Here is a 72,089-nt window from a genome sequence, read left to right on the forward strand (position 1 = left end):
CCTTCTTACTGCCTTCTCTACACTCACATGCGCTTTCAAGTTAAACTCCTTACGAAACGATTTTCGTCGGAATCGATTTTAATCGAAACATAGACTTTTGAAATTGAATAAAGTTTTTCGCTGCACTAATTCACACCCCCCCCCCCCCCCCCCCACCCACTCTTAGTACTGCTCTTGATCCTAACAATTGGTATCAGAGCAAGGTTCACTCTCGTTTGGTTTAAAACCCAAGAGAGATGGCATTTGCCGGCAACCAAGAGAGTCATTCAATTACACGTCCGTCCATATTCAATGGGACGGATTACACATATTGAAAGACTGGAATGAGGATCTTCCTAATTTCAATGGATTTTGAGCTTTGGAACATTGTCGAAAACAGTTTTCAAAAGTTTTCTCTTCCAATGAACGATTGGAATGAGTTGGAGAAGAAGACTTTCACTTTAAATGCCAAGGCTATGAATGCATTGTTTTCTGCATTAGATAAAAACGAGTTTAATCGAGTGTCGATTTGTGAAACGGCTTTTGATATTTGACACACACTCGAAGTGACTCATGAAGACACTAGTAGAGTGAAGGAGTCAAAAATTAATCTTTTAGTGCACACTTATAAATTATTTCGGATGAAACCGAGACCATTGGAGACATGACATGTACACCCAATTTATTGATGTCGTTCAATGGTCTAAAAGGACTTGGTAAAGGTTTCTCGGATTTTGAACTCGTTAATAAAGTTTTAAGATCCCTTCCAAAGAGTTAGGATCCTAAAGTCACGGACATTCAAGAGGCCAAAGATTTAAATAACTTTCCTCTCGAAAAACTAATTAGGTCATTAATGACCTATAAGATGACTTGTAAAGCTCATGAAGAGCTTAAGGACACCCTTCTAAAGAACAGGAAGAATATGACACTAAGAACCCAAGAAGATCAATTGAAAGAAAACTCAAGTGACGAGGACCTTGATGAAGACTTGGTACTCTTAACAAGGAAATTCAAAAAATTCATAAGAAGGAATAAATTTAAAAATGATACTAAAAATAAATTTAAACCTAAGAAAGATTAAGTAATATGCTATGAATACAAGATGCCGGGACACTACAAGAGCAAATATCCCCAAGCCAAGAAGAGGACACCAAAAAAGAAAGCTCTCAAAGCAACATGGGATGACTTAAGTGAATCCAAAGAAGATGAGCCTACCAATACCGAGCAAGTTGGTCACTATGCACTAACGGCCATTAGAGATGAGGTGAGTAGTTCATTTGATGCAAATTTATCCTTTGATGAACTTTTAAATGCTTTTCATGATTTATTTGATGAATGCAAATTGATTAGTAAAAAATATACATTGTTAAAAAAAGAGCATGCTTCTCTTGTTAGTGATTTTGATAGATTAAAAGTTGAGCACAATGATAGTTTAGCTCCATATACGAAATGTGATGAACTAGAAATACTTAGAAAGGAAAACTTGCTACTTAAAGAAACCTTAAAAAAATTTGAGGTTGGTAACAAGTCCTTGAACATGATCCTTGCCAATAAGAGTCATGTTCATAAAAGAAGTGGAATTGGATTTGTGAGTAGCTCTCACCAATATCCAACCACCTTTGTTAAAGGCCCTATCTTACATATTTCACCCCAAAATAAATGTAATTTTTGTTGCAAACTTGGACATATAGCTTATCATTATCCATTTAAGAAGTGTAGTCCACACAAATTAATTTGGGTTCCTAAAGGAACCGTAAAGAACTCCATGCAAAATGATAAGTTAAGCCGATCGATTTTAAGGCACCCAAGGTCAAATGGGTACCTAAAAAATCATCCTCTTTTTTAGAAACGTATACCATCACAAGCTATGAGCAAAAGATGGTACCTTGATAGTGGATGCTCAAGGCATATGACCAGCGATCCATCTCAATTCTCTAAGCTCACTAGCCTAGACGAAGGATATGTCACCTTCGGAGAAAACAACAAAGGTAAAATCATTGGCAAAGGAACTATAGGTAATACATCCAACTTTTTTATTGAAGATGTGTTGTTAGTTGATGGCTTAAAGCATAACCTTTTGAGCATTAGTTGATTATGTGATAAAGGATATATTGCTAGATTTGAATATAATGCTTGTATTATAGAAAAACTACACAAAAACATATCTATGATTGCTCTAAAATAAAATAATATATACACTATCAACATTAATGATCTTTATAATGAAATATGTTTTTCGGTTTTAAATGACGATGCTTGGCTTTGGCATAGGAGATTAGGTCATGCTAGTATGAAACTAATCTCTCAAATTTCATCTAACGAACTTGTAAGAGGAATTCCTCATATCAAGTTCATCAAAGATAATGTGTGTGATGCATGTCAACTAAGAAAATAAATAAAAGGTAGCTTCAAACCTAAGAACCAAATAAGCACCTCTAGACCTTTGCAATTGATCCATATGGACTTGTTCGGACTAATTTCTACATCAAGCCTAAGAGGTAGCAAATATGCATTTGTCATCGTGGATGATTATAGTAGATACACATGGACTTATTTTTTGATACACAAAAGTGAATGCTTTAGATATTTCTTCAAGTTTTGTAAACTTGTTCAAAATGAAAAAGTTTTTATGATTTCGTCAATTCGAAGTGATCATGATGGTGAATTTCAAAACCGTGATTTCCAAGAATTTTGTGAATCTAATGGATACAACCACAACTTCTCTACTCCAAGAAATCCTTAACAAAATGGAGTAGTAGAAAGAAAGAATAGAAATTTGTAAGAAATGACAAGAACCATGTTAAATGAGCATAGCCTACCCAAATATTTTTGGGCCGAAGCCGTAAACATGTCATGCTATGTCATGAATAGAGTTCTAGTAAGACCCTTACTCACCAAAACTCCTTATGAGTTGTGGAACAACAAAAAACCAAATGTTTTATATTTTAAAGTTTTTGGGTGTAAGTGTTTTATCTTGAATGAAAAAGATGCCTTAGGAAAATTTGATGCTAAATGTGATGAAGAAATTTTTCTTGGCTATTATTCTATTTCTAAAGCATTTTGTATATTTAATAAAAGAACTTTGATTATAGAAGAATCTATTCATGTTATTTTTAATGAAGTTTCCAAAGTTGAGAAAAATAATTTTGATGATGATGTTAATTTTGATGCCTTGAATTTAAATGAAATCATTTCTCTATCTAGCAACTTAGATGCATCTACTTCTGAAACATCCTTACCCAAGGATTGGAAGTATGTAGATGCTCATCCTAAGGAGCTAATCATAGGAGATACATCTAAAGAGGTTCAAACTCATTCCTCTCTTAAGAATTTTTGTGCAGACACCGCTTTTCTCTCTCAAATTGAACCTAAATGTATTGATGAGGCCTTGAAAAATGATTCATGGGTTATCACAATGCAAGATGAGTTAAATCAATTTGAGAGAAATAAGGTGTGGAAGCTTGTTCCTAGGCCAAATGACCATTTAGTTATTAGTACGAAATGGGTCTTTAGAAACAAGCAAGATGAATTTGGTATCGTGGCTAGAAACAAGGCTAGATTAGTGGCCAAATGTTTCAACCAAGAAGAATATATCGATTACGAAAAAACCTTCGCTCTTGTGGCTCGATTAGAAGCCATAAGGATGCTCCTTGCCTATGCTAGTAGTAATAATTTTAAATTATTTTAAATGGATGTTAAAAGTGCTTTTCTTAATAGCTTTATTTCCAAAGAAGTTTATGTTAAACAACCTCCCAGATTTGAGAATGATGATTTCCCTAATCATGTGTTTAAATTGACTAAAGCTCTCTATGGTTTAAAACAAGCCCCAAGGGCTTGGTATGAGAGACTTAGTTCATTTCTTATTAAAAATAATTTCTCTAAAGGTAAGGTCGATACTACATTGTTTATTAAAAATTTTAAAAATAATTTTCTTATTATTTAAATCTATATTGATGATATTATTTTTGGTTCCACGAATGAATCTCTTTGTGAATCATTTGCTAAAAGTATGAATCTTGAATTTGAAATGAGTTTGATGGAGGAATTAACTTTCTTTTTAGGCTTACAAATCAAACAACTAAGTAGTGGCATTTTTCTTAGTCAAACAAAATATACTTTATATTTACTAAAAAGGTTTAATATAGATAGCTCAAAGGCTATCAATACTCCCATGAGTACCTCCACTAAGTTAGACATTGATGAAAGTGGAGAAAGCTTTGATCAAAAAGCTTATAGGGGTATGATAGGAAGTTTATTTTCCCTCACTGCAACTAGACCGAATATCATATTTAGTGTAGGTCTTTGTGCTAGGTTTCAATCTAATCCTAAGATATCTAATCTTAAAGCAGCTAAGAGAATTCTTAGATATCTTAAATGTACCATTAATCTAGGATTATGGTATCCAAAATCTGAAAACTTTGAACTAATTGCATATGCTGATGCGAATTTTGCTAGATGTAGATTAAATAGAAAAAGCACATCCGGAACATGTCAATTTTTAGGACATACACTTGTTTCTTTGTCTTCCAAGAAACAAAACTCGGTTGCACTATCTACAACCGAAGCTGAGTACATTGTAGCTAGTGCATGTTGTGCACATGGATGAAAAATACTTTAGAGGATTATAAGATTCATCTTAAAAATATTCTCATAAAATGTGACAACATAAGTGCAATATGTTTAACAAAAAATCTCATTCAACACTCTAGAACTAAACATATTGATATTAGGTATCACTTTATATGAGATTATATTAATAATTATGATGTAATCTTAGAGTTTATTGATACGAAACATCAATTAGTGGATATCTTTACAAAACCTTTAAGTGAAGAATAATATGATTTTATTAGAAGAAAGTTAGGAATGTTAATTTGTCCAAATGTGTGAATTTGATGTATATGTTTTCCGGACTATCTTTTTGTATCTCATAAATGGAGCTTTCATGAACTTATTTCGTTTTTATCTTCCTTGGTATCAAGTTTACTTCATACCCTTGCTCCATCACTTAATGATTTTTTATACACTCAATCACTCCATGGATTTCATTGACAAATGCATCTCTCACGGATTTATCTCTTGTGAATTTTTAATGAGAAATGAATTTGATGTGATGCTCCTCTCATTATGAAGATTTATTCAAGGAATTTTTTTTATCCTTCATATGATGATTCTTTCACATGAATTCTTTCTTAATAAAAGAAGAATTTTTATTTTTTTGATGAGATGAACACTTACAAGAGTGAGGAGTTGATTTCAAATGAATATCTTGATCTTTATGAAAATTGAAGCATGATTTAATGAAACTCTATTATCGTTTTTGACTTGATTCAAATCATTTCACAAAATTGGTTCTTAATAGATTTCCTCCTTACTTTCGTTCTTAATGCAAAGTTTTGATGATAAAAAAGGGGAGAAGTTGAGGGAAGCTATCTCTTTAAATGTTTATAACTTTTAATGTGAGAACTTTTGAAAGATACCATGTCATGAAAGCTTGAATATGATTGGTATCATCAAATACAAATTAAAATGTGGCACGAATTTTTACCACACTTGCATTGTTGAATTGTTCTTTTTATTTATGACAAAATGGGAGAAATAATATCAAAATATGGTAAATTAACAACAAATGCATGCAATGTATTTCATCATATATACTTGAAATGTTTGCTTGATAAATTTCCTTCATTATGATAAGATATCTAGAGCTTAACTTGCTATTTTACAATTAATATCTTGTCATACAATGATGAATTGCTATCTTTGTCATCTTTCATATTTGAAATATTATACTTGAAAATGGATGTCATGCCTTGACATCATTTTTTAGAATATTAGATCATGATAGGAATCATGATGTGCATGTTGATAAGTTTAATGAACTTATTTTACCAGTTTGTTTCTTGAATTCAAAGGCCTTGAATTGAAGAATATCTTTTCTCTAGTGTAACATATAGATAGGGGGAGTTAAGGTTAACTCCGTCATCAATTGATTATCATCATAAAAAAGGGGGAGATTGTTGAATCACAGATTTTGATGATGAAATCAATTGTAAATTATTTGATCTAATCTATATGTTGAGAAAAGTGTGTAGGATTAACTACGATAGTAGTAAGACATAAAGCAGAGTTTGTGTCGGAGTCAAGATCGATGTCTCATTGAGAGTTCGAGAGTTCGACGAAAGTCCGGACGTTCGTTGGAAGTTCTGCCGGAACCAACCGAGAAGTCCAGGAGCATGCCAAAGAAGCTTGTCGGAACTCACCAAGAAGATCGTCGTAAAGTCTAGGAGCTTGCTAGGAGTCCATCGGAACATTGTTGAATGTTTGCCAGAAGTACGCCGGAAGCTCGCCGGAAGAGCAATTGATGCACCGGAACAAGCAACACTGTAATCATGTCTTCGTTATCGTAGTTAGAGCGTAAATTAAGTTAGGATTGGGAGATGATCCCACTAACTTAATTAGGGGCCAACTGGGCCCTTAACAGTGCTGAATTGGGCCGAATTGAGTACCCAATTCAGCCCTTTATCAGTTTGTTTCTTGAATTCAAAGGCCTTGAATTGAAGAATATCTTTTCTCTAGTGTAACATATAGATAGGGGGAGTTAAGGTTAACTCCGTCATCAATTGATTATCATCATCAAAAAGGGGGAGATTGTTGAATCTCAGATTTTGATGATGAAATCAATTGTAAATTATTTGATCTAATCTATATGTTGAGAAAAGTGTGTAGGATTAACTACGATAGTAGTAAGACATAAAGCAGAGTTTGTGCCAGAGTCAAGATCGATGTCTCATTGGGAGTTCGAGAGTTCGACGAAAGTCCGGACGTTCATTGGAAGTTCCACCGGAACCAACCGAGAAGTCCAGGAGCATGCCAAAGAAGCTCGTCGGAACTCACCAAGAAGATCGTCGTAAAGTCTAGGAGTTTGCTAGGAGTCCATCGGAACATTGTTGAATGTTTGCCGGAAGTACGCCGGAAGCTCGCTAGAAGCTCGCCGGAAGAGCAATTGATGCACCGGAACAAGCAACACTGTAATCATGTCTTCGTTATCGTAGTTAGAGCGTAAATTAAGTTAGGATTGGGAGATGATCCCACTAACTTAATTAGGGGCCAATTGGGCCCTTAACAGTGCTGAATTGGGCCGAATTGAGCACCCAATTCAGCCCTTGAATTCTTAGCCAACGGTGGCATCGCTTGGAAAGCAATGCCCCCTAGGATTTCTGGGCAGTGGTACCGTCGGCAGTTATTATTGCCAATGATGGTACCGCCCCTATCAGGCGGTGGTACCACTAGAGCTTGGTCTCCGAGCTCTATCAGGCAATGGTACCGCCCAGTAATGGCGGTGGTACCGTTAGAACCCTGAAAATCTAGGATTAGACACTTTTTGGCTCCATTTTTGAAGCCATTGGGGCCTATAAAAACCTCACCCTTTTTTGCATAAAAGAAAACAAAAAGCATTAAGATAATCTTGAGTTGTTGGGGTGTAAAAGTGTTGTAAATAAGTGCTAGATTTCTCCTCCTCCCTTTTTAAGTTTTGAGATCATTCAAGAGAGGTGTGAGACTTGTAAGGGTTCTCTCCTAAACCCGTGAAAAGGAGAAAGCACTGTAAGAGGTGGTTGGTATTCGCCTATTGAAGAAAGGCCTTTAGTGGACATCGGTGACCTCGACGAAGGAGGAATCCGAAAGTGGATGTAGGTCACAAAGACCGAACCACTCTAAATTCTAGTTTGCTTTTCAATTTATGCAAGTTTCATTACTACAAGCTACATTACTTTCTTACTACCTTCTCTACACTCATATATGCTTTCAAGTTCAAACTCCTTACGAAATGATTTTCGTCGGAATCGGTTTTAATCGAAATATAGACTTTTGAAATCATGAAAGTTTTCCGCTGCACTAATTCCACCCCCCCCCCCCCCCCCCCCCATCTTAGTGTTGCTCTTGATCCTAATATAGAGGAGAATAGGAGATGGCAACCAAGAAACCTCTAGCCTATGAGTGTTTGGTTCCCTCCTATTTATAGAGGCTCATTGTCAACTTAACTCTAATGGATCATGCCCTATTGGGTATTAGATCTCCATCCAATTACCCAAGCCTCTTAGATTAGTGGATCTCTATTCAATAATCTCTCATTGGCTCTTATTGGATCTCATCCATAGGATCTAATAATTCAGGGCTTATTGGATATCCAATAAAATAGGGGCTCCAACGGATATCTCATCTCCGAACCTCTACTCGTCGCAACGGCTACCATATATGTGTGACCCTCTAGGCCCATGCCATGAGTCATACTTGTCAGAACTCCTTCTGGCTTAGTGAATTATTATCTTCATAATAATTCACTCGACTCATCGATTGCGGATATACTAGGCCTCTACGCCGCAGCCCTGAGACGATATAAGAGAATCCAATTCTTTGGACCTATATGTCCTTAGTTACCGTGTACCTACAGTCCCTCATCTATCTAATATCCCAAAGACCATATACCGGGCATGGTGTTTTCAGACTCATGCGGTTTTTATTCGAGTCTCGCTCTAATCGGATTCTCCCGGAGAACTCTTTCTCCTAATCTGAATGACCTTGGCCATGGATTTATCTGAGCAAGAACACATGAGATATTTCTCTTATGACACAGAGAGCAGATGATCCTCTATCGATATTCAATAGCCCTCGTAAGGTTAGCTACCACTCCCGATGACCAGCAATGCTAGATTTGGAACTTTCAAACCTTTAAGTCTAATATCAAAGAGTGGAGTACTCATATAGGACATCCTCAGTGTCTCAAGTCTAAGAACCAAGTACAACACTAGGACAACAGAATCGCTATCTAACAATGAGGTATCATTAACCATCTAGCATTCCTTGAGCAGATCAATCAGTGAACTCATTCTCCAATGAGTACCTACACTGTAACCCTAGTGTCCCCATATGATTAGCTATGAGACCAACTGCCTCCATCATATGGATGGGTGTATAGCACACTAATCTATTCGGTTATATCGATGTCCCTCTCAAGTAACCTATGACCAAGATTATTTAGGGTGTGTTTAAAGGTGAATTGGTCTTATTATTGTGATCTCATCACGATCTGATTCTCATTGCACAGATCCATCGACATCACAATATATATATGCATATATGCAATAAGCAATATAAAGTGATAAAATGCTAAAATATAATAAGCAAAAAAAATACATATCATGTCACACGTGCCATCACTCATGTGATTGGCTTATAGGGCACCTATGACTAGCAAGGTCATCAGCTTCCCCTTTTGAGTGCTAGAATTCTCGCTAGACCTTATCCAAGCATTGGTTGAGTCCTCGATTGAGTCAATGAATTGGGTATCTATTTGAGTTGAACGGATTCCTAATGAAGGGGTATATTGTGCTTTGTCGCGAGAGATAACCCCGCTCATGGTGGCACCTCCCTTTGATGAGGGAAGTCGAAGAGGACTTGCTACTAATCCACTGGAGATTCCTCCAAGGGGGGAGGGGTGAGGGAAGGTAGAATATGTGGCTGCGACTGGGCCAATTGTGGTAGTAGAGGGGTAATGGTTTGCATCATTCTAGCCGATGTTTGTACTTGGTGAGTGAGATTGAGAAAGGCATCTGTTAGGACTCTAGCTTGGAGAGTCCTAATTGAGAGGGACAATCATGTAAAACTGTTAGGACTCTAGCTAGGAGAGTCCTAATTGAGAGGGACATTCATGTAAAACTGTTAGGACTCTAGCTAGGAGAGTCCTAATTGAGAGGGGCATTCATGTAGGAGGTGTTTTCTTAGAGAAGAATTAGGAGTTGTAAGGGAATAGGAGTCTTGACTAGGAGTCCTACTAGGAGTTGGTTAGAAGTAAGAGTCTTAAGTAGGAGTCCTATTAGGAGTTAGGGTTTAGAAGCCCTATAAATAGTCATGTATTCCTTCTCTTTTCATAAGCAATAGATGAATCTTTTCTGCAGCCTTTGAGCAGCAACTTGGAGGGAGGAACCCCTATAGAGTTTCAATGAGGCCGATCCCCTAAAGAGATCAACCCCAAGTTTAGAATCTGCAAGGGTTCTAACACTTGGTATCAGAGCAGCGTTCTTGGCGTCTCGCTGCCCTTCCACAGCCATTCATCAACCCTCCACAACCGCTCAAAGCAATTCTCACAATTGCTTAAAAGATCGTCGCCGAATTCCGCCATCATCTCCACCACCGCGGATCATCCTTTGATCTCCCCGTGAATTGCAACAGGTTCTGGTTTCCTACCTTACTACTGCTGCAATTTAGTTATCCTTATTCGAAAATCCAAAAAAAAAAACTGTTCCTATATTGCTGCACAAACCTTTCGTCACAAAGTTTTCATCTCTACAACGAAAGATACATTGCAGAATTCCAGCCGCATAGTACCATATGTTTGATCTTTCTACTATGCTTTTTCTATCCAAATTTCTATGATATTTTTATGACATCTTTGACACTTCCTAATAGCAGATTTCCTTTTGGATTTTTCAAAAAATTCTCAATATAAACCATTGATCTTTTACGTCAAATCTGCTATACTTGAAAATCTGCACGGTAAAATTTCAACCGCATAGCACTGTTTGTTTGATCTTGATACTACATTGTTTCTATCCAAATCTCTACGAAATTTTTATGATAGCTTTGACACTTCCTAACAGTAGATTTCCCTTTGGTTTCATCAAAAAATTCTTAATATAAACCACTGATCTTTTATGTCCAATCTGCTATACCTAAAAATCTGTGCTGCAGAAAATTTCAGCCGCATATTGTTGCCTTAACCCATCTATTAGTAATCTTTTTTGAATGAAATTTCTTATAAACTTCATAGATCATCTTGACTTCCATCTAAGATTGATCTATTAAGAAAATTCATTTCTAAAAATGATTTTATGTTGCTGCAAATTTTCATTGTAACCTGCTGAAATTTTTCAACGAGAATTCTGCAATTGCAACTTGCACCAATTTCCTTGCTGTTATACTACCAAAATTTTCTTGATTAAATTAGATATCCTTGCTGTCATATAAACTGTGATTTTGCTATCAATTCCCTCCTTAATTCTCTCAAGTTTTTGGTGGAAATTACGTCGAGAAACTGTTGTTTCTTCGACGACAATTCTACTCTTACAAGACAGCACATACTTGCTGCAACTTCCACGGATTTTTGTCAAATCTTTGCTACCATCTACCACAGATCCAAAACTTTCATCCATAACCCTAAAACTCTGCCAAACCACACCCTCAAACTGCACCCAAAACAGTCACAAAATAAGCCTAAACCGCAGCCTACATCCACCAATCCACCAACCCTTTCAACCATCACTTCTCTCAACCTATACATGCCTTTAACCCAACAACAAAATAGAGATCTTAACATCATAGATTTGGGGGCATATACTATGGTATCTAAGGAGACAATCAATGCTAAATTCGAAGCCTTGGAGGTGCGAATGGAGGATAAGATTCGGATGCTCTTTACCGAACTCAGATTGGGCCGACCACTAAGCCCGAAGAAATCATATCAAGGAGAGAGCTTTGCCCAATCACACCAAGCCCGAAGAGATGACTTCCAAGGGAGGGGAGGCTATATGACTGACCCCAACCATCCATGCATGAGAGTGGACTTCCCTAGATGGGAAGAAGGAGACCCGATTGGTTGGATCTCGCGCGCGGAGCGATATTTTCGGTACCACAAAACCGCGGATGTATCTATGGTGAAAATTGCAGCTATACATCTTGAAGGGGATGCTATACAGTGGTTTGACTAGTTTGAACATACTTATGGAGTCTTTTCATGGCGACAATTCAAAGAAGGACTGCTGATTCGCTTCAGACCAACCGATTACGAGAATATTGACGAACAACTAGCAAAGATCCGACAAACCTCCACCATTCAGGAGTACCAAACCAGGTTTGAAAGGTTATCTAATCAAACTCGTGATTGGTCTCAAAAACAACTATTGAGGACCTTCATTGAGGGCTTGAAGCCAGAGATCCGAGGAGAAGTTAAAGCGCGACAACCGTATACGTTTATGGCAGCCATCTCTTTCGCACGACATCAAGAGGAGCAATTGAACCATGAAGCTTGGAGGACTAGGGTCGCTCCTCAACCAGTAATATTGAAGCCCTTAGCCCCCCCTACTGTCGACCAAGTCCCTACACCAAAGAGGTTAACAAGAGAAGAGCTTCGGGAGCGATATGCGAAGGGGTTATGTTGGCATTGTGACGAGCCGTGGAGCCGTGAGCATCGCTGTAGTAAAGGGGGACTTCTTATGATTGAACCGATAGAAGAAGAGGTCATTGAACATCCAAAAGAGAGCCTTGAACCTGAAGAAGAAGATGCAGAAGAAGAGTCACAACCGACCAAAGTTACGGTACATACACTAGTTGGCTACTCAATCCCACAAACGATGAAAGTTGGAGGCCTTCTCAAACAACAACCGATCACTGTTCTCATCGACACGGGCAGCACTAATAACTTCCTAAACAGTAAGGTTGCTGTCTATATGAACTTACCTATTGAGAATTGCAGCAGGTTTGTCGTTAAGGTCGCCAACGGACGGATTTTGAAGTGTGATCATAGGTGCCCGCAGGTGAAACTGTTGTTGCAGGACCAAGAGATAATTGCAGATTTCTTCCTCCTCCCTCTTGATGATCATGAGGCCATACTCAGAATTAAATGGTTGATGACATTAGGTGATATTTCTTAGAATTTTATGCAACTAATTATAAAATTTTACAATAAGGAGAAATAGGTGATACTACATGGGAAACTTGAGGGCGACGTAACGACGATTTGCACACAACAAATGGAGAAGGTTTTGCATAAAGCATGCAGCAGCTTTTTGGTACAACTTGAGCAACAAACTAAGGGAGAGCTAACAAAATTTGAATATCCAAATCTACTTCCTTTGCTTGCTGAATTTTCAGATATATTTGACGAACCGCACAACCTACCTCTTATCCGTCGGCATGATCATTGTATAATGATTCTTCCAGGCAAATCTCCAGCAAATGCTCAGCCATATCAATATCCACATCTCCAGAAGGATGAAATAGAAAGGATTGTAAAAGAGATACTCAAAACAGGAGTTATTCGGCCATGTTGTAGCCCCTACTCTTCATCGGTGCTCCTCATACGAAAGAAGGATGGAATATGGCGATTATGTGTTGATTACTGAGCTCTCAATAGCATAACCATCAAGGATAAATACCCTATTCCAGTAGTAGATGAGTTGCTAAGGGAGCACAACTCTTCACAAAGCTGGACCTTCGATCCGGGTATCATCAAATATGAGTATGCGAAGAAGACATACCGAAAACCACCTTTTGAACACACAACAACCACTATGAATTTTTGCTTTCTTCATAATAAGGTGGAATATCTTGGGCATATCATATCAGAGGAAGGTGTGGCAGTAGACCCCTTCAAAATTGGAGCAATGCAAATCTGGCTAACCCCGAGGAACATAAAATTGCTACATGGCTTTCTAGGTTTAATAGGCTACTACTGCAAGTTCGTGAAAAACTATGGAGAGATCAGTGCACCACTTACTTCCTTACTGAAAAAAGATGTCTTCCAATGGTCGGGCAGAGCCTCCGCTGCCTTCGACAAACTTAAGGCAGCCATAACGACGACGCCGGTGCTAACACTACCAGATTTCAACCAACCCTTCATTATTGAGGCCGACGTATTTGGAGTCGGAATTGGAGCCATTCTCATGCAAGATAGTCGACCACTCATATACACTAGCAAGGCATTATCTCCCTCCCATCAAAATAAGTCAACATATGATAAGGAGATGCTCGCCATTGTGCGCGCAGCAACGAGGTGGAGACCCTACTTGATTGGCCGACGATTTCAAATTAAAACCGACCATAAAAGCCTCAAGTACTTTTTGGAGCGAAAAATATCATCCCCTGAGCAGCAAAAAAGGGTAATAAAACTTCTTGGATTTGATTATGAAATAACTTACAAAAAGGGGAAAGAGAATGTTCTTGCAGATGCGCTTTCGCAGCTACCCGAGCAAGTTGAAGTTTCGACCGTTTCACTTCCGACTAGCGACTTTCTTAAGGATATTAAGATGGAATGGCAGGAAGATTCAGAGACTAGTAAGATTATAAAAAAATTGGAGGAAGCACCAAGCCCCATGACTCATTACAATTGGGACTCAAAAGAATTACACTATAAGGGTACTAAATTGGAAATGAGTATGGCATATCACCCACAACCCGATGGCCAGACGAAAGTTTTAAATAGGTGCTTGGAGACAGCCCAAAGCCACCCACCAAATATGACTACCCAAAGAGAACTCCAGACCCAGCCAAGTGCCATAATTGATCGACGGATCGTGACTCGACGACGATGACCCACTAATGAAGTGCTAATACAGTGGACGAACCTACCAATAGAAGATGCCACTTAGGAGAACTATGACAACTTGAAGATCAAATTCCCAGAATTCATGAATCATCAGCCTCGAGGACAAGGCTGATTTGAAGAGGGCGGGTCTGTTAGGACTCTAGCTTGGAGAGTCCTAATTGAGAGGGACATTCATGTAAAACTATTAGGACTCTAGCTAGGAGAGTCCTAATTGAGAGGGACATTCTGTTAGGACTCTAGCTAGGAGAGTCCTAATTGAGAGGGGCATTCATGTAGGAGGTGTTTTCTTAGAGAAGAATTAGGAGTTGTAAGGGAATAGGAGTCTTGACTAGGAGTCCTACTAGGAGTTGGTTAGAAGTAAGAGTCTTAAGTAGGAGTCCTATTAGGAGTTAGGGTTTAGAAGCCCTATAAATAGCCATGTATTCCTTCTCTTTTCATAAGCAATAGATGAATCTTTTCTGCAGCCTTTGAGCAGCAACTTGGAGGGAGGAACCCCTATAGAGTTCCAAGGAGGTCGATCCCCTAAAGAGATCAACCCTAAGTTTAGAATCTGCAAGGGTTCTAACAGCATCGACAACGACGATTATGTGCCCTATGCTTGACCCTGAAGGAGAGAGACTGGGATCATTGAGCAGATGCATATAGCATCCCAATATTTGTGTTAAGGCAAAAGCATCGACCTATGGGAAGGGAGGCAATTGTCCTTCTTGTCCGGAGGCATTAAGTATAGGTGATGGTGCTTCCTCACTAGAACGTTCATTATGGGAATCCACGAGCAGGTGTTATTATGACATTCAGGCCTTCCTTCTAGCACCATATGTTAATTCTTGGACGCTATTGATTAGAAAGTCAACACAGCCTAGTCCAGTCCCTAAAGCACGGACCCATCCTGGAAACCAAAGTGATTTTCTTGGGAGTGATTTGGACATGTGGTTGAGATAATGAGTTGGCTTCTAAGGCTCCGTTGGCACGTGATGACCGACCCACGATCTTTTCCAAGTTTGGTTTACCTATTGAAGGATGTTCGGAGTCATCCTGAGGTGCTACTTGGCCCTGCTTGGTGATGCTCTAGATCACCTCGAGAAGCTCCTTAGATGCACCAGGGTCCTACACAATTAGTTAATATCGGGGGGTTTCCCAACCCCACCCGTCCAATGCTGAAATCAGTAAAAGAAGGTGGAGAAGGTTTAACAAAGCTTCAGAGAGTTTTTTTCCCTCCTTTATCTGGTTTTGGGGGTTAGCTTTTATACCTAATTTGTGGGAGGAAGATGGCCGATTGCTCATCCTCCCCTTTAGCTTCTTGAACCATTAGGGGTTCATGTTTCGATGTAAACATTGATATTGGTGACAAAATAGAGAAATTAAAAGATTGATCATTAACTTATATGACCACTATGATGCTAACTATAGTAGAGATTATTGAATCCCAGATTTTAATGATGAAATTAATTGATGAGTTTATGGACTAATAAGTATTTGAGATAAGTTACGTAGGAGAAACTTTGATCATGGACTTGAACTATCAAAAGGTAAATTATTGAAGCAGGAGAATCAGACATTGGGTTGGAGAGCATCATGTCAGAAATTGGACGTTGGGCCAGCGTCCAATCTTGGAAAGGATCGGGTATTGCATTTCGTGCCATGAGTTTGAGCATTGAGCCAAAAGAATCGGATATTGCACCAAGAAAATTGGATATTGTGGGAGGTCAACATGTCAATGGATCGAACAATACGCTGAAGGAAAATAAGATGCGTTGGAGGTTCGAACGAAGTGCCGAATGAACATATGACATGCCTAACAACTTGCTGAAGACTTTATGATTATAAATAGAGTTAAGTTTTTATTGAAGTCATTTAGAGTCTAATCAAGTTGGTTTTAGGGCGTACCATGCCAACTTGATTAAGAACCCATTGGGCTTAAACCAGGGTTGAATTGGACTTGTTGGAAGGTTAATTCAATGACATGGGGTTGGGTTAGGTTAGGAGATGGCACCACCAGGCTCAAGTGGTGGTACCTCTCCTTGAGTGTAGAGGTTATACTAACGAGGTGTGAAGTCTTGTGTAAAAGAGAGGTGTAAAGGTTCTCTCCTAAGAATGTTAAAAAGAGAAGAGATGTGTAAAGGTTCTCTCCTAAGCCTATAAAAAGGAGAAGGGTTGTAACAATGGTAGTTGATCTTCGTTCGTTGAAAAGAATATTGGTAGTAAAAGCAGATGACCTCGAGGGAAGAGGAATCGAGAGTGGATGTAGGTCAAGATGATTAGACCACTATACATCGGTTTGCATCCTTTTCTTGCTTTCCTTTGTTATTACTTACTGATTTACTTACTTACTACCCTTACTCATATTTTTAGTTAAACACATTTCTGATACAGGTTTTATCGATCGAAATTTTATTTCGATAATACTAATTCACACCCCCCCCCCCTCTTAGTGTCTTCATGATCATAACAATTGGTATCAAAGTCTAGTTCTCTCAGTTGATTTAACACCCAAGAGAGATTAAATGATTTTTTCTAGCAATCAAGAGTGTCACTCTATCACTCATCCTCCTATATATAGTGGGAGGGACTACACTTATTGGAAGACACGAATGTGAATTTTCTTGATTTATATGGATTTTGATTTGTAGAATGTTGTTGAATGTGGTTTTCAAAAATCTTCTAAACCGATAAATGAATGGAATGATCTTGAAAAGAAAATATTTTCTTTAAATACTAAAGCTATGAATGTTTTATTTTATGTTTTAAACAAAAATGAGCTTAATCATGTTTCTACATGTGACACTGCATATGACATTTGACACACACTTAAAGTTACTCATGAAGGCACAAATAGAGTAAAAGAATCTAAAATCATTTTTTTAGTACATAGTTATGAATTATTTAAGATGAAGCCAAGTGAAACCATTGGTGACATATATATCCGTTTTATGGATATTATCAATGGTTTAAAAGCTCTTTGTAAAAGTTATACTAATTTTGAATTAGTAAATAAGATTTTAAGATCTCTTACTAAAAGCTGAGATCTAAAAATAACGATTATTCAAGAAGTAAAGGACTTAACAACTATTCTCTTAAAGAACTCATAAGATCTTTAATAATATATGAAATGACATATAAAATACATTATGAAAAAGAGAAAAACCTTCCTAAGAAAAAGAATGATATTAAGAACAAAAGAAGATTATTAGAGCAAAAGCTCAAGTGATGATGATGACATGGTGAATTATGCATTGATGGCCTTCAACGATGAGGTATGTGACTTACCCGAAATATCTTTATCTTATAATGAATTACTTAATGCATTTCATGGTTTATATGATGAACTTAAAACAATTAGTAAGAAATATAAATTGCTATAAAAGGATCATGTATCTCTCTAATGAATTTAATAAATTGAAAAATAAGTATAACAATTACATGTTAACATTTTGCACTGAAGAGTTAGACTTATTCAAAAAGTAAAATATGTTATTACAACAAACATTAAAAAATTAAAAATTAAAAATAAATCATTAAGCATGATTCTTGCTAACAAATGTTATGTATATGGAAAGGAATGAATCGACTTCATGAGTAGTAACACTCAACAAAAGCAAACAAAATTCGTAAAAGGACCCACACTACATGTTCCCCCTAAAGTTCAATATAATTTTTGTGGAAGATTTGATCACTATGCTTATGCATGCTTTTTTTTAAAATATAGTCCTCATAAATTAGTTTAGGTTCCTAAAGAAACCATAAATGATTTGATGTTAAAAGTCAAGAAAGGTAGATATAACCATGAATGACCCAAAGTTAAATGGGAACCTAAAGCAAACCCCTCTTTTTTGTCGGTATGTCTCTAAAATAAAAGCTATAAGCAAAAAATGTTATCTTGATAGTAGATGCTCGAGGCATATGACCAGAGATGAATATATCACTTTCAGAGACAACAATAATGGAAAATTTATCGGTATTGGATATTTGGTAACAAATCGAATCTTTTAATTAAAGATGTTCTTTTAGTAAAAGGTTTAAAACATAACTTACTAAATATTAGTCAACTTTATGATAAAGGGATAAAATATTAAATTAAAATATAATGCTTGCATACCAAATAAGAATAGTTATATTGATGCTTTGAGAAGCAATAACTTTTATCTTGATGATTTTCATAATGAAACTTACTTTTCAATTTTAAACGATAATGCATAGCTTTAGCATAGGATATTAAGACATGTAAATATGAAATTAATCTCATAAATTGAAACTAAAGAACTTTATTTTTTTAATTTTATAGGAATCTATCTATGTTGTTTTCAATGAATTTTCTGAAGGTAAGAAAAATGATTTTAAATTTGATAATTTGAATTTGAATTCTTTTCTGTAGAGCAACTTGGACACGTTCACTTCTAATGAACCTTACCTAAGGAATGGAAATATATATATATGCACGTCCTAAGGAGCTAATTATTGGAGATATATCAAAAAGGTGTTCAAGCTTACTCTTTGTTGAAAAATATTTATTTAAATACATGAAACGAGAACTTTTACTATTTGTTCTCATATCATTAATTTTTTTTATTAAAGAGAATATTTATCCAAATGAATAATAATCTTTTACCTTCTTGAGATTCATGACTTAAGATTTATTTTGTATTCAATCTCTTATGATTCTTTCTTTTCGCTATTGACTAAGAAGGAGATTTATCCAAATGAATCATGATCTTTCATTTGATATTTATAACTTGAGATTTATTTTATATGAATCAAGATTTTTTATTATTTGTTCTCCTATGATTCTTTTTGCTATTTATTAAAGAGGAGATTTATTTAAATGAATCATGGTCTTTCACTTAACTTCTCGATATTTACGACTTGAGATTTATTATGTATGATTCTTTTATATTTATGACTTATAAACTCAATTTTGTTGATAACAAACGAGAAGAAGAAGCTCATATTTATGTTGATAACAAAATAGGAGAAATAGAGATTATATTAAATAAGGAGACTTATGATGCGTTTATAACTTTTCATTAGTAATGACTCATGCCTAAATTTTACTAGTTATTTTTTGAAGCTTGATTAAATATTTGGACTTTTAAATTTTACTAGTAAATATTTTACTAGTAATTTTACTAGTCATTCCTCTATCTCATTTCCGTTCATACATATGAAATACATATATGGAGTTGGCTAAAATTTCATGTGATTCAATAAACAAAATATACATTCCATCGTTGCTAGATCGATCCGTATGGTTCGATAAATAGTGAGCTAATAATAAGATTTTTCAATAAACAGAAAACTTAAGATTAAGATGCTTCGAAATGATGGAAATAAGGGAATGTCCAGAACACCTAGATTTAGTCTGATCCAATTTGAGGGATTTTGTAGGTTCATTAATGAGGGCTTGACATATCAATTTGAATTTATCTCAACATGAATTCAAAAATACCATTAAAAAAGTTCTATTTTGGATTCAAGATAATCATATTTTTAAGATGATATATAAAAAAAGAGTTTTGTCCATCAATTGACCTCTCATAACTTGAACTTATCTTTAATATTAATATCTTTTGTGTTATAATTGGAACATTGATGTAAAGGGAGAGAAGTAGCACCATGATATCATGGTATCCATCTCTTTTTTTTTATGATGACAAAGGGAGAGAGAGCAGTAGCTTGCACGTTTCAAAGAGAAATAGTAACTTGCATATTTCTTCTTTTTATTGATGATAAATGGGGAGAAATTGATTATACTCTTTGATGACATAAAAAATTATGATGTTGTGGAATTATGCATATGATATATGTAATGATTACTTTGACATTTAACTATGTATAAAAGTGTGCAATGATTATTTTGACATTTTAACTATGATGTTTTACATATGAACTTCACAATAATTATTATTAAAACTCACTATGATTTCTTATTAAAATTATTTTAACTTGAATTCAAAGAGTAGCATTAAAAGGTTATCATTTTTTTTTATTTTGAGTTTATTTCAAAATGACATATAGATAGGGGGAGTTTAGTTAAAACATCATCATCAATTGGTTGTCATCATAAAAAATGGGGAGATTGTTGAATCCCGGATTTTAATGATAAAATCAATTGATGAGTTTATGGACTAATAAGTGTTTGAGATAAGTAACGTAGGAGAAACTTCGATCATGGACTTGAACCATCGAAAGGCAAATCGTTGAAGTAAGAAAATCATATGTTAGGATAGAGAGCATCATGTCAAAGATTGGACGTCGGGCTGAAGGATTAGTTGACATGCTAGAGGATAAACTTTGTACCATGAGTTCGAGCATCGGGCTAGAAGGATCGAGTATTAAACCAAGAAGATCATGTGGAAGGTCAACATGCTGATAGATTGGGAAATACGTCGAAGGAAAGGACAATGCGTCGAATGTTCGGACAAAGTACCAAATGAACAAATGATATGTCGGACAACGTGCTGAAGGCTTCATGATTATAATTAGAGATGTTAAGTTTTGATCGAAGTCGTTTAGAGTCTAATTGAGTTGGTTTTGGGGCATAATTATGCTAACTTGATTAGGAACCCATTAGGTTTGAACAAGGGTCAAATTGGGCCAATTAGAAGGCCAATTTAGTGACCTAGGGTTGGGCTGGGCGATGGCACCATCAGGCTCAAGCAATGGTACCGCTTGAGAGTTGGAAAGCACTATTTGTGCTTTTCTCGGAATCCTAGTGGTAGTACCGCTAATGCTAGCGGTAGTATCGTTAGTACCGATGGTAGTATTGCCCAAGTGACGGTGGTACTACCTAGGTCAATAGTGGTATCACAAGAGCCCAGATTCCAAGCTTTATTCGATAGTAGTACCACTAGTACCTTGAAAACTCGAGGATTTAAAATTTTTACTCTATTTTTGAAGCTATTTAGGTCTATAAAAACCTCACTCATGCTTGCTTGATGGAGTAGAAATTCTTAAGCGTAAAAGTGTTGTAAACTCTCTTGAAAAGTGGTTGAGTCTCTTCCTCCTTGAGTGTAGAGGTTATACTAAGGAGGTGTGAGGTCTTGCGTAAAAGAGAGGTGTAATGGTTCTCTCATAAGCATGTTAAAAGGAGAAGAGAGGCGTAAAGGTTCTCTCCTAGACCTATGAAAATGAGAAGGGTTGTAACAATGGTAGTTGATCTTCACCCATTGAAAAGAAGATCGACAGTGAAAATCGATAGCCTCGAGAGAAGAGGAATCGGGAGTGGACATAGGTTAGGACAATCGGATCAAAATTTCCCCACCCCCCCCCCCCCCCCCACTTAGTGCATTCACGATCCTAATAGTACTTATGAAACTTCTGCATTTATGGATCAAGCTAGTGAGGATAGTAAAATCTTTAAGAGAAAAAAATATATTATTATAAAACATACTAAAGGCATCATCAAGCTCGAACTCCGAGCTTAATATGCCATATGATTTTGGTGATAGTACAAGTATAGTAATGGTGGATGCGATACACAATAATATTTCTAATTTTGACAATAATTACGAGATAAATACTAACAACTTCAATGTCAATGATAATTGTGGAGTAGACCTTTTATCAGGATAAGATGCATCCTAGATGAAATTGAATCGAGAATGACCCTCAAATCACTTGAAGCTCAAGCATAAATATGATTGAACAAAGATGATAAGACCAAATTAGGAGATCATCCACGAAAATGGTAACCTCCTATTTGACATATTAATTGAAGGAATGATCAAAATGTCCAACACTAAAGTGATTAAAAATTTATAATTTTGCTCAATCTGATATCAACTTTTATACATCTACTTTTCCAAATTTTAAAAATAAAATTATAAATTTTATATATATATAATTTTTAAATTAAATAATAATAATAAAAATACTATATATTCAAATCGAAACCAAACCGAAACCAATCGAACCGGAATGAAAACTGGCTCTTGCCGGTTCAGTTCCAATTTCTTGGAAAACTGAAAATTACCTATTTCGAAACCATAGTCATGGCTTTTGAAGACGGTGGTCAAAGGTCGTACTTTTGTTAAGTATTAAGACAAGTGTAATTATTTGAATTGGGAGTGAAAAGGGTATTTATCATGATCATGATAATTTTTGGATAGATAATCTACTAGGGTGCAAAACAAAGCAATCATCTAATTTTAATTGCAGGGGAAGGATGTATGACACAAGTCAAACGCGAACGTTTTTGCATCTTCACATTAACACCACGACCAGTTGACTAGTATTTGAGAGACGTAACAAATCATAACGTTTCGACAAATCTGGACCAAACTTTTCTTAGCCAAAAAAAAGAAGAAAAAAGTCAACTCCTATACGAGAGAAGTAACACATCATACTGTTTCGACAAATCTGGACCGTACTTCTCTCAGTAATAAAAAAAGAGGAGGGACAACTAAATGCTAACCTTTTCCCAACCAAGGCATTAGGGGAAACTCTCCTCTATATTATACTTCACTCTTCTCTGTTTCTCTTTCATTTTAGGATGTTCTATCTAATTCGAGCATCGAATAAGATTGTTAGTTGGTCGAGATGGGTGCACATCGACAACCTCAAGTTATGACTAAATTGATGGAAATGGACCCACCATCTTATAGATGGATGATATCTACCTGATGCGATGGATCAAGTGACGCCCCCTCACTACTAATATTGTTTTTTCAATTGATGCTAAAAGTTAAAACATACCTAATGGTCACTGTCAATGGGGGCACTAAGCAGACGACCTGTTCCTTGATGCACGTGGGACATGAACCATCCGCTACTAAATTTCTCACTTCGAAGCCTTCCTTTTCTCCACATGATACCTCTAGTAGTACTGTAGGCCTTAGAAAGCCTAGCAAATGATTCTCCTTCCAGTGAGGAGCCATACCTAATCATCCTGCATTAGGTGGGACATTATTTCCCATATTATCAAGTTCCAATAGGATTTTGATGATCATTAACTCAGTTGATGAGTTGGTTAACAATGGTTTGTGGAGTGCTTGACTTTAGACTTTCATAACCATTAAATTTTTGTATGAAATTTCAATATGATCAAGCTTAAATTTAAGCTACTCTATCAATGCTGCGAAATAAGCTGGACCATCATGCTCATCCTAAATGCCTAATCATTTCATCTCAACTTTGAGCTCGTGGTATTAAATTAGTTGCATTGAATTATGAGCATATAAATGGCACATCTCATGTATGACAGTCAAGAAGAAAATGACAAAAAGAATACTGCCTTGTGAGCCAGTGTGTAATTATAAAGAACAAAAGCACTGTAGAATTTGAAGTTGACTAATTAAGTTGCCAAGATTCTTTGTGGACTTTTTGTGTTATAGATCAAAAAAGCAAATCAAATCAAGTGTAATTTGGCAACTGTAGCAGCCATGGCAAGTGTAGAAGATGACTTTCCCTACGCCTCTTAAGGTTTCTTGGTTTGACCATAAAATGCTAGATGACCTTGGGTCATCGATAACATGAATGAGGATACAGGTGATCTGTCACCATACTACAAAATCTTCTATGAGATTGTCTTCTTCATGCCCTTATTCCTTTAGTATTTGGTACTACATATAACTTGGTTTTCAGGAACAGTATGGGAAAAGGACATGAAAAGTTAGTCGGCAGTACAACTGTGTCGGACATAATTGCTAGTATAACATAGTTGCAACCTAATGGGGCACAAATCTGCCACAGCTACAAATTGTCAGGGACTAAATCAATCAGAGATGTGCACCTTCCTACAATTACAATGTTTTGGTTACTTGCATATTTCTCAGCACAGATTTGCTAGTTCTTCAACTATTTCCAAGATGAATTTTCTGAAGCATGCAATGGAGCCAAAACTCAATACTCTACCTCTAACAGGTAACTTTTACAGAGGGAATAGACCCTCGTAGGCCCACTCAATCAACAACACCATAACCTTCATTCTTCCATTGACATGCATACTAACAACTTATCGAAGCAGATAAATAAAACAAACTACCTAAGCATTGTGATAATCATAATCAGGCTATCTAAATAAATTCACATACGATGGCTTGTGCAAATGAAGTTGTTCTAAGTTATATGAATTGCTACCATGTAATGTAAAGACGTGATTTATATTAAAAAGACTTGTATGTCACCATTTTTTAGTTCTTCAAACATACACAACCCCAGCTATCATTTTCCTGTTCCTACTGTTCATCCAATCTCAGTCACCAGTGCATTCACAAGACCAAATGATAAATTCAAATCACCTATTAATATGAATGTGATGACAAAAGGGCTCTTAACTTAAGAATCTTCCATGTAGGAATACAAAAGGAATCACCTTGAGAGGAATGATGCTATTACTTCATGATTGAGACCATCAGGAACCCAGGCAATAGCACAATCGAAAGCAACAAGTAATCAGCTTCTCCATAGTCGAGATATTGTTGCTGGAGCTGTGACAACAGTAGATCGCCAATTATTATGACACATATATGCAAGAGTTCTACATTATATTACAGTTACAAGAATCCCCATACTCATCCTCTGAGTCGCTTGAATCACTGTGGACAAGAAAATAAAACAAACAGAAGCAATTCAGAACAGACGGATAGCCAAAAGTGTTCTTTTTCATAAATCTCTACAAGAAATGTAAAATTCAGGACTAATGGAAGGAAAAAATTATCAAAATATGCTACCAATACAATCAAGACATCCTATTTTCGATTACATAATGCATCAAGTCAGAATAAGAGAGAGCCCAATGTCAGCAGATAATTGAGAGGATGCTGTCTCTGACTTCTAATTAATGAACAAGCTGAAGAGTGTGTTACTATGTCTTCAAATTATAAAAAAGATGGAGAGCTACTGCTGATTGATACTATTGTTGCAGAAGTACAAAAAAATATTGATTATTAAACAGGTTGCATATCCGAAGGTGGGAGATTTCCAGAATTTTTAACTAACAAAATAAGGAGTTTGCCTTTTATTGGGAACTAAAATTCTTCTCCTAGAAGCCACTTTAATTCTAAGGCTATGACATTATTCTTTTGCAGGTGGTGCAAGTGATCATCCTATTGTTATTGATGAAGCGACGATCATCCAGCAACAGATCCAAGTTGATGAAGGGATGTCGTTTATCATGTTCATAGTTTTGATCAATTTTAATTTCTTCTTTGGAATGTATTATGTATTGTTTTTTGGAATGATTCTTCATTAGGTCTATCCTTTCTTTTGGACTCGTAGCAGATGTATCTGAAGTGGAAAGTTTCCTGTTTCTTGTGTTATTTATTCCATTTCCTTTTCTCCTTGTTCTTCTTTTAATAACTCATCTTTGATGGCCAGTCAATTAATTTTACGGTGAGATATACAGCTCACAAAAGGAGGAAAATTATCCATTATCCAGAAACAAATACAGAAGATGATTTATGCTTTGACTTATATTTAAAGAGCTCATTGAATGTTTCAAACTGAAAATGTTTTCAGAAATAAGATCAAGAAAATATAAGCCTGCAATTTTATGTTTCAAACAAGTCATGAGTGTCTGAGAAAGAAGTTTCGATGCATTACATACAATAAGTTTATCATAAGAAGTCATATATGCATGTGTAGCAAAGAGAATTTTAGTTTAATTGACATCTCAGCAAGGACAGAATTATAAGGGAAAATGTCGTACAAGAGAATCTCATGTACATATAGGATATGCTTGTTCAACCAAATACAATGAGATGGATGAGATAGAAGGCTTTGATCAAGCAAACCAAATTTGCTAGATCCTTTAGGCATGCATATAAAGCTATCACGAAGGCACAGTAATAAGGTAGGAACAACAAGGATCATGAAGTGTTAAGAGGAAATGAATATGAGAGGATCTCTAACCTTGGCTCGAATTCCAGCACTTCGACGAGCTTGTTGCCATTGCGATCATTCCACTGGACTTTCCTCCTCGAACTCTTCTGCTGCTTTCCTTCTAAGCCTCCATTCACAGACGATGACGTTAGAAGAGAGTCCGTCTCCCTGTCCTCCCCCTCCTCATCAGAAAGTCCCTCGTCCTTGGTATCCGGAACAGCTGACGGCTTGATTCCATCGCAGATATCAGCGTCCACTCCACGCACATCCATCTAAATCCACAACACCCTTTTCTGGAACTCAATCCACCCACCAAGGCAACAAGAGCTCGAGATCTTGATCTATCGGCCGGGAAGAACGCAAGAAATTCACCAAGCTATAATCTTCTTCGAACATCAGCGAAACCAAATCCAAGAACAACACAACTTCAACTCCTCGTCGGCTAAACAAATAAGAGGAGCCCAAAACAGTCTGACCCAGAGGCGAATTCGGCACAAGGGTTAACATGAAAGGGCAAAACCGATGCTTTTATTCAGGAATGAGAGGGATTCGGAGAAAACATCATTCGTGAAGCCGACAGTACCGCGATGAGAAATCAGAAGGATTCGATTCTTGGGAATCAACGAAGGAAATCGACAGAAAATGGAGGAATGAGGAGGCGACACGGGAGGTGCAAGAAGTTCTCCGCGCACTCACCCTTGTGTACAGCTACGCACGCAATCCAGCGACGGCCACCGGAACCAAAACTTCCCCCTTTGTTTTCTCCTTCTCTCTCGAGTGGGGTCCATTTACCTGCATGTTCTGGGCCGTCCGATCGCCATCAGGCCCAAATGGTACGAGCGTCGAGTTTGTCTTTTTGGCGTCCTTCAACAATTTAGAATTTTTTACCACCGCCAATGGAGTTCACTAGTAATATGAAGTTGAATAATAAGTCCATTAATTTTCGTTATCCTCGGTTGACTTGACTTCCGAGAAATGGAATCTTGCTCGCTTGTTTCTGATTAAGTAGCCTACCATCGAAATGTGTCTCCTTGTTTTTGGACGTTGATTCTGACTAGAAGTCCAATCTTTTTTTATACTGATATTAATGAAAGTCTTTTTTAAAAGAAGAAGAAAAATTTTAATTATTTTTTTATTACCTCCTCAATTGGTGTAATTTGTGTAATTAAAAAGGGGGAACAACATAATTTGCACCTTTTGATTAATGTGCTATTAATGGTGTCGATTGGATCGAACTCGAGCCAGATTACATCATTGCTTACATCGAGAATGGCCCCCACTCCTCCTTCCCGGTAATCCAAATCGACCTTAGGTCATCTTGATAGGGATGGTGGTTACCACCATCTGGTGTGGGGTGGGGCCACGATGTGACCATATTGAATTTTCCGGTTTTGAAGGGTACAAAACCGAACACACACGGAGCAAAAAGTGTGTTTTGCTGTGCGTTTGTCCGAGGCAGTCGCGGGTGTAGTTTTCCTTCTCTCTGTCGGCAAGGAAGTCAGTCGCGTGGAGGAGATGGAGGGCGGTGGCATAGAGGTGTCGAGCCTCAACTTCGCCTATGAGGGCCTGCCGCCTCTTTTCACCAGGTTTAACCTCGACGTCTCTCCCGGATCTCGATGCCTCCTCGTTGGTGCCAATGGATCCGGTGATTCTTCCCTCCCCCACCTTCTCTTTTACCCTTTGAACCCTAAAATTATACCTCAAGGTTTCGCGTCTTTTTTGTTCTTCTTGTTGTTTGTTACTATAGATATGCAGGATTCTCGCTCCATTCGTTTTGATGATCCCTTTTTGATGAGGTAAATCGAGCGCCTATTCTTGGAATTTAGACTCAGTTATTTCCGAAACTTTATTGTAAAAGAGAAATTCGGTTGATCATCCTATATAATCAATTGATTGAATTGAATTCGTCATTGTTATATGCTATGATGGTTTGAAGCGACTGGTCACCATTAGGTCCAGTAGTACGTGCAATTGAGAAATGGGATTATAAAAATTGGATTTACTATGCATCTTGTTTGGGTCGATAATCGATACAATTATCAAATTCAAATTCACTGTTACAATATGGAAAAAAATGTATTACTTACGTTTGATAAAAAAAAAAAAGTTGAATTGTGCTTTTCTGAATTTAAAAGTTAAAAAATAGAGGGAACTAGAAGAAAGGTAGGAGACATGGAGGATGAGCAGGAGTGAAAGAGAGAACAAGAATTACATCAACTGAGGGCCAATCAAGATTTCTAGTGATCAAAGCCTCCAGTCTCCACCAATCTGAGTTCGAACATTCTGAGAAATTTTTTGGTTGTTCTCGTTCTAGAAGTGGAAATCTAAACCTAAGAACAATCATGTTTCTACTAACATTTCTACTTGTTTAAATTCTCGGTTTCAACTTATTTAAGGACCGAATGCCTTAGGCAGGTGATCAGTGATTTTCTATGGGAGGAACAAAGACCATATTTGCTTTTGCACTTTGATTTCTCTTTTTTAGATTTGTCTTTCAAGGTTTTTGATGAACTGCTAATGTATGAAAAATTCTAAACTCTGCCACTTGAGGAGGTTTCTATAACTGCTTAATACAGCCTGAAATTGCTCTGCTGTTACATTGAAACAAGCAGAAAGAACATGATGCTGAAGCCTTAGGCACTTCCTGCCCTCCAAAATTTGCTATTAGAAACATAATCTCCTCATATGAGCTGAGAATATTTCTTTAACTGGAAAGCATACAAGGTGGATTTATTTATCTGATGATGAGTCGTTAATTAAATGATCCATTAAAAACCAGCTGAAAGGTGATCTTAGACCAAATGCTAAAGAAACAATCTCACTAAAGATATTTGAAAGAGTGAACTTTGAAACAGTTGGTCTGTATTTTTGAAACTTTAATCATTTGCCATTTTATTTAGAGAATTAAGTGCCGTGAATAGCACTTTACATAAGTCCTTATTGAGAACATTGTGATTAATTAATGTGACAACACGGATGCCTCCATTCCAATAATTTGATTGAAAGGAATAGCTTGTGTAGGTTAAGCTGTCAGGAAGTATCAATTCTGTTACTTTCTCATCATGCAATATATAGATCCGAGTTTGTCAAACAAAAGCACCAGTTGTAAGATTGCTTATATCCTCATTTGTCATGATCTTAGAATCTTCATGTGACTCGTGAATTAAATTAATTAATAAACAAAATTTATGGTGGTATACTTTGCTGACATAAGACAGAAAGAACACCTCGAGTACTTCTAGAGTAGTGTTGAAAGTGCTCTGTGACAAGCTTTACATCAGCCTCAACAAGTGCAAATTTATGATGAACCAACTTTAATATCTGTGCTTTATTATTACTGTATGTGCATTGAGGTGGTTGATGAGAAAGTCAAAGCGATTGAGATTAGTGTTCAACCATAACTGTAAGTGAACAATAGAGTTTTCATATGATAGGAATTTTTTTATCAGCAATTTATCTGTAACTTTAGGAGCATAATGGACCCATTGGTGAGTGTTTAAGAAAGAAAATTCAACTATACCATTTTAGTCCTTCCCAATTTTGAGTCGTTGAGTGCGATGCATGAAGTGTATCATAATATCCTATGCACTTTCTCGATATGCATGCTAATCAAGAGGTCATCCAACTGTTAGTAGTGGCTGGTGTTTACCAACCTCATATTTCTTTCATACTTCTGCAGGTAAAACTACACTTTTGAAGATTTTGGCGGGAAAGCACATGGTTGGAGGAAGGGATGTAGTGCGTGTTCTTAATGCTTCTGCATTTCATGATACACGGCTTGTCTGCAGTGGTGATCTTGCTTATCTAGGGGGCTCATGGAGCAAAACTGTTGGATCTGCTGTGAGTTCATAATCTTTCTTGATATCATCAAACAGAAGAATATTGGAATATCATGATTGTTTTTTATGTCTTTTAACCTTATGACATTATTCCCATAATTTATTTTAATCAGAGACCCTTATCAATTAGAAACAGGGAAATTTTTTATGTAGCATTCTAGTTAATTAAGCTTATATTATCTAAATTTAACTTGGAAACTTCTGGTATTTGACATATGCAGTCTGGATGGCTCTAGCAATTAACAACTTAAGTATCTTGTTAGATGGTAAACATCTTATCGAAGTCCCTGATATATAAATACTTGGACATGTGACACAAAATTCAAGTTAGTAGAATGATAAAGTAACAGATCATCTGTAACAATATTTGCTAAACCCTATACAAACTGACATATAGGCATGGATTAATAAATTTATAAAAATAGTTTGGTTTAAGAGGATAGATTATCTCACTCAAAGTTTTCCTGTTATTTACCCAGGGAGATATTCCACTCCAGGGTGATTTTTCTGCCGAGCACATGATTTTTGGAGGTATGATACTAAATGGGAATTTGTATAATGAGAGATAAACAGTTACGTACTTGTTAGCATTGTGCTTTTCCAAATCTTTAGGAATTTGTGTGTACTATTACGTAAATATTTTTAAATTATAGAAAATTTATGCTAAGTTGACCACCATAGTAATTGCCTACAGAAGTGATATATGTATATGTTGAATCTTGGATTCTGATGATGAAACTAATTGATGAGTTTATTGAACTAATTTGCTTTTGAGATAAATGACGCAGGAAATACTTCGATCATAGACTCGGATCATCGAAGGGCCAACTTTTGAGAAAGAGAGTTAAATGTTGCGTCGGAAAATTATCATGTCAAAAATTGGATGTTGAGCCGGAGGATTGGTCAACATGCCAAAAATTAAATTCGTGCTAAAGGTTTGGGCATCGTGTTGGAAGGATCGGATGTTGCACCAGAAGATTGGATATCGTGAAAAAATCGACATACCGATATAATGGGCGATGTGCTAAAAGAAAAGGCGATGTGTCGGAGGTTCGGATGAAATGCTGGAAGATTAGACAACATGCCGGAATAGTGTACAATGTGTTGAAAGCTTCATAAATGTTTTGTATGTGTAGTTGATTTATCGAAGTCTTGATTGAGGTCATTATGGGTCAATTTGAATTGGTATTTAGTCGAAACCAAGGATTTTAATTTCGAATGATACCGCTCGTACTGAGCAGTACGTACCAGTTCGCTAACAGATCGGTACACAGACTGCCCATTACAGGGTGGTATCAGCCTGACTGCGGCGAGGGAAGAAGAAGCATCGAGGGACAACCTGGTTGCAGCCTGGTTGCAGCAAGGGAAGAAGAAGTTGTTAGGACTTTAGCTAGGAGAGTCCTAATTGAGTTTCATTGAAAGGGGCATTCATGTAAAACCTACCTAGCCGATCCCTATTAAAGAGGTGAAGAGGCCGGCTAAGTATAGGATTAGTTTGGAGGTTGCTTCTTAGAGAAGCATTAGGAGTTGGTTAGAAGTAGGAGTCTTGAGTAGGAGTCCTATTAGGAGTTAGTTAGAAGTAAGAGTTTTGAGTAGGAGTCCTATTAGGAGTTGGGGTTTAGAAGCCCTATAAATAGTCATGTATTCATCCTCTTTTGCAAAGAATAGATGAATCTTTTTAGTAGCCTTTGAGCAGCAACCTAGAGGAGGGAACCCCTATAGAGTTCCAAGGAGGCCGATCCCCTAAAGAGATCAACCCTAAACTTAGAATCCGTAAGGGTTCTAAAACTTGGTATTAGAGCAGCGTTCTTGGTGTCTCGCTACCCTTCCACAGCCATCCATCAGCCCTCCACAACCGCCCAAAGCAATTCCCACAATTGCTTAAAAGATCATCGCCGAATTCCGCCATCATCTCCACCACCGTCGATCATCCTTTGATCTCCCCGTGAATTGCAATAGGTTCTGGTTTCCTACCTTACTGCTGCTGCAATTTAGTTATCCTTATTCAAAAATCCAAAAAAATTGTTCCTATATTGCTACATAAACTTTTCGTCGTAAAGTTTTCATCTCTATGATGAAAGATGCACTGCAGAATTCTAGCTGTATAGCACAGTTTGTTTGATCTTGCTACTGTGTTTTTTCTATCCAAATCTCTACAAAATTTTTACGATAGCCTTGACACTTCATAATAGTGGATTTCCCTTTGGTTTCGTCAAAAAATTCTCAATATAAACCACTGACCTTTTACGTCCAAACTGCTACACTTTAGACGTAAAAACCTACTGCAGTACCTTTCCGTGATCCTCAATTTTTCCGAACCTTCCACCACCCCGTGCCATTAACCCGTCAACAGAAAAAAGACAGGGACATCTCTGATCTACAGGTATATGCTATGGCTTCTCAAGATCCAATTGATGCCAAATTTGAAGTATTGGAATCTCGGATTGAATCGCGCTTAGAGGACAAATTGCGCGCTTTGTTTGTAGAATTCAGAATTGGACAACCGTCGAGTCCAACCAAATTTCAGCGAGGAGAGAGTTCAGAGAGGCCTCGAGAGAAGGAGGGACAACCCTCGGACATGCTTCAGCCACGCATGAGGGTGGACTTCCCACGATAAGAAGAAGGAGACCAAGCGGGGTGGATTTCGCGTGCCGAACGTTACTTTCGCTACTACCGAACATCGAATGATGCTATGGTGGAAATTGCTATCATCCACCTTGAAGGAGATGCTATTCAATGGTACAATTGGCTGGAATACAATCATGGGGCTCCGACGTGGAATCAATTTAAGAACACACTGCTGAATCGTTTCGGACCTACGGAGTACGAAAATATCGATGGCTAACTCGCAAAGATTCGACACACCTCTACGATTCAAGAGTACCAAACCAGGTTTGAGAAGCTATCCTACCTTGCTTATGATTGGACTGGCCATCAATTGTTAGGAACATTCATCGAAGGACTCAAGCTAGAGATAAAAGGGGAGGTTAAGGCGCGACAACCCCGTACTGTGACAGCTGCAATTTCTTTAGCCCGAATACAAGAAGAATGACTCAACTAAGATGCTCGGAGGATGAGAACCTCTCCTAGGCCCGCGACATATCAACCTCCTTCTGCTACCAGCCGTCATTCGTTGCCAAAAAAAATTGACAAGATAAGAACTATGTGACTGATTAGAAAGGGTTTTTGTTGGCATTGCGACGAGCCATGGAACCACGATCATTGCTGCAAAAGGGGCCGCCTCCTACTGATTAAACCTCTTGAAGACATGGAGGAGGAGGTCCAGGAACATGAGGAAGAGGTCGCGAATGAAGAACAGCAGCTGGTTGATATTACGAAGCATGCCCTTGCCGGTTACGCGAACCTGCAAATGATGAAAATGGGTGGACTTCTGAAGCAACAACCTATCATCGTTCTTATTGACACCGTGTCACGAACGGTCGTCGCGCACTCGCAACAACTCCGTTCAACGAATTGTTCGTCGCTCACACCTACATGTACAGCTGCTTGACAGCATGTTTTGTCTTGGTTTTGGGTCATTTTGCTTGTAAAAATGTAAGTTCGAACAAGCTGCAACGTTACAAAGCGACCGTTCACCGAACCGAGCAAAACAGCCCCAAAACAGCCCAAAACTGCTCCGTTTTCGTGTGCCGCGGGCTGATTTCTGGAATCCGCCTCCGCTCACCAAAACGTCAACCATCTCAACCCCTTGGAACCCCCCGGGTGGCACAGGGCTGGATGGGGCTTCGGTATAGTACCGGGCGTTGAACACTCCGTCGCAAGTTCACATGTTACCTTGACGGGAACTTGTTGTCGCGCCCGGGACTCGGTGAGCAGCTGTTTGTGGGCTTGCAGCTGTTCGTTCAACCTTCTAAAGCCCTTGTATTCCTTCTCTCTCTCTTTTCTCTTGTGCACACAAGGTGCTCGCTGAATTGCTTGTCGGGGTAGAGAGCTCGCAAGAGGAAGTGGAGCCCAGGATCGACAAGGTCGAGGCCCTAGTCAACCTACTGTCAGATGACACCAAAGACTCCATGCAAGACCTATAGGAAGTTGTGGCGGAACTCACTTCAAGGGTGATTATGCTCACTAGAGTACTAAATGCGAGAGGAAGCAACACCCGCGTTGCACCACCATAAAATTTGAGGGCACCCGAGCCTCATGGATAAGGACGGGCCAGAGATGCCAAAGAGCTCGAGAACTTTCTATTCGACATGGAACAATACTTTCGAGCTACGAGGCCCGATTCTGAAGATACCAAAGTTTCTATAGCAACAATGTATTTGAACGGAGATGCAAAACTTTGGTGGCGAACCCGTTGGGAGGAGATCCAACAAGGTCGGTGTCGGGTTGACACATGGGAGGACTTGAAGCGGGAGTTGAGAACTCAGTTCCTACCGAAGAACACAGAGTTCGTCGCAAGAAGGAAGTTGAGACAACTCCGCCAGAGTACCACCATTCGAGAATATGTGAAACAATTTTCTGCACTAATGCTGGACATACAGGACATGTCCGAGAAGGACAAGTTGTTCAACTTCCTCGATGGTTTGAAGCCATGGGCTCAACAGGAACTAAATCGAAGGAATGTCACCGATGTGGTCGGGGCAATTGCTGCTGCAGAAAGGCTCACCGACTTTGTTTCCTCTGAAGACCCAAGGAGAAGGAAACAATCTTTAGGCAATTGCCCTCCAAAACATTCTCGAGGGAAGGAGCTCGGGGGCGAACAAAAGAAGAAGAGTTCCCACAAAGGGCCAAACCCGAAAGGCAATGCCTCAAAACCTGGAGGATGCTTCTTGTGCGGAGGACCGCACATGGTGAGGGAGTGCCCACAAAAATAGGCACTTAATGCTTTGACGGCTTCCATCCACCCACCCCCCCCCCCCCCCCCGATCGGACAAGGGCAAAGCTGTCGCTCTTAGTTCGAGCAGTTTTGAATCCAGCAGCGACGACGAGGAGTCGCAAGGACCCCGGATGGGAGCAATGCGTTTGTTGAATGCCATGCGGGGTCAAGTGGGGGAGAACATGAAGACAAAGCTACAAAAAGCAGGAAGTAGTGAGCTAATGTATGTGGACGTCAAGCTAAATGGCCAAACGACCCGTGCAATGGTGGACACGGGCGCTACCCACAACTTCATAGTCGATCGAGAAGCACAGCGACTTGGGTTGATCTTGGAGAAGAGCTCAAGCCGAATGAAAGTGGTGAACTCGGAGGCCAGGCGAATCTCCGGGTTGGCGAAGGAAGTTCCCATCAAAATCGGGACATGGAGTGGGAACACCAACATGATGGCAGTGCCACTGGATGACTTCCAAGTGATTCTTGGAATGGAGTTTATGCACGCGGCGAAGTTGGTGCCAATGCCGTTCTTGAATTCCCTGTGTATGATGGGAGGTGACGACCCCTGCGTGGTTCCTGTCTCTCGGAGAGGAACCAAGGAGCCCCAACACATGTTGGCATTACAACTGAAGAAAGGGGTGTGAAAATGTGAATTAACATTCGTGGCTGCTATGAAGCTAGAGCCACTCGACGAGAAGGCCATTCAAGAACCTGTTGTGGTGGCGAACGTCCTGAAAGAGTTCAATGACGTTATGCCACCCAAGTTGTCGAAGACTCTTCCAGCATGCAGAGGCCTGGATCACAGCATCGAGCTGGAGCCAAGAGTGAAACATCCAGCGAGACCACCCTACCGCATGTCTCCGCTAGAGTTGGCAGAACTCAGAAAGCAGTTAGGTGAACTGCTAAGCGGTGGTCTCATCCGCAGCTCTAAAGCACCTTTCGGAGCTTCAGTTCTCTTCCAGAAGAAACAAGATGGGAGCCTCCGACTATGCGTCGATTACCGAGCCCTTAACAAAGTGATAGTGAAGAACAAGTATCCCATCCCGCTTATCGCGGACTTGTTCGACCAGTTGGGCAAAGTTAAGTATTTCTCAAAACTCGACCTTCGATCGGGGTATTGGTAGGTGCGCATTGCTGAAGGCGACGAAACGAAGACTACCTGTGTGGCCAGGTATGGAGCGTTTGAGTTCTTGGTGATGCCTTTTGGCTTAACCAACGCTCCGGCCACATTCTGCACTCTCATGAACCAACTATTCGAATATTTGGATAAGTTCGTGGTCGTCTACTTAGACGATATCGTCGTATACAGCCAAACGCTCAAGGAGCATGTTCAGCACCTTCGGACAATTTTCAAGGTTCTCAAGGAGAACACTTTGTTCGTAAAAAGGGAGAAATGCTACTTCGCCCAAACGGAGATCTTATTCTTGGGGCATCGAATCGGGGATGGTTCCATTCGCATGGACAAATCAAAAGTGCAAGCGGTTGCGGAATGGTGAACTCTAAAGAAGGTGCCAGAGTTGAGATCCTTCCTTGGTTTCGTCAACTACTATCGACTCTTCATAGCAGGGTACTCGAAGCGTGCAACTCCACTGACGGAGTTACTGAAGAAGGAGCAGCCTTGGAAGTGGTCTGACAAATGTGAAATAGCATTCCAAGATCTGAAGGTTGCTGTTATGGAAGAACCAGTGCTCAAATTGCCAGACTATGGGGAGCCTTTTAAAGTCCATACAGATGCTTCGGACTTCGCTATTGGGGGAGTACTCATGCAGGAGGGTCATCCGGTGGCCTACGAGAGCCGCAAGCTCAACGAAATCGAGCGGCAATATCCAGTGCATGAGAAGGAGATGACAACGGTGATGCACTGTCTACGAGTTTGTTAACACTACCTTCTCGAATCGCGATTTGTGCTGAGGACAAACAACATCGCTCTGAGTTATTTCCAAACACAGAAGAAACTTTCCCTAAAACAAGCACGATGGCAGGATTTCTTGGCTGAATTTGATATGGCAATGGAGTATAAGCCTGGGAAGGCAAATGTCGTGGCCGATGCATTGAGTCGGAAAGTGGAGCGCGTGAATGTTGCACAATTGGAGGGCGGAGGCCAAGCAAGTCAATTGCACTCCAACTTCCTTTCCAGGATCAAGGATGGACTATATAGTGACCCCCAGGCAGTTATCCTAATGCAGCTCATCAAAGAAGGCAAGACACGACTATTTTGGGTCCAGGAGGGACTCGTTTACACAAAAGGGAATAGGGTTTATGTTCCCCGAGTAGACAATTTGAGGCGTGAACTCTTAAGAGAGTGTCATGATTCCCTTTGGGCTGGACACCCAAGCATTCACAGAACGTTGGCTCTCGTGGAGAGGGCCTTCTACTGGCCAAAGATGGGGACTGATGTGGGGGAATATGTTCGAACATGCCTTACTTGCCAACAAGACAAGGTGGAGTAGCGGAAGCCGGTGGGACTTTTGGAGCCATTGCCCGTACCAGAAAGGCCATGGGAGAGCATTTCCTTGGATTTCATATCAAGCTTGCCACTTGTAGGGAGACTCGAATCGATTCTCGTGGTGGTCGATCGGTTTTCAAAGTATGCAACTTTCATTGCTGCGCCCCTACACTGTACAGCAGAAGAGGCGACCAAGCTGATGATGAAGGATGTGGTGAAGTATTGGGGAGTCCCGCACAATATCATTAGTAATCGAGACGCTCGGTTCCTAGGACGATTCTGGATCGAGCTATTCAAATTGTTGGGGTTAAAGTTATACTTCTCTACAAGCCTCCACCCCCAGACGGATGGCCAGACTGAAAGGATAAACTCACTCTTGGAGCAATATCTTCGGCACTACGTGAGTGCCAACCAATGAGATTGGGTGAAGTTGTTGGACGTTGCCCAATTTTCCTACAACTTGTAGCGGAGCTTTGTGTCCAACAAGAGCCCCTTTGAGATTATTACAGGACAACAACCGTCAACTCCTTACACCATGGCAATTGGGTATATTGGGAGTAGTCCGTCAGCTTACCACTTCGCAAAGGAGTGGCACCGAAATGCAGATATTGCACGGGCTTACTTGGAGAAGGCGGCAAGGAGAATGAAGAAGTGGGCAGACTTGGGAAGGTGACCGCAAGAGTTCAAGGTCGGCGATTTGGTGTTGGTAAAACTCCAACCAGCATCACTCCAATTCTTCAGGAACAAAATCCACATAGGATTGGTGCGCAAACGAAGGGCCCTTCCCAATTATCAGCAGGGTAGGCAACGTCTCCTACAAGTTGCAACTGCCGGCGTGGTTCAAAATTCACAACGTTCTTCACGCCAACAACCTAAAAGCCTACCACTCGGATCCACAAGATACTTCCCGAAGTGTTCCAACTTAGCTACCTCCCACCACTGCCTCCTACGAGAAGCGAGTTGAAACCATTCTGACGAACCATAAGATAAAGCTACCCAATGGAGCTAAGCAGACAGAGTACTTGGTGAAGTGGCGAAAGCTTCCCCGAGATAAAGGCAGTTGGGAGCCTAAAGAAGCCCTACGACATGAAGAAGCAATCATCAACAACTACCAACAAGCGTCGACGAGGGCGTCGACAGTTTAAGTGGGGGAGAATGTCACGAACGGTCGTCACGCACTCGCAACAACTCCGTTCAACGAACCGTTCGTCGCTCACACCTACATGTACAACTGCTTGACAGCATGTTTTGTCTTGGTTTTGGGTCATTTTGCTTGTAAAATGGAAGTTCAAACAAGCTGCAACGTTACAAAGCGACCGCTCACCGAATCGAGCAAAACAGCCCCAAAACTGCTCCGTTTTCGTGTGTCGCGGGCTGATTTCTGGAATCCGCCTCCGCTCACCAAAACGTCAGCCATCTCAACCCCTTGGAATCCCCCGGGTGGCACAGGGCTGGATGGTGCTTTGGTATGGTGCTTTGGTATAGTACTGCGCGTTAAATACTCCTTCGCAAGTTCGCACGTTGCCTTGACGGGAACTTGTTGTCGCGCCCGGGACTCGATGAGCAACTGTTTGTGGGCTTGCAGCTGTTCGTTCAACCTTCTAAAGCCGTTGTTTTCCCTCTCTCTCTCTCTTTTCTCTTGTGCATGCAAGGTGCTCGCTGAATTGCTTATAAAGCTTCCCCTTTTTGCAAGACTTCGGGACTTGTCCGTCGCTCGTTCTTTCAAACTAATCAACTTTCTCTTTTACAGGTCCTTCGGGACCTGCGAGAGGTTGCAAGTGGGCTGATCTTTGCTGAGCAATATCGCAAGGGCGAAGCGCGACTTAGGCAACACAAGCTAAGTTCGCGTCTTGGCCGCAAGGGTGCCTCACGCCTTAGGCAATTCCAGCTAAGGTCGTGAACAGCAAAGGTGCTGTCCGGATGGCCTTACCTATCGAGAATTGCAGTAGGTTTAACGTTAAGGTCGCCGACGGACGAATTTTGAAGTGTGATCATAGGTGCCCGCAGGTGAAACTATTGTTATAGGACCAAGAGATAACTGCAGATTTCTTCCTCCTCCCTCTTGATGATTATGAGGCCGTGCTTGGCATCGAATGGCTGACGACATTAGGTGATGTTTCCTAGAACTTTGTGAAACTAATTATGAAATTTTACAGTAAGGGGAAACATGTGATATTGCACGAGAAACGTGGGGGCGACGTAACGACGATTTGCACACAACAAATGGAGAAGGTTTTGCACAAAGCATGTAGCGGCTTTTTGGTACAACTTGAGCAGCAAACTAAGGGAAAGCCAATAGAATTTGAAGATCCAAACCTACTTCCTTTGCTTGCCCAATTTTCAGATATATTTGATGAACAACGCAACCTACCTCCTACCCGTCGGCATGATCATTGTATACCGATTCTTCCGGGCAAACCTCCAGCAAATACTCGGCCATATCGATATCCACATCTCCAGAAGGATGAAATAGAAAGGATTGCAAAAGAGATGCTTGAAACAAGAGTTATTCGGCTAAGTTGCAGTCCCTACTCTTCACCGGTGCTCCTCGTACGAAAGAAGGACGGAACATGGCGAATGTCCGTTGATTACCGAGCTCTCAATGGCATAACCTTCAAGGACAAATACCTTATTCCAGTAGCAGATTAATTGCTTGATGAATTAAAAGGACCACGAGTCTTCACAAAGCTGGACCTTCGATCCGGGTATCATCAAATAGGAGTGTGCGAAGAAGACATATCGAAAACCGCCTTTTGAACATACAACGACCACTACGAATTTTTGGTAATGCTCTTTGGTCTCACTAATGCTCCCTCCACCCTCTAGAGCCTTATGAATGATATTTTCCGGAATTATCTTTGTAAGTTTGTGCTGGTTTTCTTCGACGATATCCTTATTTGCAGCCCTTCTCTTGAAAGTCATTTTCAGCACTTACGACTTGTTTTGACGATTTTGCGAGAAGAGAACATGTTCTTTTTGTCAAAAAATCGAAGTGCAGCTTTCTTCAACAGAATGTCACGAACAAACTTCTAAACAGGATGTTTGATGTAATGCTTATGTATGTCCGTGTCTTTTGGTATGTTCATGCTTTGCACAGCATGTAGAGGGACGGCCGAAGGCTTAATAGTCCCATTTTAGTTGAGTTTGGTGGTCGTTTTAGGCTTGTAAATAAAGGTTGTGTCATGTGGACACTTGTGAGAGATTTTCAGTCTATAATGGACCATTTTGACCCTTTGTTGTGTAACTGTTCAGAGCTTGTAAAGTCTATTTGTAATTTGCATTGTCTATGAAGTGTTTTCGGAAATGTTTGCTTGTGGATCCCGAGTGAGACGTTTTCTCTAACCCGTTTTCTCTTTTGTGGGTCTTAAGAGACCATGGGAGGCTTCGAGGAGGCTGACCTTTGCGGACGGACACGCAAGGGTGCCGCACGACTTAGGCAAAACTAGCAAGTCCGTGACAAGAAGGTGGAATATCTTGGGCATATCATATCAGAGGAAGGTGTAGCGGTGGACCCCTCTAAAATTAAAGCTTCGAGGAGGCTGACCTTTGCGGACGGACACGCAAGGGTGCCGCACGACTTAGGCAAAACTAACAAGTCCGTGACAAGAAGGTGGAATATCTTGGGCATATCATATCAGAGGAAGGTGTGGCGGTGGACCCCTCTAAAATTGAAGCAATGCAGAACTGACCGACCCCGAGGAACATAAAATCGCTACGTGGCTTTCTCGGTTTAACAGACAACTACCACAAGTTCGTGAAAAACTATGGAAAGATCAGTGCACCCCTTACTTCCTTGCTGAAAAAAGATGCTTTCCAATGGTCGGACAAAGCCACCACCGCCTTCGACGAACTTAAAGCCGCAATGACGACAACGCTCGTACTAGCACTAACCAACTTCGGCAAGACTTTTGTTATTGAAGTCGATGCCTCCGGAGTCGGAATTGGTGTTGTACTAATGCAAGATGGTCGCCCCCTCGCTTGTACCAATAAGGCATTATCTCCTTCCCATCTCAGGATGACTATTTACGACAAGGAGATGCTCGCGATTATGCATGCAATGACCAAATGGAGACCGTACTTGATCGGACGACGCTTTCAAATCAAGATCAACCATAAAAGCCTAAAATGTTTCTTAGAGCAGAAGATATCTTCCCCCGAGCAATAAAAATGGGTAACAAAGCTTCTTGGATATGATTATGAAATAATTTACAAAAAGAGGATGAGAATGTTGTTGCAGATGCGCTTTCGCGGCTACCCGATTGTTGGTGAACCTTTACACCGTGGTCGAGGTGTCAGCACGGCTCGGTCCAGTCCCGGATGCACAAGGTCGCCCACGCGAATGCTCGAGTGGTGAGGGCGAGTGTCGGGTCGGGTCGGGTTTGAGCCTCGTCCCCTGAGCGCGGTCTTCTCTCTTGGCAAGTGGCATGCTTCTCCATCACTGAGCTCCTGCACATAGGTCAAGGTCGGGAGGGGGATTTTCCGACTCGACCGCTCCGAAACTTAAGTTAGCTTGGGCATTTGACTAGCAACGAAGCGTGGCTCGGGCGTTGGATTTGGCCGAGATGCGACTCAGGCATTAGACTGGCCGCGAGGTGTGGCTTGGGCATTGGACTGGCTGAGATGCAACTCGGGCATTAGATTGGCCGCGAGGCGTAGCTCGGGCGTTGGATTTGGCCAAGATGCGACTCGGGCATTGGACTAGCCGCGAGGCGTGGCTCGGGCGTTAGACTAGCTGAGATGCGACTCGGACATTGGACTAGCCGCGAGGCGTGGCTCGGAAAGCTACAACCTTTACCCGTCTCGGACTCAATATGGACTGATATATCAAATGGACTTCATCGAAGGGCTTCCCTTATCACAAGGAAAAAGGTACAATTTTTGTCGTGATGGATCGCCTTACAAAGTATGCTCACTTTTGCATTGTTCGTAATCCCTACACCGCTTCTAGTATAGCTCGAATCTTTATGGAGAATATTGTAAAATTGCATGGGATGCCGAGATCTATTGTAAGTGATCGTGATAGGGTCTTCACGAGCAGATTTGGGATAGAGTTAATCCAGATGCAGGGCACTAAATTGAAAATGAGTACGGCGTATCACCCACAAATCGACGGTCGGACTGAAGTGGTAAACAGGTGCTTGGAGACATACCTCAGATGCTTCACCAGTGACCGGCCAAAAAAGTGGACAAAGTGGCTTCCCTAGGCCAAGTGGTGGTATAATACAACTTACCATTCATCCACAAAATATACTCCCTATAAGGCTATGTATGGTCGACCTCCCCTTGTGATCCCAAAATATGTGTTGGGCACCTCTAAAGTAGAACAAGTAGATAGGGAACTACAGGACAGAGACAAAATGTTGAAGTTGCTAAAAGATAATCTCACTGCAGCTTAAGCAAGAATGAAACAACAATATGATCAACACAAAGGCGAAAGAGAATTTTCAGTAGGAGATTGGGTCTTCCTACGGCTCCAGCCATACAAGCAAACATCAATCCAGACTAAGAGCATCTATGAAGCTTTCACCTCGGTTCTATGGTCCTTACCAAATTTTGGAGGGCATCGGAGCAGTAGCATACAGATTGAACTTACTTGCTAGCTCCCGAATCTATCCAGTCTTTCATGTGTCGTGTTTAAAGCTCAAGCTGGGACAAAACGAGACAACCTAAAGCCATCTACCAAATATGACTACCCAAGGAGAACTCCAAACCCAACCGAGTGTTATTATTGATCGACGGATCGTGACTCAATGACGATGACCCACTACTGAAGTGCTAATACAGTGGGTGAACCTACCGGCAGAAGATGCCACTTAGGAGAAATATGATGACTTGAAGATCAAATTCCCAGAATTCATGGATCGTCAACCTCGAGGACAAGGCTGGTTTTAAGAGGGCGAGTCTATTAGGACTCTAGCTAGGAGAGTCCTAATTGAAATGGGCATTCATGTAAAACCTACCTAGCCGACCCTTATTAAAGAGGTGAAGAGGCCGGCTAAGAATAGGATTAGTTTGGAGGTTTCTTCTTGGAGAAGCATTAGGAGTTGGTTAGAAGTATGAGATTTGAGTACGAGTCCTATTAGGAGTCTTGAGTATGAGTCATAATTGAGTAGGAGTCCTATTATGAGTTAGGGTTTAGAAGCCTTATAAATAGTCATGTATTCATCCTCTTTTGACAAGAAATAAATGAATCTTTTTAGCAGCCTTTGAGCAGCAACTTGGAGGAAGGAACCCCTATAGAGTTCCAAGGAGGCCGATCCCCTAAAGAGATCAACCCTAAGCTTAGAATCTGTAAGGGTTCTAACACATTCATGTAAAACCTACCTAGCCGACCCTTATTAAAGAGGTGAAAAGGTCGGTTAAGGATAGAATTAGTTTGAAGGTTGCTTCTTAGAGAAACATTAGGAGTTAGTTAGAAGTAGGAGTCTTGAGTAGGAGTCCTATTAGGAGTTAGTCAGAAGTAGGAGTCTTGAGTAGGAATCTTGTTGGGAGTTGGGGTTTATAAGCCCTATAAATAGTCATGTATTCATCATCTTTTGCAAGGAATAGATGAATCTTTTTAGCAACCTTTGAGCAGTAACCTGGAGGAAGGAACCCCTATAGAGTTCCAAGGAGGCCGATCCCCTAAAGAGATCAACCCCAAGCTTAGAATTCGCAAGGGTTCTAACAGAAGTGTCGAGGGAGAAGAGGGAGAAGGCGTTCGAAGAAGAGGGGGGAGAACCTCAATGCTTTTCGATCCGGCGTTGCCCTCCCTCGATGATCCCGATCCAGGAGGTAATGGAGAGGCAATTGCTCGACTTCTTCACCACATCCTTCGCCGAAGGCCAGAGACGCCTACGGCCTTCATCGCGTTCTTCGCCAAAGGTCGGAGACGTTTGCGACCTTCGACGTCTTTGCCAAATGCCACAGATGAGGAGAAGATTGCATTCTTCTCCTAGTCGTGTCGCGCCGAAGGTCGGAGGCATTTGCGGCCTTCGACGTCTTCGTCAAACGTCGCAGATGAGGAGAAGATTGCGTTCTTCTCTTCTTTACGTCGCGCCGAAGGCCGAAGACGACTGCGATATTCAACGTCTTCGACAAATGCCGCAGATGAGGAGAAGATCACGTTCTTCTCCTTATCTGACACAACGAGGAGAAGAAAAGGAGACAACGTCGTCGAGGCAGTGTACGCTTTCTTTTTTTAATATTATATTTATACATATATATGTGTGTATATATATATATATATATATATATATATATATATATATACATATACATATATATATATACATATACATATATATATTTATACGTTTCGAGCGGTATACCTTGGCGTACAGCTCGGTATGCCCGTACCGAGTAAAGCTCGAAATTAAGAACCTTGGTCGAAATTATGCTAACTTGTCAAGAAAACCATTGGGCTTGAATCAAAGCTGAATTAGGCCTATTAGAAGGTCAAACAGGTGGTCTAAACTAGGCCTGGGCAGTGGTACCATTAAGCCCAAGCGGTAGTATCGCCTGAGTCAGCTGACAAATACTATTTATGTTTTGTCAATGTTTCCGTCAGTGGTACTGCTTATGTCAGTGGTAGTACCGCCTAGGCTACAATAGGACTGCCAAAGTCGATATTTGTAGCTTGGTTACGACGGCAGTATCGCCCAGTGCCGGCGATAGTATCATCCGTACCTCGAAATTTTGGATTTGAATTTTTGGCTCTATTCTTGAAGCATTTTGGGTCCTATAAATACCCCACTCAGGCTTGGTTGATGGGGCATCTATTCCTGAGCAAAGTTTGTGACCTAGTTTACTTGTCCTTTATTTGTGACCTAGTTTTATTCTCTTTGCTTGCAACTTTAACTTGATCAATCAAGTTTCTGAAAGATGTTAATTTATTGATTGAGTTTTAAAATCAGTTAAAAACGCTATTGCATTAATTCACCTTCCCTTTTAGTGTCATTAATATATATATACATATATATTTCTTTGCTGATGTCATTTCATATATCTTAATATATGTAGTTTTCCCTTTTTAGTGCGAATTCTGCTGATTGTTAGAACAAATGAAAATATAAATTATTCTTTTGCCATTACTTTTTTCTTGAACAGTTGAAGGGATTGATCCTGCCAGGAGAGAGAAGTTGATTGATCTTCTTGATATCAATCTGCAGTGGAGGATGCATAAAGTTTCTGATGGACAACGCCGCCGTGTCCAGATATGTATGGGTCTTCTCTACCCATATAAGGTTAATTTCTTTACTACTAATAATCTGCAAGTGATAGTGCATGCCATAGATATCACCAGGCTTATAGTTATATGGCTTATGTGGTAATAAGTGAATTAGTCGAAGATTTTTTGCTTAACATGATTTAGAAATCTATACTATTTTTTATACTGTTCTGCAGCACATCCGCTCTTAAATACTTTTGGGCAGAGAGGAGATCAAATGCAAATTTTTTATTGAATAGGCCTTAATTTTCTGTTCTTTGACCAGTGAACTATGAAATAGCAATTTCCTTTTTTTTTAAACAAACGATAAAGAGCTATTGTATCAAGGAATCAACAAGAAAAAGCATCCAGATATGCTGCATTACATCTGAAGGAAAATCCTTGGGACCAACCACAGATCGTGAACCTATAAGCAATGCCATTGAGTTCTCTAGGCAGGTGGCAAAAAGACACTATGGAGAAAAGGTTGCATAGCTCTAATATTAAATATTATAGCCTGAAGAAACCATGAGCCTTTGGCAAAGTCAAAGATTTGTTAGGCGTCTAGTGGAATCAAAATTCTGGAGATGTTGCAACACAATGCCTCGTTTATCCCCTCCAAAAGAGCAATACCCTGGGCCATTGCTTCATTGGATGCTTTGCAGGGGCCTCCAAAAATGGAAGCATTGGTTTCATTTCTGATGATGAAACCATACCCTGCAGAGGCAGAATTAGCCAAATATGAGCCATCACTCTCTAAAACAGTCATATGCTAAGAATCATCAGCATAGGTGTTAGTCATTTCACTCCTTCGCTTAGCAATTTCCTTGTTGATTACATGACTTAGCCATGCAAACTTTCAGGTTCTGTGATTGTTTTATAAGAAAATCGAATTAGTGATAAGGATTATATAAATCAATTTGATGTTAAATCTTATTCATAGCCATAATATTGCTTCTTAAGATCTGAAAGGAATACAGGTTCTTCTGCTTGATGAGGTTACAGTTGATTTAGATGTTGTCACAAGAATGGATCTCCTCGAGTTCTTCACGGAAGAATGTGAACAGGCATGGTTATCCAAACAACAACTTGCATTGGTCATTCTTCTTTTTCACTTGTTTTCATTTTCTGATGTACTACAATCTTGTTGTAGAGAGGAGTTATCATTGTTTATGCAACCCATATTTTTGATGGACTGGAAACATGGGCAACGCATGTGGCATACATCCAAGATGGTGATTTGAAGAGGTCAGGAAAACTTTCAGACATCATTGAACTGAAAAGTGCCAGCAACTTGCTATCAGTTGTTGAGTCATGGCTTCGATCAGAGTCAAAACTCCCAAAAAAGGAACCCATCAAACCTATCAGCGCTGTTGCCAGATCAAGTACGCCCTCTCCTTTTGATTCATCTCCTTTTAGATCATCTCGGCATATGGCATACTACCGCTGATTATCGAAAGCTAGTGTTCAGTTCATCTATGGCTATTTCACTATTTCCATCTCATTTCTTTGCTATATGATGTGGATTTTTTTTTTTTTTTTTTCGTTCTCTTCTGAGTTCTTCCCACTGAAAGAATCCAAGTGAGATGGACCATGAAATACTGATGTACTTGAGAAATTCTGTGGTAGCAAGATGTGCTGTGATGATGCTTCAGATTGTCTTTAGTGAGTAAAAAAGATTATCTTATTTTAGTTGTCAATTTTTACTATGAGTGAAAAATTAGATGATATGGTTTAAGATAATATAAATTTTATTCATCAGCTTCTTGAGTCAATTACCTCTGATTCTGTCGTGTGTTGGAAAATTGCTGCTACTAGTCAAGATTTTTTTACCTTTTACACCTCTGTCATCTTGCATGCTGTTGACGATGATGGCACATACTAAATATTTTCTAGGAAATTCACCCAAACACCAAATAACAAAACATATAATACCTCCCACTAATAGTCACAACAAAACCTCAATTGTCACTATATATATTCTATATTACTGCTGTGTCGATGACTTTCATATTTATTGATATAGTGGTGTTACTAACTAGAATAATGAGGGTGGTGTTATGGTTAATGAAGATATAGGAATAGTGACCATCAGAGATGATAGTAATATTTGTGGAAGCATGTAGTTGTCCCAACAAGGAGAGGAATGAAATACCCATGTTATTACGAAGTATGCCAAATCGGGAAGAAGTTGACATTTATTTTTTTTTTTTAAGTAATAATTCTTTTGTAAAATTTTCTCAATTTACGAGTATTTTTCAAAAAAATAGATTGTATAATTTTAACGAGAAGAAGAATAGATTATAGAGAAATAAAAAATAATACCCACAATGCGTCAACAATAAAGATATAATGAGGAAAATTGATGACGACGGTGGTGTCAAGCATGATAAAATGATGAGGAAAATAAAAGTCAATTAAATTAAATAAATTACTTTAAAATTTATTAATGATTTTTATATCATAAATCCTTTTTTTTATGATAAGCCAGCGATGAATACAAGTGGAAGCCTCCAAAAAAACCCTCTCGTCGTGTGCTTCGTTATCTCCGTACCCCGCCACTTCCAACTCTCATCTTCGCATCCGCGCTCCGCCTCCCGACAACCGCCGGAGTCCCGCCTCTCTCGCCGCCGCCCCCAGGGCTTCTCCAATCGAAGTAGAGAATGGCTCAAACCGTCCACCTTCTCTCTCCTCCGACGCCTTCCCCTTCCCGGCCCCTCTCCAATCTCCTTCTCCGCCCCCCTTCTCCCACTGTCCTCCGCCTCCTTCCCCACTTCTCATCCCACCGCCACCTTTGTCTCTTCCATCCTTGTGGCGCCTCCACCACCCCTTCCTCACCGCTGGATCTCGGCCTCCGTGCCTCCGACAACGGCGCCAGTAACCTCGCCGCAGCGGCCGTGGCATCGGCAACGATTGATGTCGACGCCGTGACCGAGGCCGAGCTGAAGGAGATTGGTTTCCGGAGTACTAGGCGGACGAAGCTTGTGTGCACGATTGGGCCGGCCACCTGCGGAGCTGAGCAGCTGGAGGCGCTCGCCACTGGTGGGATGAATGTGGCGAGAGTAAACATGTGCCACGGCACTCACGAATGGCATCGACAGGTCATTCGCCAGGTCCGACAGCTTAACAAGGAGGTTTGCGGTCGCTGTGATGATGGATACTGAGGGCAGTGAGATCCACATGGGTGACCTTGGTGGCGCTGCCTCTGCTAAGGCCGAGGTGAAGTTTCCTGACCCTGTCAAAATAAATCTGCTTCCTCTTTGGTTGTTATCAATTTGTCTAAATGATGTTATTGCCACTTTTGACAGTGCCACAGACCTAGATCCTTTTTCTTTTTTAATGGGTGCAAAAATGTTAGTTGATGACCTTACCGTATGATTCATGATGTTTATCTTGTTTTATATTTTAATCATTACCACATGCAAGTATATATATATATGTATGTATGTATATGTGTATGCATATATGTATGTATATGTGTATGCATATATATATCCATTTTTTGGGATTTTCCGGGATGGTACCCCCTTTTTAAAATTCTCAAACCATCACCCCCTATTTTTAATATTCCAAAGATTCCCCTTAAAAATTGTCATTTTTTCCTGTCCAAATCTAAAGTTTTCCCGTCAACTGTTTATAGTGTTTTGCTTTAAAAACACTATAATAGTGTTTTGTGGATAAAAAACAACCCACAAAACACTGTAAATTGTTGGTGAGAAAGCACTGTGAACAGATTTTGGGGGGTATTTTGGGGATTTTTGAAATAGGGGGGTGATGGTTTGGGAATTTTGAAAAGGGGGTACCATTCGAGAAAAACCCAAAAAGAGGGTATTTTCCCGGCAATCGCCATGTGTGTGTGTGTGTGTGTATGTGGGAAAAATGAGTTTTTCGATTTAGTTGGAAGATTTTGACCCATGATATTTTGCTTTCTTTATATTTTGCACATGTCAGATGCAAGAATAAGATATTGTAAGTTATTTCCATTAGAATATATATTTTATCAGGGAAAATTGAGTTAATTCATTTGATTGGAAGGTGCTATACATTATATTCTGTATTTTGTTTTTTGAGTTCATTTCGTATTTTGGTCTCCGTCACTGAATGATTCTTTTTTCTCATCCTCCAATTCCAGCCGCCAATGCTGCATCTTCTCATGTTTCTCACCAAGACTTTGACTTAACACTTAACTAAATTAACATGTTTGTCAAATAACCTCCAATCATTTGTGGCTTTGATTGGAGGAGATGAGGTTGCGACAAAATTATTAGTAGCCACAATATGTATTTATCTCCTGGACACCATTACTTACTCAAAATACAAACTTTAGTTAGTGAAAATAAAACGAGCAATAACTATGCTATGCCACATTGCACACCTTTAATTGCTAATATCATGATTATAGGAATTAAGCCATATTCTTATTATAGTTAGTATTACATTTCATGTTTAAAATTTAAATTTTCTAAATATGTTGACAGCCTTCATGTTAGTCTTTGGTAAAAATATTATAATAAATCATTTGAATGTAGCTTGGTTTTCTTTTTCTTTACGCTTTTCTCATCTTGCCCACACTTTTATTCAAATTATGCTTATAGGCATCTGAGACAAGAGCTTTTAACTAATTTTGGACTCAATCCCTTGTAGAAGTTTTGTAAAATTGGAATTTGGTTAGGGAGCTAGCACTTGAATGGATTGAGTCGCTATTGAGTAGATCAGGCTCTAAATTTGGCTTTTTTTAAAACAATGTTAAATTAGTTGGAAAAGCTTGAAATTTTATGAGATTGCTTTATGATCAGATCTAGTTTGGTGTATCCCATTGGTATATTCAAAGTAACTTTACCTTCTCAGCACCTGTCAAAATTCTACTAATTATTTTCATAGTTGATGTAGAAAGTAGGATCTGGGAAACATACAAATATATAGTTGATACAGGGTGTGTTTAGTAACTGAGTGCCAAATTGTGATTGCAGATGTACATTTATGTATTTTATGTATCATTATCCAGGGAATGCTTGATTTCTATTGATATTCTAGATTCATTTTGTAGGTGCTGAGGATCTTTGAATGTTTTTTACACCTTTTTGCTGCAATGTCATCATGTTTTTGGAGGAAAATAGCATGTTTTATACACGTTTAAATAAGTTTATGTACTCTAACACAGTATTTTTTTCATACTGGAAAAGACTAGCCTGAAGTTACATAGCACATGCTGACACTTAAGGGTTCCTTCCTACCATGGGTCAGTTTGGATTTTACAATCATTTTAGATGCAAGAACTAGCTTTGCAAGCTAATACTACATTGAACTTTTTTGGCATTCATGTGATATTTAGGTGTTCTCATTGATATTAAAATGTAACTCCACTTTTTTCCTTATCGACTGAGTAACTACTGTTAGTGCTAGCATCATCCATTGTCACTTTCATGTTTGTGGTCATGTACATTTCCCTTGAACAATTATACTGCTATATCAATTAAGAGAGAATTCAAATAAAGCTAAAGCTATTCTATTGACCACATTTTTTGTTTCAGGTGGAGAAAAAGATGGATTCGTGCTAGCTTGAAATAAAATATCATTTTAAAAAACAAATTCTTTTTTGCTTTTCACATTTTAGTTCTCTTTTTGATTGTTCAGAAAATTTTGGCTGGAAATTTCTTTTCCATATTAAGTTTAAGTTGGAATTTTGGAGTCCACATGCTATTGAGGGATTACCTTGTTCTTGAAACATTCTTAATAAATATTCCTTCAAATTTAGAAGTTGTGTGCCATTGAATGAGATAACCTTGTTCCTGAAACATCCTTGATGGATTTTGACCATCTTACTTTTGCTGCTACTGTGAATTGTCTTAAATCCACTGGCTTCTACATGCTAGACTGATTAAAGTTGCTACTACTGGTAAATTAAGGCATATTCAGGTATATCAAAATCCATGTTTCTGATACCTCACATTTTATCCATTTGGATGAATAGTTATTTAAGACATTGCTTTATGCAGGATGGTGAAATTTGGACATTTAGTGTAAGAGCTTTTAACTCACCTCTTCCAGAACATACGATCCATGTGAATTATGATGGCTTTGCTGAAGGTTAAGGCCTTAAAATTCCATCTTTATGTTGGAGATAAATTAATTTTTTTTTTTCTAAATGAAGAAACTAATCCAACTTCTGATTTGATTTTCAAAATAATTTGGACATACTTCAGATGTAAAAGTGGGTGACGAACTTCTTGTGGATGGAGGAATGGTCAGGTTTGAGGTGATTGAGAAGATTAGTCCAGATGTGAAGTGTCACTGCACCGATCCTGGGTTGCTACTACCACGCGCTAATCTTACATTCTGGAGATTGGTCCAGATGTGAAGTGTCGCTGCACCGATCCTGGGTTGCTACTACCACGCGCTAATCTTACATTCTGGCGTGATGGTAGCTTAGTGCGTGAATCTAATGCCATGCTTCCTACAATTTCTTCTAAGGTTGTTGCATCCTTGTCTATCCTCATTTTGTTAGAAATTTTCACAAACAAACTAGAAGCAAATGTACTAAGCACATGTTACCAATGTCTTTTATCAATCATTAAATTACAGTTTTTTGTTACATTATGAATTTCTTTTCACTAACATGTTTGAGTAAAGATTGATTTGATTTATACATAAATTTGACGCAAATTTTATCTTACTTATTTAAGATCTGATGAACTTTCTATATTATCTTTTGGCGGGGTGGTTGGATGGCTGCCTAATCCTTCTCTGGCAAAGTAGCATCTGCAGCATTTTGAGCAGTGACCTGAACATATCAGTCATTAAATTACAGTTTTTTTGTTACATTGTGAATTTCTTTTCACTAACATGTTTGAGTAAAGATTGATTTGATTTATACATAAATTTGATGCACATTTTATCTTACTTATTTAAGATCTGACGAACTTTCTATATTATCTTTTGGGTGGTTGGTCACTTGGTTGGATGGCTGCCTAATCCTTCTCTGGCAAAGTAGCATCTATAGCATTTTGAGCAGCGACCTGAATACTAATGTAATGCTTTGTGGATATCTGGTTTAGATTTTGTGGCAACTATACTCCAAAATTCTGTCTGACCAAAATTATGGAAACACTGACTCATAAATCTTATAGCCTTAAGCTAATTGTTAATGACTAAACTGAACCTATAGTCTCAATTGAACCTTAGTGCACATTGTTGTATTTCCAACATTGAAAATAAGACAACGACAAGAAGAAGCTGTTGTATTCCAACTATTTAGGGTCAGCTACATGGTTTTTTATTTCGCAACGTTCTTTATTCAGAAGTGAGAACCTTAGAGCCAAAGTCTTTCTTCAGTTTACAATGTGCATTGGCGGATAATTTCTATATAGGAGTGCTTAGCCTCAGTTTATCTAGCTGGATGTTTTGTGATGGAAGTGATTCGTTTTCACATATAGGCTTATGCATGTACCTACATCAGATTCTTTTTGAAGAATTGTAGTTGTTTAAATGATAAGATTAATTAATTGTTATTAATTTTTTGTTGTATTTTGTGTCTTATCCACCCACTATGTCAATTTTGACAGGATTGGCTTGATATAGACTTTGGTATTGCCGAGGGTGTAGATTTTATTGCTGTTTCATTTGTCAAATCTGCTGAAGTTATTAATCATCTCAAAAGCTACATAGCTGCACGATGTCGGGACAGGTAAATGAAAAATGCCTCTTCCTTTTTCCATTTTATTCATCTTGTTTACTGGAATTCTTGTCTGTTGCATTCTACGAAATAATTCAAACTATGACTTATGTGACTTGGAGAATAATTAAGCATCTAGGCTCATGCGGATTAGGCACCCCAAAATTTTTGAGGAGTTTTCTTGGTCAACTGGTCTTGATAATTATAAATAAAAAATGTTTTGACCATGCTCGAAAGTGACATCAAGACTGAAATATCATATTTTATTACACTAGTTACTAGAAAATTTAAAATTAGTTAGCGGTTGGTTGTCTTAGTTGTTAGTCCATAGGGCGAACCTAAGAAGCATGGACGTAACGCGGACACATACACTATGCTATTTTTCAAAAAATTAAGACACAGATATGACAAGGATATATATTTTTTTTTAATATACATAATATTTAATTAACATGAGTTTTATAGTATTTATATTTAAATTTTATAAACTTAACAATATGAACAAATAAATATCATTATATGTTGAAACCATTAAAATAATATAAATATAAGTATCCAAAGTAAAGATTGAGTACATCGAATCATGGTTCGCATTACCGATCCGTATTGTTATACCGACTAGTTATTGATATAGTACGTATCAAACCGTACCGAGTGTACCAACACATGGTACAATAGGGTGTACCGATCTATCGCTCGTATCAGTCCCCTGTCATATCAGTATGTACTGCCCGTATCGAGTGGTATACCTCGGTACGACGAATCTTGTATCAAATAATATCTAATAATCACTAGAGTCATTTTCTACATCATTATCACCTCCATTCTGTCACGGACTTAGCTGGTTTTGTCGAAGTCGTGCGGCACCCTTACATGTCCGTCCGTAAAGGTTAGCCTCCTCGAAACCTCCTATGGTCTCTTAGGACCTACAAAAGAGAAAACGCCTCACTCGGGATCCACAAGCAATCATTTCAGTAAACACTTCATAGTTGATGCAAATTACAAACAGACTTTACAAGCTCTGAACGGTCGCACAACAAAGGGTCCAAAATGGTCCACTACAAATCGAAATCCCCACAAGTGCCCACATGACACAACCTTTGTTTGCAAGCTTAGGACGGCCACCAAAACCAAAGAAAATAGGGCTGCTAAGCCTACTGCCAACCCTTTATATGCTGTGCAAAGCATAAACAAAACCAAAAGACACGGACATACATAAGCATTACATCAAACACCCTGTTTACAGTTTTGTCCGTGACATTCTCCCCCACTTATTCCTTCGACGTCCTCGTTGAAGGTTTTGTCGACACTACAACTCCTTGCCTTTGCTGAGTCTTCAATCTTCTGCTCTAGCTACAATGCGCCTCTTGGCTCCCAGTTGCTCTCCACTACTGTTGATGAGTAGTCGAACTTTTGATTCGCCATACTGCTTTAACTCGCCAATGACTTTGACTCTAGTATGGGGTTGGCCGAGTTATGTTGGTCCCTATTAGTTCCTGCGAATCCTTTAGTTGAAGGAAAAGACCATCCTTAGTGTGCGTTAGTCTCTCAAATGCCTCATGCCGCTTGAACTGGGTGAATGTGCTAGTCATAGGTGCCCAACAAGCCAATCACGTGAGTGATGACACATGTGACTTGATACAGAATCTTTTTGCTTATTATATTTTGGCGTATATCACTTTATAACTATTGCATATGTGCATATATATATTGTGATATTCTTGGATTTGTGCAATGGGAATCGGATTGTGATGAGATCATGATAATGAGATCGATTCATCTTTAAACACATATCCTAAATAATCCTGATCATAGGTTACTCGAGAGGGACATCATGATAACCGGATAGACTGGTGTGTTGTATACCCGTCCATATGATGGATGCAGCTGGTCTCATAGCTGCTCATGTAGGGACACTAGGGATACAGTACAGGTGCTCATTGGAGAATGAGTTCACTGATTGATCCGCTTACGGAATGTTGGATGGTTAATGATGCCTTATTGTTAGACAACGATTCCGTAGTCCTAGTGGTGTATCTGGTCCTTAGACTTGAGACACCAAGGATGTCCTGTATGAGTGCTCCACTCTTTGATACCAGACTTATAGGTTTGGCTGTCCCAAATCTAGTACAGCTGGTCATTGGGAGTGGTAGTTGACCTTACGAGGGCTATTGAGTATCGATAGAGGATCATTCACTCTCGGCGTCATGAGAGGAATATCCCATGTGTTCTTGCTCAAACAAATCCCTAGCCAAGGTCATTCGGGTCGAGAGAGAAAGAGTTCTCCGGGAGAATCCGATTAGAGCGAGACTCGAGTAGAAACCGTATGGGTCTGACAACACCATGCTCGATATATGGTCTCTGGGATATTAGATGGATAAGGGATTATAGGTACACGGTAACTGAGGACAGACAGGTCCAATAGATTGGATTCCCCTGTATCGTCTGGGGACTACGGTGTAGTGGCCTAGTACTTCCGTAGTCGATGAGTCAAGTGAATTATTACAGAGATAATAATTCATTGAGTTAGAAAGAGTTCTAACAGGTATGACTCACGGCCAGCTCGATATTGGGCCTAGAGGGTCATACACATATGGTAGGCATTGCGATGAGTAGAGGTTCAGATATGAGATATCCGACGGAGCTCTTGTCTTATTGGATGTAGATCCAATACCCACTAGGGGATGACCCATTAGGGTTTGACAAGGGATCTCTATAAATAAGAGGGATTCAGAGCATAGGCTAGAGCCTTTGCATGCCTTTCCTATTCTCCTCTTCCTCTCCAAGAGTTTTGAGGAGCGTCGTCACAACCGCTAGAGAGGAGGACGCTTGACCTCCTTTACCCTCTCGATCTGCAAGGAAACAGGGATATACGATCTCCCTAGGTAACATAACATACTCTATACGTAATTTTTTTAAGTTTCGTGGATTTTGCGCACCAATATTTGCACGACGACGAACATCTTTTTGGGAATCGAGGATTTTGTTTTCTTGTTCTTCCGTTGCGCATGTGATGTCGCCCCCAAGATTTCCCAACAGTGGTATCAGAGCCAGGTTATTCGTGCGAATGATTGGTTTTGAACTGCGTGTGTTGTGTTTAGGAAGAATTTTGACGTCAAAATCGTTGACGCAAAAGCGAGGAAGGGCAGCAACAGTTGCCGCCCTCGATCTGCATGCCTGCAGCCACCTGCAGCGGCAGCCGCAACCGCAGCCAGGCAGCACAGCGCCGGCGCATGCGCAAGCGCTGTGCCTGCAGCAGCCGGCCGGCGGTCTGCTTGCAGCAGGCTTGCGGCCGGCGGGGCTGGCAGCCCGCGGGTAGAGGCGCCTGCGGCCGCTGAGCCCGCGGGCAGAGGCGCCGCGGGGCAGCAGCGCGGGCTGAGGCACCGCAGGGCAACGGCGCCTGTGGCCGCTGCTCCCACGGGCAAAAACCCCGCAGGGGCGGCCGCCAGCGAGGCAGCACCGCCTGCGGGCGCTGCCTCGCGGGCAGAACCGCCCGCGGAGGTGGCGGCGCCCGCAGGGGCGCCAACCTGCAGGGACAGCACCGCCTGCGGGCGTTGCCCCGCCGGCAGAACTGCCCGTAGAGGCGGCGACGCCCGCGGGGGCGCCCCTCGCCGCACAGGCCCCCGCCAGCAGGGTGGCGGCGGCGGCGGCAGCAGCAAAGGGTAGTAGGGCATTAGGGTTTTCTGGGCAAAAGACAGTTTTGCCCCTCTGAATTTGATAAATTCCAGTTTCTATCTTTTGTCTAAATTACAAAAATACCCCTATAAATTTAGAAATTCCCTATATGTCCCTGATTTCAGAAAATATTAATTAATTAAAAGGTTTAGTTAATTATTATTTTTATTATTATCTAGTAGTCATACATGATGATGATTATTTATACATGTGATGTATGATGTGTGGACGGATGATCATGGACCGTGTGATGTGTGTATTTGTGATTATTATTATTGAGGTCTGTGAGCCTTCATTATATTTCTCGTTTATTGTCGGGCCTACGTGCCTATGATTAAGTTGTAATCACATGAGGAGGCGTAGCGGGAGCGTGGATGCGATAACGAGACCCACGAGACGGACGATCGTGATACATGAAGATGCATCAAGATGTCGACGGAACCGACGAGGACGAAATGGATGATCATAGGGCATGAAGATGCACCGTTGCACACATAGATCTTGATGTAAGTGATTAGGCCTATGGCTCGGGCCTAATCATATTAGGTTGTGGTCCATGATCATCTGGTGTGATTGCTTATACACATACTAGATATGTATATATATTTGCATGCGATGTAGATATATATTAAATATGTATATGTGTGACATGTCATATTTGGAGACCAAATCATAGAAACATCTCTCGATAATATTAAGTCGGTAAACGTGAGGCAATTAGATTGACCCACGTGGCCTTCTATCGTTATAAGTAGGAACCGATTCCCGGTGTAGGTTGAGTTGGTCGAGTCCCTCGAGACTCACCTATATCGCGATTCGCTATCTTGCTTACGACATAGAGATGTCACCAGTGACCTGAGGGCATGGTATACTTGGTCGAGTCCCTCGAGGGTATATCATCAAATCAGACTCATCTTGTAACGAATGTGTTGACTTAACCAAGCATCATGGTTGGTCGAGTCCCTCGAGGCCATGGTGATTCGGAGGCCGAACAGGACGGGAATCACAAGGAGTTGTGATCGACAAGAGTTGCCTACCTTTTAGGCTTAGTGTGATTGGTCGAGTCCCTCGAGGTTACACTAAGACGCTGATTGGATCCTGATCCCCACTAGAAGTCTGTCAGAGACTTCTGTTTCACCTGCTGAGGGTGTCGCGTGACTCGTTAGTAAAATAGTGGGAGCATATTAAGATAGAAGTCCATATCTTGGTTGTTTATTTCTTGCAAAATCTGCATGTTATTCATTTCTGCTGCATCTTTATTTTCAGAAAATGTCGCTTTCAAATCCCTTACGTGGCATACTTGATGTCAACCGCCTCACTGGTCTAAATTATACGGATTGGCTCCGTAACTTGAGAATTGTTCTCACAGCGGAGAAAATCGTGTACGTCCTTGATACAGTGATGCCTGCACCCGAAGAAGGGGCAAACGAGGATGAGATCGCTCGCTACGTAAAGTACATTGATGACTCCACTCTAGCTCAGTGCTATATGTTGGGCTCTATGACTCCTGAGTTACAGAGACAACATGAAAAGATGGATGCCAGATCCATTCTCCTACATATCCGTAAATTGTTTTTGGAACAGGGAATGACTCAGCGATATGAGATATCTAAGAGCCTCTTCCGCGCTAGGATGACTGAGGGGACACCGATTCAGAATCATGTCCTAAAGATGATTGAGTGGATAGAGAAACTCACAGGTCTAGGAATGGTCCTAGAGGATAACTTATGTGTGGACATTATGCTTCAGTCCCTACCAGATTCCTTTTCACAGTTCATAATGAATTTTAATATGAACAAGCTTGAGGTGACTCTCTCCTCAATATGTTGAGGGAGGTAGAGAGTACTATTAAGAAAGAGAAGCCAGTTCTCTACACTGGTGAGACCAAAAAGAAAAGGAAAGCAGAAAGGTCCCTTAAGAAGGGAAAGGGCAAGGGCAGACCAGGTAAAACAAAGGTTGCTAAGAAAGACCCAGTAAAGGACAAAGGCCAATGCTTCCACTGTGGTAAAGATGGGCACTGGAAGAGGAACTGCAAAGAGTATCTTGCAGAAAGGGCGAAACAAAAGCTAGATGAAGCTTCAGGTACATTCATGATCAGTCTCCATTTGTCAAACTCTTATGATAACACATGAGTATTGGATACCGGTAGTACTTATCATATATGCAATTCGTTACAGGTTCTGGGAAGGCCTAGGAGACTAGAGAGAGACGAAATGGACCTCAAGATGGGTAATGAAGCAAAAGTTACTGTAATAGCTGTTGGCGAGGTCGCCCTACATCTGTCTAGTGGAGCTTTTATTGCATTAGATGCATGTTATTTTGTTCCTTCTATTATCAAAAATATTATCTCCATTTCATGTTTAACAGTTAGTGGATATAAATTTGTTTTTGAGAACAATGGTTGTTCGATATTATTAGATGATAAGATCATCATGAAAGGAACATTGCATAATGGTTTATTTATGTTAGACACTACTCCACATATCATGAATGTAAATGTGTCCAAAAGGAAACGAGATGAGTTGAACAGTGCATACCTTTAGCATTGTAGGCTAGGTCACATCCATGAAAGAAGGATTCAAAAGTTATTAAATAATGGATATCTAGATCCATTCGACTATGTGTCATATGTAACTTGTGAGCCTTGCATTCGTGGAAAACTGACCAACTCTCCATTTAGTGGAATTGGAGAGAGAGCCACTGAGTTGTTGGAACTCATACATAGTGATGTATGTGGACCCATGTCAACTCATGCCATTGGAGGTTACTCCTACTTCATTACATTTACTGATGATTTCTCAAGGTATGGATATGTGTACTTAATGAAGTATAAGTCCGAGGCATTTGAGAAAGTCAGAGAGTATAAGAATAAGGTGAAGAACTAGACTGGAAAGAGTATCAAAACTCTTCGATCAGATCGAGGAGGTGAGTACTTAAGTACAGAGTTTACTCAGTTCCTCAAGGACCATGAGATATTATCTCAATGGACACCTCCTTATACACCTCAGCTCAATGGTGTCTCTGAAAGGAGAAATCGTACGTTATTAGATATGGTACGGTCCATGATGAGTTTCGTTGACCTACCCATCTCATTTTGGGGATATACCCTAGAAACTACAACTTACCTTCTAAACAGAGTTTCAACTAAGTCGGTAGTGTCTACACCATATAAGATACGGAAAGGGAAGAAGTCTGATCTTAAGGTTGTTAAGATTTGGGGCTGTCCTGCCCATGTTAAAAGACACAACCCCGATAAGTTAAAATCAAGGACAGAGTGATGCAAATTTGTGGGATACCCTACGGAAACTTGTGGATATTATTTCTATCATCTCGAGGACCAAAAGGTCTTTGTAGCTAAGAGAGCAGTGTTCCTTGAGAAGGAACACATTCTTGGCGGAGACAGTGGGAGAATGATAGAGTTGAGCGAGGTTGGAGAACCAAGCTCAAGCACCACTCTACAGCCCGAGTCTGTTTAGGTACCTAATACACAAGTTTCAACTTTACGCAGGTCTGATAGAGTATCCCATCCTCCTGAGAGATATGTGGGACATATTAGAGGAGAGGATGTTGAGGATATTGATCCTCAGACCTACGAGGAGGCTATTATGAGTATAGACTCCGGGAAGTGGCAAGAAGCCATGAATTTTGAGATGGATTCTATGTACTCCAGTAAGGTTTGGAACCTAGTTGATGCGCCCGAAGGTATTGTACCCATCGGTTGCAAGTGGATCTTTAAGAAAAAGATCGGAGTAGATGGAAAGGTAGAGACCTATAAAGCAAGGCTAGTGGCTAAGGGGTATCGTCAAAGGTAAGGTGTTGACTACGATGAAACCTTCTCACCCGTAGGAATGCTAAAATCCATCAGAATTCTATTGGCTATTGTAGCACACTATGATTATGAGATCTGGCAAATGGATGTGAAAACCACATTCCTCAATGGGAACCTCGAGGAGGAGGTGTATATGATGCAACCTAAGGGATTCGTGTCCAAGAACTGCCCAGATAAGGTGTGTAGGTTGCTTAGATCCATTTATGGACTAAATCAAGCTTCCCGAAGTTGGAACATAAGATTTGATGAGGCAATCAGATCTTATGACTTCGTTAAGAACGAAGTTGAGCCTTGTGTGTATAGGAAGGTAAGTGGGAGCACTATCACCTTTTTGGTGTTATATGTGGATGACATCCTCATCATTGGGAACGACGTAGGAATGCTATCCACAGTAAAGGCTTGGTTATCTAGACACTTCTCCATGAAGGACTTAGGGGAAGCATCCTATATCTTGAGGATTAGAATCTATAGAGATAGATCCAAGAGGATGCTTGGCTTGTCCCAGTCCAAGTACATAGAAACCATTGTCAAAAGGTTTGGCATGGAAAATTCCAAGAGATGTCTCATACCGATGAGACATGGGATATCGCTTTCGACGAGTATGTCCCCAAAGACTCCAGAAGAAAGGGCGAACATGAATATGATACCTTATGCCTCAGCAATAGGGTCTATCATGTATGCCATGCTATGTACTAGGCCTAATATAGCGCATGCTCTGAGTGTCACGAGCAGGTATCAGGCGGATCCAGGCTTGGAGCACTGGAAAGCAGTAAAGTGTATCCTTAAGTACTTGAGAAGGACTAAGGATCTTTTACTAGTATATGGAGGTAATAGCCTTAAGGTTGAAGGCTACACTGACTCAAGTTTTCAGTCTGATGTCGATGATAGCAAGTCGAATTCAGGGTATGTGTACACCTTGAATGGAGGAGTAGTGTGCTGGAAGAGTTCCAAGCAAGATACCACTGCTGACTCGACCACAGAGGCGGAGTACATTGCTGCATCAGATGCAGCAAAGGAGGGAGTCTGGTTGAAGAAGTTCATTACAGATTTGGGAGTAGTGCCGGGTAGTGAGGAGCCGATCTCCCTATATTGTGACAACAACGGGGCGATTGCTCAAGCAAAGGAACCTAGGTCTCATCAGAAATCTAAGTATGTTCTGAGGAGGTTCCACCTTATCAGAGAGATCGTAGCCCGAGGAGATGTAGCAGTGGAAAGAGTTACATCCGAAGATAACATTGCAGATCCACTGATAAAGTCGTTGTCTCAGATTGTCTTTGAGCGTCACAGGGGTCTGATGGGGATCAGATACATAGGTGATTGGCTTTAGGTCAAGTGGGAGATTGCTAGTCATAGGTGCCCAGCGAGCCAATCACGTGAGTGATGACATGTGTGACTTGATACAGAATCTTTTTGCTTATTATATTTTGGCGTATATCACTTTATAACTATTGCATATGTGCATATATATATTGTGATGTCCTTGGATTTTTGCAATGGGAATCGGATCGTGATGAGATCACGATAATGAGATCGATTCACCTTTAAACACATATCCTAAATAATCCCGGTCATAGGTTACTCGAGAGGGACATCGTGATAACCGGATAGACTGGTGTGCTGTATACCCGTCCATATGATGGATGCAGCTGGTCTCATAGCTGCTCGTGTAGGGACACTAGGGATACAGTACAGGTGCTTATTGGAGAATAAGTTTATTGATCGATCCGCTTACGGAATGCTAGATGGTTGATGATGCCTTATTGTCAGACAGCGATTCCGTAGTCCTAGTGGTGTATCTGGTCCTTAGACTTGAGACATCAAAGATGTCCTGTATGAGTGCTCCACTCTTTGATACCAGACTTATAGGTTTGGGTGTCCCAAATCTAGTACAGTTGGTCATTGGGAGTGGTAGTCGACCTTACGAGGGCTATTGAGTATCGATAGAGGATCATCCACTCTCGGCGTCATGAGAGGAATATCCCATGTGTTCTTGCTCAGACAAATCCCTAGCTAGGGTCATTCGGGTTGAGAGAGAAAGAGTTCTCCGGGAGAATCCGATTAGAGCGAGACTCGAGTAGAAACCGTATGGGTCTGACAACATCATGCTCGATATACGGTCTCTAGGATATTAGATGGATGAGGGATTATAGGTACACGGTAACTGAGGACAGACAGGTCCAATGGATTGGATTCCCCTGTATCGTATGGGGACTACGGCGTAGTGGCCTAGTACTTCCGTAGTCGATGAGTCAAGTGAATTATTACAGAGATAATAATTCACTGAGTTAGAAAGAGTTCTGACAGGTATGACTCACGGCCAGCTCGATATTGGGTCTAGAGGGTCACACACATATGGTAGGTATTGCGATGAGTAGAGGTTCAGATATGAGATATCCGACGGAGCCCTTATCTTATTGGATGCAGATCCAATACCCACTACGGGAGGACCCATTAGGGTTTGACAGGGGATCTCTATAAATAGGAGGGATTCAGAGCCTCATAAGCTAGAGCCTTTGCTTGCCTTTCCTATTCTCCTCTTCCTCTCCACCTCAGAGCAGGCCTGGAGTTTTGAGGAGCGTCGTCGCAACCCTGCTGTGTGGATCACCGCTAGAGAGAAGGACGCTTGACCTCCTTCACCCTCTCCTAAGGATCTGCAAGGAAACAGGGATATATGATCTTCCTAGGTAACACAACCTACTCTATATGCAGTTTTTTTAAGTTTCGCGGATTTTGCGCACCAATCTTCGCACGACGACGAACATCTCTTTGGGAATCGGGGATTTTGTTTTCTTGTTCTTCCATTGCGCATGTGATGTTGCCTCCAAGATTTTCCAACAGAATGCCTATTAGAGCTTTAACGAGCATCGCCTCGTAAACTTTTGAAGTTTTTGGGTCCTTCCTACATAAAACTTATCCATCGACTCTTCTTTCACTTAGTTGTCACTTCCAAGTAGGTTCGCATCATTTTCGCTTTAAATCGGCATTCTATTGGGAAATGAAGTAGACAATTTACTCTTAGTAGCATCGATCACCATTGGTGAAGATTTGACAACTATTGTCTTCCATTAGATTTCTTCGAAGGGTCTTTGAACCTATGCAGAGCTCCTCAATTAGATAGCTAAGAGAATTGGGGTACTCGGTTTCACTCATTCTCCTAAGAGTTGAGAAGGCAAAGATTACTTGACTTCACCCGCCTCCTCGAGGGTTGTACTCCATGCATCGAGCTGGTTACTGGCCTTCGTCTACTCTTTGCTCACACTTCTAAAGTACTTGAAGTGTTTGCACTCTTTGCGTTGAGTTAGCTACTGTGATTCACCTTCGCAATGCCATCAAACTTCTGAAATGCAAGAAATTTTCACCCCAACTTGGAGCAAGTCTCTAGTAGTTATGGTCGCCTTTGGGATTGTACCGTCTTCTCCATCATCTTTGTCGCCTACTCCTCTGAGTCGCAAAGGTACAGCACCACGTACTGCTTACTTCGTTTCTTGGTCGAGCACTCTTGCATCAACCCGAAGTCCTCCACTTTCGGCTATCTTGATGAGAAGCTCGTTGACACCGGTTTTACGAAGTTCCCTGGCCTCTGCTTTTCAGCCTTGTCTCGGTACTTGGAGTTTGTCTCTGCATTCTCCACCTCCTCGGCCCCTTTTGTCACGCCCCCCCGAATTATCACATTCAGGAAGTGTGACCCTGTCTAAAATCAATAATATTATAATTCATCATCAATTCAATCCAGGATCCAATCTAATAATTTGAGGATACTAAGAATCATTCAAAAATCAATATTCACAATTCATAAAAATGTACGTTACATAAATCATAATCCACTTCACTAAGAGATTCACAAAATCCAAAGGCAACTCAACTAAACATCAACCACAACACAAATCCATAAACATAGAAGTATATACAATCACAAAAAGATAATTATTTACCATGAGTTCTTATCCTTATACAACTTAAACTTATCATTCCATACACATGAGCGGTCCTTTAAACTTTTACAACACATAAGTATCAACAGATCCTTAACATTACATCAGAAGTAAAGTTTACTATACAACAAAAACCATCATCCAACAAAATTAGCTCAAAAATCTTCTAGCCTTTCACTGCTTTAATCCAATTCTAGCTTTTCAGTGCGTGACAAGCTACCCTGAAAAATTTATATAGTAATGGGGCGAGCATAAAGAGCTCAGAAAGCGTCTAACATATCCATGGCGATAGGAGAAGTTCAAGCAGGCTTAGTATCAAGTTACAAAAGTAGAAATATAAGTGTTCATTTGAAGTCATCTCATTTGATATAAAATCACAAAGGTTTACCTCGTTCAAAAACAGGCATTAGACATAACAATAGGAGAAAGGAAATTGGAGCATTTCATTGGCAAAAGAAGTATTTAGGCATGTATCAAATGGCACATGAAGCATTTAGGTGCATATCAAAGGCATAAGAGTGTTTGGGGGCATAATAATGACAAACGAAACACTTCAAAGTATAACAAGTGAACCGAATAATAAACACAAGCTGTATGTCATTTTTGATGTAGCATGCATTCCATTTTTATCCAAAGCATAATATGAACTCATAAACAAAGCTTTGGATATCATATCAATAAATATAGAGGGCACTGTGGGACCACATACATAATGTGATTCATCCATTTCTGGATGACCACCAAGCATAAGTCTCCCATGTCTAGGAGCTCTATCCACCCACGTCTGAGTGAAGTCAATGGGGCCGGCAGAGCAATCGCGGGCTCTAAGCATAACTCCCTTTACCATTTCTGGCAAAGGTTCACAATATCCCACAAGACACCAGAGTACAAAATGGTAGTATGAACAATAACATTGACACATATCAGAAGCACATGCGGAACAACGAAGATATGCATGTGCCTTTATCAAACAAGGAAATGCAAACAAAGCATTACATAATAAATTTCAGTTATACAATAATTTCAGGATGAACAATACAAGAACTTCAAAGGACTAATATAAAGCTCAATTGAAGAAGAATTTAGCAGAAATCATATTTCCAATAGGATGAAAATTGAATAGGCAAAACCCAACAAAGTTTTCAATTATGATAGAATTTGAATGGTATATTTTCTGAATTGTTTGAGTGACCAAATATGCTCCAAATCACTAAAAATAGGTGTCATTGGAAAGCTGTATCAATCTATTTTCCGATGAACTCAGATTTATAATTTTCTGAGTTCTTGACAGGAAGTTACAATAAATAGAGTAAAGGAAGGTCAGAATTGATCATCCCTGTTTTGCAGACTTGATAGAATCAATTTAAATAGATGTTTCAGAAGGCAAACATACTTTAAAATTTCCAACTAGGTGTCAAAAGAAAGATATGTGAATCTAGTTTCCAAAGAACTAAGCTTTGTATAATTCCGAATTTTCTCTAGAGAGTTATGAGCAATTTAGTAACAGAAGGTCAGAAATTTCAGTCCCTATTTTGCAGAATCTGTAGGGTTAATTGAAACAGAAGTCTTAGTAGGCATTTAAACTCCAAATCATTCAATCTTAGTGTCAAAATAAAGATATTTGTGTCTACTTTCAAATGGATTAGGTTTTGCCTAAATCAGAGTTTAGTGCTAAAAGTTAGATCCAAAACAATGTATAGAAGTCAGATTACCGAAAAAATTTCATATTCATGGCTTTGTATCAAAAGGAAAGAACGGTTTGGTACTAAGCTGAAATCTTTTGAATTATGAAGAATTAAAAGGAAAACAGAGATTAGAAATTTTGTAGGAAGAGGTTAGATCACTTGCCTTAGATGAGTTTGATTCCCAAATATAGGGAGTTGATGCAAAACCTCAAACAAAGTTTCCTCTTCTTCTCCTTCTTCTTCTTCTTCTTCTTCTTCTTCTCCTCAAACTAACGTTGGCTGAAAAGTTTCTTTTTAATGTTGCCTTAAATTACTTAGGTTTGGCTCATACTAAAATAGTGAGGTGGCAAGCATGTATGGGGGTTTAGGTGTCAACTTTAGAATAAATGCTAAGTGGCTCATCCTTGTTAATGACACATGTCCTCCATTTTATTTTATTTTTTATTTACTCAATTCTGAATATTCTATAAATCATCTCAAACTTTTAATATTTACTCTTAGGTCCTTAGCCATAAACTTTAATATAATATTATTTAATAAAAAAAAATTATTAAATAATCCTCATATTTACAAACAAGCATTTACTAATTTTTTTTTTTTTAAATGGGGGATGTTACACTCTCCCCTCCTTAAAAGAAAATTTAGTCCTCTAAATTTGTCATACCTCTTTCGGCGAAAAGATGAGGATAAGCTTTCTTCATTTCTTCCTCTAGCTCCCAGGTCGTTTCATTTGTAGAATGATGCTTCCAAATTACTTTAACCAAAGTAATGATTCTATTTCTTAAGATCTTCTCTTTTTTATCAATAATCTGAATGGGCTCTTCCTTGTAAAATAAGTCTTTCTCAATCACAATCGGCTCATACTCAATGACATGAGAGGGATCAGGTATATACTTTCTTAGCATTGACACATGAAATATATCATGAATATGACACATCGATGGTGGTAAGGCAATCTTATAAGCGACAGAGCCAATTCTTTCAAGGATCTCAAAAGGTCCAATGAACCTTGGGTTTAACTTTCCTTTCTTTCTAAATCTTGCAACGCCTTTGGAAGGGGAGACCTTTAGGAATACAAAATCCCCTACTTGGAACTCGATATCTCGTCTTCTGTTATCAGCATTGCTCTTTTGCCGACTCTGAGCGGCCTTTAGCCTTTTTATGATAACCTGAATCTTTTCAGTAATCTCTTGTACTTTATCTGGTGCTAACAACTTTCTATCACCAACTTCCTCCCAACATATAGGCGTTCTGTATTTTCGCCCATACAATGCCTCATAAGGAGTCATCTGAATGCTTGAATGGTAACTATTATTGTAAGTGAACTCAATAAGAGAAATATCTTTATCTCATTCACCTCTCCAATCCATAACATAGGCTCTAAGCAAATCCTCAAGTACTTGAATTGTTCTTTCAGATTGACCATCAGTCTGAGGGTGATAGGCAGTGCTAAACTTTACTTTGGTGCCCATAGAATCTTGTATTCTCCTCCACAATCTAGAAAGAAATCTGGAGTCTCTATCTGAGATAATCTCCTTCGGGACACCATGAAGTCTTACTATTTCATCAACATACAAATCTGCAAGCTTATCAAGAGAACAAGTCATATTGATTGGTAAGAAATGTGCAGATTTGGTTAACCTATCAACAATGACCCAAATAGCATCGTGCTTTCTAAAGGTTCTGGGTAGTCTTGAAACAAAGTCCATAGTAATGCATTCCCATTTCCATTCAGGAATATCTAAGGGCTGTAACAAACCTCCAGGTCTCTAGTGTTCTGCTTTGATTTGCTGACAAGTCAAACACCTTGAAACATATATTGCAATCTCCTTCTTCATGTCTTTCCACCAATAATGACTTTGGAGATCTCTGTACATTTTTGTGCTACCAGGATGCATAGTGTACTTTGAATTGTGGCCTTCGTTCAAGATTTGGTTCTTGATATCTGAGTCATTTGGAACACATATTCTATCCCCAAATCTCAATAGGCCATCATCTGAAATTTGAAAATTCAACTTCAATCCCTTTTCAACTTCATTCCTCAAGTATATTAAATGTGGATCTCGTAGTTGTCCTTCTTTAATTTGTTGAATGAGATCAGTTTGCACCTGGATAGAGGCCATCAACATTATTGAGTCTTGCCCTTTCCTTATTACATTCGAATCATAATTTCTTTCTAATAGCTTCCATTGCTTCACAACCAGACTAGCCATAAAACTTGTAGATTTTCTACTAAGTGCGTCAGCTACAACATTTGCTTTACCTGGGTGATAACGGATGGTACAATCATAATCCTTCAGAAGTTCTATCCATCTTCGCTGCCTCATATTTAACTCCTTCTGTGTAAAAATGTACTTTAAACTCTTGTGATCAGTAAAGATATCAAATGTCCGTCCATACAAGTAATGTCTCCAAATCTTTAGAGCAAAGATGATTGCTGCAAATTCCAAATCATGAGTCTGATAATTCAATTCATAATTCTTTAGCTGCCTTGAAGCATAAGCAATTACTTTCCCTTCTTGCATCAAAACACATCCAAGGCCCTTTCTTGAAGCATCAGTATAAACTACAAATCCTTCATTACCACTTGGAATAGTGAGAATAGGGGCACTAGTTAATCTTCTTTTTAATTCTTGGAAACTTTGCTCACAATCACCACTCCATTTAAATTTCGCATTCTTTTGAGTCAGTTTGGTAAGGGGATGAGCAATTTGAGAAAATCCCTCCACAAATCTCTTGTAATAACCTGCCATGCCCAAGAAACTTCTAATTTCTATTATATTTATTGGCACTTCCCAATTAACTACTGCTTCCACCTTCTTTGGATCAACAGATATGCCCCTTCCTGAAATCACGTGGCCTAAGAAAGCAATTTCCTTTAACCAAAATTCACATTTGCTGAACTTTGCATACAGCTTCTTTTCTCTTAGTATAGATAATACATCTCTCAAGTGTTTATCATGCTCTTGATTACTTCTTGAATATACTAATATGTCATCAATGAATACAATTACACAATCATCTAAGAGTGGCTGAAATATTCTATTCATCAGTTCCATAAAAGCTGCAGGAGCATTAGTCAAGCCAAAAGGCATAACTAAAAATTCGTAGTGACCATATCGAGTCCTAAAGGCTGTTTTTAGAATATCCTCCTTCTTGACCTTCAACTGATAGTAACCTGATCTTAGATCAATCTTGGAGAATACTTGTGCACCTTGCAATTGATCAAACAAGTCATCAATCCTGGGTAGGGGATACTTGTTTTTTATGGTCACTTGATTCAACTGTCTATAATCAATACAAAGCCTCAACGTCCCATCCTTCTTCTTAACTAATAGCACTGGAGCACCCCACGGTGAGACGCTGGGTCGAATGAAACCCTTATCTAACAACTCTTGTATTTGCTTCTTCAATTCCTCGAGCTCGAGTGGTGCCATTCTGTAGGGAGCTTAGATATTGGGGCTATCCCAGGGACTAAATCAATAGCAAATTCTCCCTCTCTATCTGGAGGTAAACCAGGCAATTCGTCTGGAAATACATCAGGGAACTCTTTGACCACTGTAATTTCATTTAGGTGAGTTTCTTAATTTGAATGCTCCTTTACACATAATGTAACAAAAACAACCCTTCTGCATAAGACGATAAGCTTGAAGTGTTGATATCAAGCAAGGAGGCAAATCATGCCTAATACCCTCAAAGTAAAATATAGGCTGATCTGGTATGCAGAAAGTAATTATTTTTGTATAGCAATCAATACTAGCATGATAGGAAGATAGCCAATCCATGCCAAGTATAATATCAAAACCTTGGATTTCTAGGAGTATCAAATCGGCAAGGAGTTCATGTTCTCCAATAGAAATCAAACAAGATGGATAAACCAGATTTGTAGTCAAGGAATCCCCAACAGCAGTAGTTACGTGTAGCAAATAATACAATGGTTTAGGTTGAATGCCCAAGTGACAAGCAAAATATTGTGAAACAAAAGACAAGTTGGAGCCAGGATCAAACAAAACTTTTGCATTTCTATTAGAAACATGTAGAATACCTTCAACCACTAATTTAGAGGCTCTGGAATCTTGTTCTGTGATAGCATATACTCTAGCATGGGCTGTCGGCTTAGGGAGTAGCGGCTCTTTCTTCTTGTTTAGTGGGCAGTCTCTGACTTTATGATCTAACTTTCCACAAGCAAAATAGGCTCCAGTCACCTGAAAACACTCACTAGTTTCATGATTACGTCCACATTTTGTACACGATAGAGTTCTTTGCGATGGAGTTCCTTCCTCAAATCTAGGTACCTTTACCTTCTTGTTACTTCTTTCTGCTTCATTTCCTCTCTTACTTTTACCAACAAACTTATCCTTGCTATTCTTGTCCCTGATTTCTTGGATCTCCTCCAAGTCTTTTTCAAGTATGAAAGCTCTTTCTACTACATCAGTGTATACTTGGAGTTTTAAAACTGATATCCGGCTTCTTATTGTCGACCTTAATCCTCTTTCAAATCTTCTTGCTTTCCTATATTCATCATCAATCATATGTGTGGCAAATCTAGAGAGCTCGGTGAATTTAGACTCATATTTGGCTACTGTCAAATTTCCTTGGATGAGATTCAGGAATTCCAATTCGTTCTGCTCCCTGATATAATCTGGAAAATATTTATCATTGAACTTTTCTGTAAATACCTTCCAAGTGATTGGCTCCTGTCGAGCTTCAGAAATCCTCTTCATGGTTCGCCACCAGTGCTCAGCCTCTCCTTCTAGCATGAAGGTAGCAAGAGAAACCTTCTTATCATTTGAGCAATTTAAAACATCAAATATTTTCTCCATCCGCGTCATCCATTGTTCTGCTACCATTGGATCAGGCTTACCGCCAAAACTGGGAGGACTAAGCTTCTTAAACTGTTCAATTCCAAACCCAGTCTAGTTTGAATTCCCACCTTCATCATTTCTTCCTTGTCGGACTTGTTGTTGCATTACTTGTGTCATCACCTCTAGAGTTTTCATAATTCCACTCAATTGATCAGAAGTAGATGCAATAGGAGAACTAGATGACCATGTCATCCTTGCTTCCTAAAAATAACAAAAAAAAACTTTTGATCAGTCTCTAAATAGAAATCACTAAACCTCAAAATTTATTACACATCTAGCATATCAAAATTCTTAGAAATCCTCAAATCATGCTCTGATACCAACTCTGTCACGCCCTCCCGAATTATCACATTCAGGAAGTGTGACCCTGTCTAAAATCAATAATATTATAATTCATCATCAATTCAATCCAGGATCCAATCTAACAATTTGAGGATACTAAGAATCATTCAAAAATCAATATTCACAATTCATAAACATGTACGTTACATAAATCATAATCCACTTCACTCAGAGATTCACAAAATCCAAAGGCAACTCAACTAAACATCAACCACAACACAAATCCATAAACATAGAAGTATATACAATCACAAAAAGATAATTATTTACCATGAGTTCTTATCATTATGCAACTTAAACTTATCATTCCATACACATGAGCGGTCCTTTAAACTTTTACAACACATAAGTATCAACAGATCCTTAACATTACATCAGAAGTAAAGTTTACTATATAACAAAAACCATCATCCAACAAAATTAGCTCAAAAATCTTCTAGCCTTTCACTGCTTTAACCCAATTCTAGCTTTTCAGTGCGTGACAAGCTACCCTGAAAAATTTATATAGCAACGGGGTGAGCATAAAGAGCTCAGCAAGCGTCTAACATATCCATGGCGATAGGAGAAGTTCAAGCAGGCTTAGTATCAAGTTACAAAAGTAGAAATACA

General features: G+C 39.6%; 3 protein-coding genes across 5 annotated transcripts; 2 read left to right on the forward strand and 1 right to left on the reverse strand.

Moving 5' to 3' along the window:
* Positions 1-23,103: 23,103 nt before the first annotated feature.
* On the reverse strand, positions 23,104-26,921 carry LOC103992007 (uncharacterized). 2 transcript variants are annotated; one of them, XM_065135752.1, is made up of 4 exons: positions 26,207-26,921; positions 24,868-24,891; positions 24,669-24,783; positions 23,104-23,243 (listed from the first exon to the last, which is right to left on the reverse strand). In XM_065135752.1, the coding sequence occupies exons 1-3, from the start codon at positions 26,446-26,448 to the stop codon at positions 24,708-24,710; spliced, it is 342 nt and encodes a 113-aa protein (XP_064991824.1). In that variant the 5' UTR covers positions 26,449-26,921; the 3' UTR covers positions 23,104-23,243; positions 24,669-24,707. The 2 variants fall into 2 exon arrangements, with proteins under 2 accessions (XP_064991824.1, XP_009409833.1); XM_009411558.3 differs by lacking the exon at positions 23,104-23,243 and having other exon boundaries at positions 24,578-24,783.
* Positions 26,922-27,593: 672 nt separating this feature from the next.
* On the forward strand, positions 27,594-47,241 carry LOC103992008 (ABC transporter I family member 19). The gene is made up of 6 exons (XM_009411560.3): positions 27,594-27,821; positions 29,856-30,016; positions 30,495-30,546; positions 45,381-45,517; positions 46,461-46,547; positions 46,634-47,241. Exons 1-6 carry the CDS (start codon positions 27,692-27,694, stop codon positions 46,928-46,930), a joined length of 864 nt encoding a protein of 287 aa, XP_009409835.2. The 5' UTR covers positions 27,594-27,691; the 3' UTR covers positions 46,931-47,241.
* Positions 47,242-47,886: 645 nt separating this feature from the next.
* LOC135629673 (pyruvate kinase isozyme A, chloroplastic-like) lies at positions 47,887-53,194 on the forward strand. 2 transcript variants are annotated; one of them, XR_010493302.1, is made up of 4 exons: positions 47,887-48,699; positions 51,477-51,567; positions 51,684-51,951; positions 53,043-53,194. XR_010493302.1 is itself a non-coding variant. In XM_065137404.1 (3 exons), exons 1-3 carry the CDS (start codon positions 48,631-48,633, stop codon positions 51,836-51,838), a joined length of 315 nt encoding a protein of 104 aa, XP_064993476.1. In that variant the 5' UTR covers positions 47,888-48,630; the 3' UTR covers positions 51,839-52,074. The 2 variants fall into 2 exon arrangements, 1 of the variants encoding a protein (XP_064993476.1); XM_065137404.1 differs by lacking the exon at positions 53,043-53,194 and having other exon boundaries at positions 47,888-48,699; positions 51,684-52,074.
* The last annotated feature ends 18,895 nt before the right edge of the window (positions 53,195-72,089 follow it).

The sequence above is a fragment of the Musa acuminata genome, chromosome BXJ3-1 (assembly GCF_036884655.1).
Source record: "Musa acuminata AAA Group cultivar baxijiao chromosome BXJ3-1, Cavendish_Baxijiao_AAA, whole genome shotgun sequence".
In the NCBI taxonomy this organism is placed as follows: Eukaryota; Viridiplantae; Streptophyta; class Magnoliopsida; order Zingiberales; family Musaceae; genus Musa; species Musa acuminata.

Coding starts and splice junctions, on each gene's coding strand:
- LOC135629673 (XM_065137404.1), top strand. CDS start 48,631: ATGATGGATACTGAGGGCAGTGAGATCCACATGGGTGACCTTGGTGGC. Junction 48,700..51,476: donor CTGCCTCTGCTAAGGCCGAG/GTGAAGTTTCCT, acceptor TGCTTTATGCAG/GATGGTGAAATTTGGACATT. Junction 51,568..51,683: donor TTATGATGGCTTTGCTGAAG/GTTAAGGCCTTA, acceptor GACATACTTCAG/ATGTAAAAGTGGGTGACGAA.
- LOC103992007 (XM_065135752.1), bottom strand. CDS start 26,448: ATGGATGTGCGTGGAGTGGACGCTGATATCTGCGATGGAATCAAGCCG. Junction 24,892..26,206: donor GTGCTGGAATTCGAGCCAAG/GTTAGAGATCCT, acceptor TCTTGTCCACAG/TGATTCAAGCGACTCAGAGG. Junction 24,784..24,867: donor TCAAGCGACTCAGAGGATGA/GTATGGGGATTC, acceptor CTGTTGTCACAG/CTCCAGCAACAATATCTCGA.
- LOC103992008 (XM_009411560.3), top strand. CDS start 27,692: ATGGAGGGCGGTGGCATAGAGGTGTCGAGCCTCAACTTCGCCTATGAG. Junction 27,822..29,855: donor CGTTGGTGCCAATGGATCCG/GTGATTCTTCCC, acceptor ATACTTCTGCAG/GTAAAACTACACTTTTGAAG. Junction 45,518..46,460: donor GTCTTCTCTACCCATATAAG/GTTAATTTCTTT, acceptor AAAGGAATACAG/GTTCTTCTGCTTGATGAGGT.